The 72,089-nt window shown below is 45.2% G+C and overlaps 2 protein-coding genes and 1 pseudogene across 3 annotated transcripts; all 3 read left to right on the top strand.

Moving 5' to 3' along the window:
- Positions 1–21,835: 21,835 nt before the first annotated feature.
- On the top strand, positions 21,836–22,735 carry LOC132485900 (mediator of RNA polymerase II transcription subunit 27-like). Of its 2 annotated transcripts, XM_060092506.1 has the most exons (2): positions 21,836–22,423; positions 22,517–22,735. In XM_060092506.1, the coding sequence occupies exons 1-2, from the start codon at positions 21,836–21,838 to the stop codon at positions 22,733–22,735; spliced, it is 807 nt and encodes a 268-aa protein (XP_059948489.1). The 2 variants fall into 2 exon arrangements, with proteins under 2 accessions (XP_059948489.1, XP_059948488.1); XM_060092505.1 differs by having other exon boundaries at positions 21,836–22,735.
- A 7,170-nt stretch (positions 22,736–29,905) lies between these two features.
- Positions 29,906–34,422, top strand: LOC132486994 (uncharacterized protein C2orf78-like). The gene is given in 3 exon segments (XM_060094535.1): positions 29,906–29,955; positions 30,540–31,285; positions 32,513–34,422. Coding segments are annotated over 3 exon segments (2,706 nt in total).
- Positions 34,423–41,992: 7,570 nt separating this feature from the next.
- On the top strand, positions 41,993–42,668 carry LOC132485898 (RING finger protein 11-like; annotated as a pseudogene).
- The last annotated feature ends 29,421 nt before the right edge of the window (positions 42,669–72,089 follow it).

Below are 72,089 nucleotides of genomic sequence, written 5' to 3'. Positions count from 1 at the left end.
TTTTACATAAACATCGATTCTTCCTCCCTCTGTTGACTTCATCTGAATTTTCTTTGGGGAATCACACCCACCACAACCCACCATCACCACCTCAGTCCATGTGATTTGGGCAACACTGATATGCTCTGTACTCTTCCCACCCCATGTAGGGTGGACAGATGATCCCCCCTGGCCACAGTGAATACATATGACCAAAGATGTCCAACGAGAATTTCTTTTCTACTTAAAGCAGTCAGAGCCAAGTGTCTTTCACTCACGCCTAAGAGCCTCCAAGTCAATACTGGTCCGTCATCAGACTAAATTTTCATCACTTGTTTCCTTGGCTGTTCACCCATTAGACTCAGGTCACTTGAGGGCAGAGATTGTCTGAAAGCCATCACTGTATCTCAGTGCCCAATTCCAACCATGCCTGATGAATACTTGTTGGATGAATGAAACTCCAACTTGATTCAATGGTCCTTTGTTGAAGTTGGAGGCATATTGGGCCCAAGAAGCCTGAATTCTCCAGCCCACCCTACCCTTCCATCCTTCTCCTCCACCATCTTTCAAAGCCTAATTCAAAGCCTGACTCCTCTGAAACTGGCCCCCAGCCTCCTCCCCACTCCGAAGATACTCTCAGCTCCATCAGGACCTCCAAGGAATATATCTGCCTTGTGCAGTAAATTAACACTCTGACCTCTCCTATTCCACTGAGAAGTCCTGAGGACGGGGTTCAAAATGGAGTCATTTATGTATCAAGCCAGCACCTGGCACCCTCCAGGGCTCAGAAAATATTTTTCTCAATCCAAGGGCTCATTTCATTCAATAAACATTTGCCGACCCCTAATATATGCCAGGCACTGAGAATACAGACGTGACTACAGCATGATGGTTAAAAATGATGATGATAGGGCTTCCCTGGTGGCGCAGTGGTTGGGAGTCCACCTGCCGATGCAGGGGACACGGGTTCGTGCCCCGGTCCCGGAGGATCCCACATGCCGCGGAGCGGCTGGGCCCGCGGGCCATGGCCGCGGAGCCTGTGTGTCCGGAGCCTGTGCTCCGCAACGGGAGAGGCCACAGCAGTGAGAGGCCCGCGTACAGCAAAAAAAAAAAAAAAAAAAAAAAAAAAAAAAAAATGATGATGATAATAAGAGCTAACACTTACTGGGCTATTACTTTGTGCCAGGCAATGATCTAAGCACTTACATGTATTAATGCATTTAACCCTCAGAGCAAGCTAGTATGGTAGCTCTTATTATCATACCCATTTTACAAATGGGAAACTAAGACTCAGATGTCAAAGAACTTGCCCAATCAAGGTCAGAGACATGGTAGGTGGCAGAGCCAGGATCTGAACTCAGGCAATCTGGTCCCAAATCCATGCTCTTAACTGGTCCACTATGCAGTGGGGTCATGAGTACTTAAAAGGCTGTTTTGTCATAAGCCTGGCCTTCTCCTTCCTAAGGTCTATATACCCCACTTCTGGAAAGAGCTGGGTTAAAAGTAGAATTGACAATGCCCGATACTGCTGACAGAAAGAGCTTGGATTTTGGAGTTAGACACACCGGTTTCAATTTCCACCAGCACCAATCTTTGGCCCCATGTACCCTATTGTAACCTCTCCAAGTCTCAGTTTCTTCAGAATGAATAACACTTCATGGGCAGTTATTAGGGTTGAAAGAGGTAATATGTGAAAATCAGTTAGCACAGGGCCTGGCTCACAGTCAGTAAGTGCAAGCTGCTGTCACTGGTACCTTTTGTGATCCTCATGGAATAAAGCAATTCATCAATGGACAGGGCTTGGCACAAGGTACACCTTCAAATATTATAAACGTACTTCCAGTATTTTTCCTTCCCTCACTACATTCTATGACCTTGAAAGAGCATCCACACTTCTCTGAAATGATTCAACCAGTGCTGTTTACCAGCCTTCAGAATGGATTGAAGATTTGGAATTCCCTTTATTTCTCCACCCACAGGATCAAAGGGTGCAGGCAAGGGCTGGGGAGGGGGGGAGGAAAGCAAGATGGAACAGGCCCCAAGTTTTGAACTTGCAGAAGAGCAACAGCGGTTCAAACTAGGCTCTGCTGAGCTGCAGGGCGCAGCCCTCCATGTTCTGCTCTGCCTGTGCCCTTGAGAAATAAACACAGCTGCCAGAATGTGGGATGCTTCAGCCATGGCTAATCCCAGGCCACAAGATGAGCAGCCACTGAGAGGTGCCCTGCGATGCAAAGTGTTTTCCAAAAACGTCAGCAAGTACGCAGAGCAAAGAGGCAGGAGACAGTGCAGTGCAAATACACAATTAGGCTTCAGGATAGGAATAAAGGCTGCATGCACAGATCCGCGCCACCCTCCTGCCTTCCTTGCGCAGCCTTGGCTCTACTGCCCTCTAGTGGCCAGACAGGGACCAGCAGGCAGGTTTTAACCTAGAGCCAAGTCCTAGAACACAGGGCTTGGAGCCTCTGAAAGAACTCCTCCTTTCTACCCCTCAGCCACTGGCCTGGTCCAGCCCCTCCTTCAGCTCTCCCTTGTGCTTCTGCAACAGCCTCCTCACTGGTATTAATAAAAATAATATAACAACCTACTGAACGCTGACTGCAGGCACTGTGCTAAGTACTTGCATACATTGTCTCACTGAATTCTTACAACCACCTTTGGAATTGGGTAGTATCCCATTTACAGATGAGGAAACTGAGGCTCACATGGGTTAGAGAACTTGGGCAAGGCCATATGGCTAACTACATGTGGAAGATCTAAAGTTTAAACTCAGCAACACACTGGGCCAGGCCCTACACATATATTATATATAATGACTTCAATAGCAGCAGCAGCATCCCCTAGGAATGTTAGAAACTCAAATTCTCAGAACCCTGACCCCTTATAGGGAACTAAAAACTCTTGAGATGGGAGCTAGGAATGTGTGTTTTAACAGGCTATATGTACCCTCAGCGCCAAGCCCAGGCGTGGCACAGGGTGGGTGTTGAGTGTCTCAGTGAATGAATCTTCTTGTCCTTCATGTGTTATTCCCTTCAGTTCATTAAGCCAAACCTTGTGTTCTCCTGTTTCTGTCCATCAGCCTCATGACAACTAAGTGATGAAGCTCCAGACGGATCCCAATGTTGATAACAATCTTCAAAGAATCCCAAACCGGGTTCGTGCCCCGGTCTGGGAAGATCCCACATGCCACGGAGCGGCTGCGCCTGTGAGCCATGTCCGCTGAGCCCGCAAATCCGGAGCCTGTGCTCCGCAACAGGAGAGGCCACTACAGTGAGAGGCCCGCATACCGCAAAAAAAAAAAAAAAAAAAAAGAATCCCAAACCTTTACATCTGTGTGGTTGTGAAGGTACATCTAGACTGGACTGAACCTAAACACTTGGGATTCTGGACCCATATGCAGGGTATAACACAGTGGAAGAATATGGGCTTCAAATTAATATACTGACCGAGTGACCTTGGGCAAGTTCCCTAACCTCCCTGAACCTCAGTTTTCATCTGTAAAAATGGGTCCAAGGTACAGTTGTCTGATTTTTCCTACTCCCTTGTACAAGGCCCAGCACTCAGAGGAAGCTCAGACATTTGGTCAATCCAACAAAGATTCTTTTCTACAAAGTGAACAAGAGGGCCTCCTCTCTACTACATGTTGAACACAGCACCTCAGCTGCCATTTTGGAGACACAGTCTATCATAAACATCCAGTAAATCATCATAGGCCTGGTCATCTTCAACCCGAACACCATGGTGATATCTCGTTTCAGGAGGGAAACTTTTCTCCAAGTTGACTTTAATCCCACTCTGGGTACAGTTGACGACCAGGTACATATTGGCCTGTGGCCTATCCCGTCTCCTTTGGTCCTCAAAGACATCCTGAGATATTTTGACAGATTCTTTGCTGTATCTGTGCCATTGCCTGACCTGTACTGGGGTAACTTTACCAAGAAGGAAAAGGGAAACAAGATGAGTTTAGCAATTTGCTCCTGACAAATCCATGGCGGCCCCAGTGATGTCCGACTGCATTCCAGTCAGGGCAATTTCTACCCAGTGACTTTGTGCTATGACAGTGCTCGTCAGATGAGCATGCTTTCACGCTCTGCCTGCTTCTCCCTAAATGATGAAAGACAAAAATGCTGGATTCCTTGAAGTTCAACAGCTTGTGGTTCCATGTCAGCAACAATTTCAAACATGTGAACTGCTAGTAAATTTGCAAACACTGGCTGAATACTTCTCAGTTTAGTGTCCCTAAACATTAACAAAGGGCCTTAGCTCAAAAATGGGTTTGTTTTTTTTTGGTTGTGGGTCTTAGTTGTGGCAGGCGGGCTCCCCAGTTGTGGTTCACGAGCTCCTTAGTTGTGGAATGCAAACTCTTACTTGTGGCATGCATGTGGGATCTAGTTCCCATGCCAGGGATCAAACTCAGGCCCCGTGCATTGGGAGCATGGAGTCTTAACCACTGCACCACCAAGAAAGTCCCCCAAAATGGGTATTTTAAAATGTGTTAAATATTCATTTTCTCCAAATTCCAGCCCATCCAACCTCCACTTTTTTGCACAAAATGTGACAAGCTTAGGAGACAAGGAAAGCTTTGTTAGGTACGAGGGTTTATATAGCACACAGATGTGGTATTAACACCTACATAACAACAGTAGCTACTTACTGAACATCCACAATGTGCCAGGCATTTGACACATGCTAACTCATTTACCCTTCATAAGCTGTACTGCCATTATGGACATTACAAAGATAAGCAAACCAAAGCTGCGGAGGCGAAGCAATTTGACCAAAGTCTCCCAGTTAGTGGTGGCAGAACCAGGATTTCCACCCAGGTCTATCAGACTCTGCCCTACACACCGAGACCACACTACCAACCGGTCCAAACTGAGATTATCCAGACACCCTCCCTTCCTTTTCTCCCCAAGCCCATGTCACATTCCACCTGAACTTCTCCACATCCCAGGACCCTGCCGCCACCTTGGCTTTGCTCCAACCCCCAGCACGCCTTCTCCCACGCCCTCTGCCCGATATTCACACCCTCCATATTCAAGACTTGTGCTGCGTCCACCTCCTCTCCATCCAGTCCCTTCCCAGAAACCTCAGCTAACAAGAGCTTTACCCGCCTCCTGCTCTTCCTCCCCCCGTTCGTACTCACAGTCCTGCCTTCCTGCTCCACTTGTTCACAGGCGCACATATCCATCATGGGCCCCAACAGATGCCACAGATAGCAGAGCTAACATTTCTCCTCTGGACCTCCCACCACACCCAGGGTGTGATGGATAAGTCTCCTCCCTGCACAGCACCTGCTCCTGGAATGATGAACTGGTTAGCTCAGCTGTGGCATTTAAAGCTGAGAAAGCTGGTGGACTCCATGGCCTGTCTCTGCAGGCAGCCCATGTTTTCATTAGAAGCTACTCCTCCTCACGGGGCAGGGGTGTATGAAGCATCTCCATGTGCCGGGTGCTGTGCTAGACACTTCACAAAGCCTTCATCTCTTTGAATTCTCCTAAAGACCCAAGGAGTAGAGGATTAATCATCCCCACTTTATCAATAAGGAAAGTGAGTTCAGTTCAATCACTGCTGGAGCCGGGATTCAAATCCCGCTCTGCTCAAGTGTGAAGCCGCCTTATTTCCAGTGCAGCACAGTGTCGGAGGGAGGAAAGAAGGTGCAACGTCACCTACATATGGGGCTCCTGAAGGTGCACTGCACTTCATGTGTATACCGTCTACTCCTTCTAAAGATAGGGCTTTCCTCTTAATTCCATCTGTGGGCTTTTCTCCTTCCAACGAAGGTAGACCTCATGGGCAGCACAGAAACATGGGGAAGAAACACCAGTCTGATCTCAAAACCTCATGCGTGTTCTAGATCTTTGTCATGGGTGTATTTGTAGACTCTGTGGAGGGGTCACACAGCACACAACACGGCAAAACATGTGGAACCTACGTCACCCAGCCTTCTCTCGCGTACACCAAGTCTTCAGTAGCTGCTCCAGGACCTCCCCCTCCCCCGTCTTTAAAAACTCCAGGTGTTTCTTTTCTTCCATCTCCTGGTTGCCTGGCTGGCTGGCTGGCTGCCTCTCTCATCCACTACTTCCTCTTTCATCTCTTCTCATGAAGACAGATGTGGCCATTTGAGGACTCTTTATCTCTCTTACTGTCTCCCAGATCAGTTCCATAAAGGATCTGGGTGGTAAAAAAGAGACCCTCCTTCAGGCATGGGTATGAGGCAGAAAGGTTGTCAATAGCTCCATAGGTTTTGTTCCTGACATATAATATCCATACGTACCCCTCCCCGGCCCCTCCTCCACACTTGTGAAATGCGATCACGCTGTCCCTAATGTCTTCTAACTCAGCGGCCCCCCACCTGTTCGGCAGAAGGGACCGGTTTCGTGGAAGACAGTGGTTCCACGGGGGAGGGGGCGGGGGGGGGCTCAGGCAGTCATGCAAGCGATGGGGAGCGGCAGATGAAGCTTCGCTGGCCTGCCCACCACTCACCCCGGCTCCCAGCAGGCTGTGGAGCCCTGTTCTAACTGGCACTGTGTCACCTCACGATGCATCGCAGAGATCTCCGGTGGTACTTCCAAGCCGACGTCATTGTTTTTAACAGCTGCCTGTATTCTACCCTGTCAGTGTGTCATAATGTAACCCCTTCTGTACTAGGAGGTGTGTGTTTCTCCTTTTTCACTCTTGCAAATAATCTGCATTGAAAATCCTCCTACACTTTTCCTTGTACGCTTAAAAGTTTAATTTGCTGGGTCAAACAGGATGATGTGCATTTTGAGAGCACATTATGGGAAGGTTGATTGTGAGCACGGCATGGGCTCTGTCCCTGGTATTTTTCTTCCTGTCCAACCTCCACTAGATTCACCTTCACATACAGTTTTCATTTACAGCTTGAGGGCTGTAAGTAACAACTGTAAGAGTTGTTTTTCTAAAATACCCTCGGTAGGATATCGTGTATGGCACCAGTGTGACTGCTTTGGGAATGGTAGCTACCAAGAGGAATGAGATGTTTTCCCCACTCCATATGAACCATCCTGCAGTTTGGCCTGCGGAGGCCTCGGGGTGCTTGAAGGCGCAGGAGAGGGAGATGTGTGGACCCAGCGCCGCCCAGTGGCCGCTGAGAGGACGACGGCCTTGTTTGCAGGCTCAGGCACCAAATCCCTGGGAACTCCTAGGAATGCTTGAGGGGCATTATACTGGAGGCTGAAGTCCTGCATGAACAGCAGGGAGATGGGAGCTAGTGACATTTGGGCTACTGTTAAAGTGACTCCATGTGTAGCCATAGGCTGGCGCCTGGGGCAACTCAGGTGACTGTTGCTTTGGAGTGAATTTGTGTTTTATGGCTCACATGGTATCTACAGATATTAGAACGGGACAGCGGCAATATGCCAGGAGCAAGTCGTTTCTGGGCAGTGCTTATCTGACTTCAGGGACCTCTGCCATAACTCTGTAGTCCATAAGTTGGGAACCACTGAGATGGGATATTGGAAAGCTGAGTGCAAATGAAATCATTAACTCAATGTCAAGGGGAGCGTGCTCTTTAAAGGAATCCTAGGGTGAGTTCTCACCATACGGAAGGAACACCCGGTTGCTCCTATTCAGGTTGCTAAAATGACTCCCTAATGTAACAAATCAACTTCTCTGAGCAGCTTGTTACCCCTTCATAACGAGTCCCCACCCTATAATGAGCCCTGTTTCCTGTGGCTCTGATCAGGGCAGGTGCTGTCACTGCTATCGGCAAACAGAAGGCTGCTTTTTGCTTCTAAGTCATTGCTTCTGCTTTTTGTACCTCCGTGAAATGCCACCTCCGCCCCTTTAGTAATGTAAAACCTACCATCTTTCCAGCCTTTCTTAACACCCACTGCTCCAAGTCCTCTCAGCAACTTGGGCTTTTAGTGACTTTGGATTTTGTGGACTCCTGAAGCTTTTACACTTGGGGCCAGACATTTGCTGTGGTCTCTGTTTCGGGTCTGTCACTTGTCTTCTCAGCTAGACTGTGACTTCTGACATCAGTGATGCTTCATGTTTTCATAGCTCCTTGAAGGGAGATGCTGGACACAAAATAGTGTAATATTTCAGTGACTTGCTGCGTGATAGAAAAAAAGAAAGCCTTTTTGTAAACGGAGATCTTCGTATATTAGATCTGCTTTATGTAGAAATTTAAAAAATCTTTCATTCATTCATTCAGTCACTCATACGCACGCATGCACACACGCATGTACACACTCTCATACAGGGCTGGTCACAGGCATAGGCGCATAACTTTCCTCTTAGAACAGAGATGTGTTCCTGCAAAAGGCATGCCCACCAATGTGGACAGTCAAGCTGATGGCTCATAAAAAAGGAGCCAATCTGCTTGGATCGAGACTGGGCATCCAGACCACATGGATCACGTGTCCACTTTCCCAGGCCTGGCGTGCTGCTTGGAAAACACTTGTTGGGTGAGTCGTGGTCATATATCTATTGGATTCAGCTCTGCTTCTTCTTGCTCTGCTTTGTGTTGACTTTATGTGAACAGTGGATTGCTGGCCTCTGGGTTAAGAGGAGTTATTTAATGCACACAGGCCAATGGACAACCGCTAACTCTTGCGAGTTCAGGGGATCTAATATCTTGGGAGGATTTCTACCAATTACTTAACTGCCTGAATACCAACCTTCCTATTATCTTTATGATAAGATGAGCTTGGGTCTCACGTTTATCCCGAGAAGACAGCCTTATCCAAATCATCTATATTTTAGCAGGCAGTACCAAACTTCAGGCCTCAGAAACACATTTTAAATAATTCTTGCCATGCCACATATTTTAAGTATTATTAAAAAGCCACTTTCTTACTTTAAAAAATATGTGTGCAGTAAGTAGATTTTGTGAAGCCTATAACAAGTCTATGAAAAATTGATTATTTTCCCACGGGTATAGGTTCTGATTTCTATTCTGCTTGCCAAATGAAAAATCTAGTATGCGTGGGTCCTTTATCTTATTTATGCCCTCTGAATAGAATCACCATGTTCCCAAACAAAGAGGAATGGGTTACTCGGATTGAATAGCCTAATCCCTTCCTGTGGTGGGCAAAGGAGTTTGTGCAGCTCTAAACTAGGAAGCATAGATTTCCCTTTCAAATGCCTCGTTTTCTTACTCTTTGCCTTTCAGTCAGCTCCATGTAAACTGGGTCAGAATATAACATGGGTGTTGAGGTGAGTTTCGGCTGCTGGTGGAATGTGCGTTTGATAGAAATAGGTCTCTTTAGGACCCAAGGATGATGCAGAGAGAGGTTTACAGTCAAAGATAATAATCGTTCTGTCCTTTAGTTAGCATTCCGGATTTTTTTCTTTTTTGTAACTGAAGAGTATGTGCCAATGGCCCCCACATACTTTCATCTCAGTTCTCTGGCCCTCATTGCTACAAGCTGGTTATGGCGTTGGCTGCTTTCCCAGCATTCATTCTCTCCCTGATCATGAACCATGGCTCAGCACCCTGGTTGAGGGATAGGGAGGCATGGGGTATCATCATGCTCCCCTGTGCCTAAGTCTCTCCTGAATTACTCCCTCTCCACCCTTCCATCTGAGAGTCCTGGATACTTGTTAAGCCCCCAGAACAGACAAGGTGGGGGAGTTGGGCACCTTGTGCAGGTGACAGTGGCATAGATATAGCGCCTCACCCATAACCAAGGTGGGAGTAGAAACAGCCTTCTGGGCTGGGGCGGCGGGTGCGCACACAGCTCTCACTTCACAAACAAGGATGAAATAGGCAACACACAGGGCCTCAAGAGACCGTCGTGATGAGTAACTCTGAGTACAGGGGACACGGCGGTGCTCTGTAAGCTTGGACACTTACACTGGGGCTACATTGTGGACGATCTCAAGGACCGTGGTGGTGAGTGTGAACCCATTCGGCCTTGAGGGGCCAGGAGGGTTTTTCAGCTGGAGACTTTTGAGAGTGTGATTTGACCCGAGGCTTTTGAAATTGTCTTAAAGAGAATTGAGAAGTTGTCCTGTTTAGTGGTTTTAAACGTTTGCTTTGATGATCTCCCCGAGGGGCTGTTCTGGTGGGAGGTCAGTGTTAAATAGATCTCCAGACTTTATCCTCTGGCAAACTGCAACTCTAGTCTCTTTAAATAACAATTCCCCCTTTCCACCTCCCTCCAGCCCTCGGTAACCACCATCCTACATTGTTTCTATGAATTTGACTAGCCAAGTAAGATTTCTTTTCAAAAAGCAATCAAGCAGCTGAGAAGGTTTGATAGCCTCCTGATGTATCCACCATTCCTCACTGTCTGCGCCCGACCCCCAGACAGTGAGGAAACTGAAATCCCAGAGGTCCTGGGAGGCCAAGGTGGCCACACAACACAGATGTTAATCACACGGATACTTAAGCCAGAGTGCCAGGTTCAGATCTGGGTTCTGATGCTCTGTATGTGACACTGGGTTAGTGATTTAACTCAGTGCCTCAGTTTGCTCATCGGTTAAAAGGACATGATGGTAACAGAATCTGCTTTATAGCCTTGTTGTGAAGATTAAGTGAGGTAATCTATATAAAGCCCTTGGAATAGGGCTTGACACTTATATACGTGTCTGCTATGATTGTTAAGTGACTTCCTAGCATGACACAGTTCCTTTTAAGGAGAGCTGTAACTTTGGGCCTACAACTAGCTTCCGTGGTGCATGTCTTTTGAGTTTCCACTTAAGACTGAATAGATAGAGAGCTGTGACTGGCAAAATTTCCTCCTACACATCCCTCTCTCTCATCTAGGGCCTGCCATTGACCTTGAAGGATGCTCCATCAATATCTTAATCCTCTGGGAGAAAGTCATGCAGTTCATATCATACAGCACAAGAAGGACAGTTATCCAATGGCATTAATTCAACAAATATTTATTGAATGCTTTGATGTAAGGACACCTGGGTAGATGCTGGGGACACTGAGCAAACCAGCCCCAAATCCCTGCTCTTGAGGAGCTTGTGTTCTCTTGGGACAAACCTTTGTAATGCAGCCCTTTTAATAAATGAAATGTTTTTCCTGAACTCATCTAGTTAAGGAAGATGAAAAGTTTGCTTTAAAATATTCAGGTTTGGAAATGAACGCTCTAGACCTGTTGCTGATGGTGCTTTTGAAAACTGGTTCATAAAAATAGATACTAAAAATGGTGTAGAAATACTGGTGATTTCAGATTTGAGGCGATTTTTCAGATACAAAGTTTGCAAGTCAGTTTATCTCCAGTGCTTATTCTGGGGTTGCATGTTCAGTACAGTCCCTCATACTTAGAACTCGGTAAGGACAGCATAAGATTCACTTTACCTGTGCTTCAGTCAGATGTCAGGAGGAATGTGGGATTCCTCCTGCCTACGCCTCTCCTGGGCTTCATCTTTTCCTCCTCAATGTGGGCAGATGACATTCAGACTCAGAGGAAGCAGAAGCAGGGGTAATGCAGTTGGGACTGATCTTCTAGAGGAAAGAATTAGGAATTGCCATCACAGGCTGCTGGGGCTTTCCAGCTACAGGAAAAGATCTGCAGTACAGATATCATTCTGCTTGCTACCTCCTTAGCTATTTGGGGCATAGCCGGTGCTGTAAAGTGCAGCTCTTCTTTCTTGAGATCCTACAAGTACTTCATCGGTAGGTACTTCCCAACACAGCATTTCCAGGGTGCTACTGCTAGTCAGTCAAGGTTGTTGGGTGACAGGCGTCCCATGTACTGTTAGAAACTGCTGGGACTGGTGTGGTGGCCTTAAAGCTAACAGACACAATCACCAGCAGCCGTGGCCCATTGTTCATTGCCCACTATCTCCACTTCTTTCCCATTAAGAGACTGCTCTTTTGTTCAGGTAGGGTGGAGAATCCTTGATTTTAGGGAACAGGGGCCCCACTTTTAACCCCAAGGGATGAAGCATGGAGGTCTGGGCCAGTTGTACTAAACCCATTCCCAAACCTAAACCCAAACCCACCCTCCTTTACAACTCTAAGTGTCAGTGTGACACTGGCCAACGAATCTGGTGGTTTATAGGAAATATTTTTTTTTAACTTTCCCATATAGGACTTCCCCGGTGGCGCAGTGGTTAAGAATCCGCCTGCCAATGCAGGGGACACAGGTTCGAGCCCTGGTCCAGGAGGATCTCACATGCCGCGGAGCAACTAAGCCCGTGCACCACAACTACTGAGCCTGTGTGCCACAACTACTGAGCCCGTGTGCCACAACTACCGAGCCCGTGTGCCTAGAGCCCGTGCTCCAAAGCAAGAGAAGCCACCGCAATAATAAGTCTGCACACCGCAGTGAAGAGTAACCCCTGCTCGCCGCAAGTAGAGAAAGCCTGCACACAGCAATGAAGATCCAACGCAGCCATAAAAAAAAAAAAAATCCCATATAAAGACAGAACGTAATGAAGTAGACTTATGCCCCTCCTTCTTTCCAAGGTGGAATGCTCTTGTGATGATACAATATCTGGAGCAGTAGCAGCCAATTTACAACCCTAAGTTTAAAAAATATATGAAAATCAGAGAAACCAGATGAAGCCTGACTGGCAGGCTGTCACCAAAACTGGACTGCCTGCTCCCAGATTTCCTGTTACATGAGACGATTAGATGTCTTTATCACATGTGTTAATCTGGTTCTGTTACTGGAGACTGGAAGGATTCTAACTGATGCAGCATTTTAATACTCATCTTTGAGATTAGATGTCCACATCACAGACGGGTTTCCATTATTGTGACTATTATGTAACCAAGAGAACACATGGCCTAAATGTACTGAGTCGTCTGACTTTTGACACAGGATCACTGGGCTTTAGTGCTGGGGGAACAACTTTAGAGAACTTCGAATCCTGGGTTTCCTACCTTAGGTTCCGTGAAACTTGTAGGCCCGTAAGTCACTTCCACCTAGAAGGGTTCCATGCCCAATTAAGTTTGGGAATACCTCCTATGACATCCCCCTCTCAGAGGAACAGGTTATGTGTCTATAGTTCCATTCCATCTGTCAGAGCTTTTGTTCATGACCCCTTTTCTTGCTTGTTTGGACCTCTGCAGTAGCCTTATTTCTAGTATCCCCACATCCCCTTATTCCCCACCGTCTTTGATTCATCTTACATGTTGCCTCCATTCACTCATGGCTGAGCACATGCTGGACGCTGGCACTGTTCTAGTTGCTGGGGATGCAACAGTATCCTGCCCTCATGGAGCTTATATTCTAGTCAAGGGAGTGATGTAGTAGCAAACAAAAAAATACAGAGAGAAATATGCAGTATAGTAGAGAATAAAAGCTTTGGATAAAAACCAATCAAGGAAGGGAGAAGATGTACAATTTTGAATAGAGTTTCAGGGCAGGCATTTCTGCGAATGTAACATTTAGGTGGAGGCCCAAGGAAAAGCTCTTCAGGGAGAGGGAACAGCATGTATAAAGGTTCTGAAGTGGGAGAAGATTTGTGAAAGAATGAGGAGAGAATCATGGAGTGGAGGGAGGAGAGGAAGTAGTGGGACCTGTGGTCAGCTGAGGAGTGGAGACCAGTCATGTGATGCCTGCTGGACCCCTGCAGGGACGTGGCTGTGCTGATGGAGGTGGGACGTGTCAGGGAAGTTCTGAGCAGGGGAGTGATGTTAACGGACATATATTTTAGAATGGTGTGTCTGCTTGCTGCGGTGAGAGTCGATTACGGAGGTGGTGCCAGAAGGGAAGTAGAGAAGACCCAGTCGCAGGTCACTGCAGTAATCCAGGCAAGAGATGATGGCTTGGACCCTGGGTGGTTGCAGGGGGAGAAGTGAGAATTGACTGGATTCCAGATGTCTTTTTAAAAAATATTTATTTATTTATTTTTTGGCTGCATTGGGTCTTAGTTGTGGCAGGCAGGATGTTTTGTTGCGGTGTGTGGGCTCTTGGTTGCAGTGCGCGGGCTTCTCTTTAGTTGTGGCCCGCAGTCTCATTAGTTGTGGTGCGCGGGCTTAGCTGCCCCACAGCATGTGGGATCTTAGTTCCCTGACCAGGGATCAAACCGATGTCCTCTGCATTGCAAGACAGATTCTTAACCACTGGACCACCAGGGAAGTCCCTCCAGATGTATTTTGAAAGTAGTGACAGGATATCATGACAAATTGGACATAGTTATGTGAAAATGTAGGATCAAGGGTGATTGTAAGCTTTTTTTAAACTATGCAACTAGAAGGATGGACTTGCCTTTTATATGATGGGGAAGACTCTGGGAAGAGCAGGTTGGGGGGTGCAGACAGGAGCTCAGTCTTGGACAAGCTTGAGATGCTTGTTAGACATGTAAGTGGAGATGTTTAGTAGTCACTTACATATAACCCCTTGTAATGCACATCTGGAGTTTTTGGTCGACCTACAGGCTGAAGAGGCAGTCAGCAAATCCATCGTACTAAGTGCAGTGAGACTGGCTGAGAACACCTAGGAGTTAAGGGTAGGTGGAGAAGAGAAGAGGTACAAGGACTGAGTCCTGGAATGCTCCAGAGTTTACAGATCGGGGGTCAGTAAGAGCCTGAAAAGGAGCAGCTAGAGGGAAGAGGAAGAATAAGACACGGAGGAAGCTGAAGACATTTCCAGGAGGATGGAGTGATCAGCTGGGTCACATGTCACTGAGGACTGAGAAGTGACCCGGGATTTAGCAAGGAGAGGTCACTTATGGGATTCACAGGGAAGTCTTGGTGGAATGGTGAGGGCAAAAGTCAGAGTGGGGCAGAGGAGAGGGGCAGTGAGTCTAGACAAGTCCTGGAAGGAGTTTTGCTGTAAAAGGGAAGACAGATGGGAAGGTAGCTGAAAGGGAAAGTGGGTCCAAGAGAATATTTTGTCACAGCAAAAATTATACTAAGCAAAATTAAATGGGCAAGGAAGATTTTATTCAAGCTATTGCAATAGGGAAGAGAGGCCAGATCTCAGTCTGAGCCCAACTCAGCTAAAGCAGAGGGTGGTAGGATTCTAAGGGCTGTAGTGACAGGGAGCTGTAGGCCATCCATGTTTGCTAATTGGTTTTACCCCAAGGAAAAGTAAACTTCTCATATCTCAGTGATAGGAGGGAGTTTTACAACTTGGAGCAAGGTGCCCACTGAGGTTAGGCTCCTACCCTTTCCACTTTCATAGAAACTGGGTGATGAAGGTGCTGTCCCCTTGGATTGTATTTCAAGAGGAGTTTCCCATGATGTGGAAAAAAAACAGTCCTGGGCTGAAAACCAAGAGGCTCTTAAAAAAATGTATGTACTTTTTAAAGGGGGCAGAGAGAATTTACACATTTTCTAAAGAAAATGCTTTAAGAAAAGGGAAGTCAGGGAGAACCCTATCTCAAGTTTAGTCAGCTTGAGGGGATTAAGGCCATCTTGGCCAGTTTCTAAACCAGATACATCATCTTCCTGTGAAATTTCTGACATCTTCAGGATAATCAAGACTCTTTCCTAGTCTGCTACAGCCTCATCTGTATCCACCCTGCCTCTTCCTGAGGCCTACTGATACCCCCAGCACTGTTGGCTGTGTCTGGACCACTCTAGAAAGTGATGTGCAGCCTTACCTCTTCTGACCTGTTCCTCTTCTCTGGGTACCTTTCAGGGCCCTCACTGTGCAGGGCACAGCTCTTTTCTCATCTTCTCTGTGGGACTCTCCCTGACACTAGGGCATTTTATTTCTAATACTTGGCATGCTATGCAGCTAGTGTTTATTTTGAGTACAGGTCTTACAGCAGTTTCCACTGCCTAAGAAGTATGTGTGATACAAAGGAAGTAATTGCCTATGTTTCTGCTTAATGGCAAGAATTTGATTCTGAGTCTGTAAGTCCTCCTAGGACTATATTTAATAATTTGGCTACTATGAGATATGCTGGTTGAGATCTCATGACTTTGAGGCTTCACCACCATATGGATTCTGAGTAAAGAAGTTCACAAATGATTCCTATTTTAGATTGTATGATGATACACAGCCGTGCCAGAACCAGTTTCTATTCCCCAGCTGTGTGAGTTGAGTGTGTGTAACTCCACGAATACAGACTGACAAGCTGGTTTAATATCACCTCGAGAGAGGGCTTCGGCTACAGAGTTGTTGGACTGATGACGTAATATAGCTTTGCAGGCTGTAATAGGTTTGGCAGGAGGTTTCATGGGGTATGGGGCTTTAGGGTTCAACTTTGGAGCCTCTGAGAAGGGCTGATGCTTTCACCTGTAACTGTGCTGGGTGCTCCCTATGATTAGAGCTTCAGACCTTTGAATGGGGTTAGAGAGGGAAAACAAGGCTTTAGAGTTAGCAGGAGACAATGAACATGAAGAAAAAAAACAACAGTAAGTGGTCATGGAGCTGGCAAGAGTGCAGGAAATGAGACAGAATTAGTTCTTACTGACAACTTGAAATTGCCTGGAACATGATAAAAATCCAGCAGCCTGTGAAAAGCAGACTCACAGTGACCACTGGGTGGTGTGATATTTGCAATTTGTCTGGACACAAATTTAGAGAAGCCAGCAGAGATTTAGCCTAATAAACAGCTTTTGACTGGTGCAAAGGTTTTGAAAAGAGGGCTCAAAATTTGGGGCCTCCCTGGTGGCGCAGTGGTTGAGAGTCCGCCTGCCGATGCAGGGGATACGGGTTCATGCCCCGGTCTGGGAGGATCCCACATGCCGCGGGGCGGCTGGGCCCGTGAGCCATGGCCGCTGGGCCTGCGCATCCGGAGCCTGTGCTCCGCAACGGGAGAGGCCACAACAGTGAGAGGCCCGCATACCGCAAAAAGAAAAAAAAAAAAAAAAATTAGCTTCAACCTAGGGTTCTCTTTCTCCAGCAATCTTGAAATCAGTAGAACTGAAATTTGTCGATTACCCATTTTTCCCTTCAAACATCTGTTGCTGTTTTGCTCTCCTTACAATGAATTATAAAAAGTCGTAGTGTCTTTTCCTATTGAATGTTCCTTTGTGGATTGCTTCTATGCTTTTTATCCTCTCCAGTGGCATTTAACAGTGTTGGCGTGGCCCTCAAATTTTTGATTAACTACAGGAAACTCTTATCCTACTAAAGTTACTCTTCTAACAGTTGCAGTGGTTGCTGAGCATATAGGAACTTCTCAAGGAGTTTCAGTCTCTAGGAAGAGGCAGATGATCAGCCCTCAACTGCAATAGGTTCAGAGAGGTGTTGGATTGTATTTGGTGGCTACGTCTTGGCAGAGCAGGGATCGTGTAGGGCTCCTAACTTTATCCCCCAAATGTCGGTAGATGGAGCTTTGCTCAATGGTTAAAAAAAAAAAAAAGACTCCCAAGGAGATGGATGTGTTGAGAAAGGGAATTTCAGACACAGGGGAAAGCAAGTACAGAGTCGCAAGAGTATGAACAGATCTCCAGGTTTACATGATGGCCGGGTGGTGGAGGGCTGCGTGTAGAAGTGCCAGTGGAGGTGGCTCAGGTCAGGAAGGGCGCCCTCTGAAGGCCACGTGGAGCAGCGCAAGTTCGTGCATACAGCAGGTGCTCACAAGTGTTTACAACGTGGCTGAAGGAACGAAAGGAAGGACTTCAAAGCAGGGAGGGCCCTGATTAGATTCGTTTTAAATTTCTCCTGCCTGCCACTGTGAGGAATGGTCTGGAAGTGTTGAGTCCGGAACAGAATCCTCACGGGGTGGGGGGATAGTGTCCCCCGAGGGACACTGGGCAACGTATGGAAGTGTTGTAGGTTTTATAACTTGGGGCTTGTTACTGGCATCTAGGTACACATCTTAGAATGAAGAGGACAGCTCCTACCCCGACCCCCCCAAATTATCCAATTCCAAGTGCAGATAGTGCTGAGGTTGAGAAAGCCAGGTCTAGAATGAGAACATCCTTAGCACACAGGTTGTAAATTTACTGAAACTACTATTGAAATATATAGAGAAAATGTTTCTTAAATTTGCTTAGAGCTGGTCTGATATTCCTTAAGAGTCCCACTTACCAGGTTGAAGGAAAAAAATGAACGCTATTAAGTCTAATGTGGTTTAGAACTTGGTAGGATCCAGTAATTGTAAAGTCCCTTTAGAGTGTGATCAGTCTTTGGGAGATAATTGCACAGTCCCTTCTATTGTCATACCCCCTCCTTCATTTTTCCTGATCTTCTCCAATTTAGTATCAGAGTTTATGAGGGGGGCTCATGAGATCTCATGGTGCCTGGAAAATTCTTTGAGAATGTCAGGGACCACTGTTGGGTAGAACTGCCATCCTATGATTTTCAACCTAGACTGGCCCAGCAATATATTTTTTTGTTTACATATTTGGGTTCCATGTAAAATTTTGAGAAAAGGGCTGTTCTGCTAAAAAAAAAACCCAGAAAACAAAATGCTGATCCAATACACCTTTGAGGCCATCTTCACTGGAATGTGAATTAAAGGCTTAGATTGGTGTCCTGTGACACATCAAGGCATTTTTTGGGGTATCATGACATTTGTTTCTAGGTTTTGTTCCTGAGAATTGGGCTGCCCAAACCTTTTAGTCATGTACAATTTTTTCATCATTGTGCAGATGTGGATAAAATCTTTTCATCATGGTCAATATGTTCTTTACAAATGTAGCAATTTCTCATTGAAAACTGCCCTCCTGAGGGAACATAATAGATTTCATGGTTCCCCAATGAAGAGGGAAGGTGCTAACTAGCTGCTGTGTTGCTCCAAGTACATCATTATAGTAACTGCTTCCCTTTAAGGAATTAAGAGCTGGTATTACAGCCTTAAATTTCCCTTTTCATGTCAATAAAAAGACATTTTCACACTTGCTCTGTGAATAAAGTTTCTTCAGTAACTCCTTCTGCATGGCTGAGTCTCTTCTGTTTCACCTGCAAGATTAGAGGACAGTTAGAGAGAAAAGTCTTTTGGAACAGGGCTGCAAAGGGCTTATGATGAGGCATTAATAAGTGTCAATTACCATGAATATAATAGCAGTCCATATTTGTTGCTTGCTTACTATGATCTCAGCATTGCTCTGAACACATCTCATTTGTTAACTCGAATCCTCACCGCAGCCTACAAGTAGGTGCTGAGACGGGGAACCGAGACGTGAGGAGGTCAAGGTCACACTTGACCGGACTATGATTCAAACCCCTGTGGCCTGGTTCCAAGGTCCAAGTGCTGGGTTTTCTGTGTGTACTGATTTTTCTCTCTGCTTTAATGCTTTCTGAGTCAGGATCATCCATCTGCCTACACTAGAAAAGCAACATCATGTCATCAGTGTCCTTAAGCAAAGATTAGGAACACTTACATCTCCTTGCCTTGCACTTTAAATATCTATTAGGGGGGTTTGGTGAAAATTATTCTTCTAGATATCAAGCTGTTAGCGCCAGAACTCTTTCCATTTTATGACTGTCCCATTGTCATGGGTCATCTACCCTGGATTTGTGTGGCTCAGGGACGGGGGTCTAGCAGGGCATTGATGATTCATTCATCCATGCACTTAGCAAATACTTAAAGTCCATGATGGACACAGCACGTGCCAGAATTCTGGGGGTTACAGAGAGATATGCCTGCTTCTTCCAGAAGGGTTTGATGTCAATATATTTGGTAAAGAAAGAAGACACACATTTATTAAACACCAACTGTGTACCAAGTACTGTGCTAGGCATCTTACATTTGTTCTTATTGGATTTCTCTAACAACCTTGAGAGGTAGGTACTATCTCCATCTGATGGATGGAAAACAATCTCAGAGACTGAGGCAATTGTTTAAGGTCACACAACCAAAATAAGGGCAAAGCTAGGAATCAAACTGGATTTGATTTTAATCTGGAACAGATTAAAAAAGAAAAAGCTTTAATGGGATCTATTATGTACAGCTCTCCCCACATCCAAAGAAAAGAAGAACGAGTTATTTCTGGAGAACAGTGTTCTTTCAAACCACTTTCCATGGAATTCATTCCAGAAGTTGTTTCTTCCAGGAGTGGTGGAGGGGAACCAGATTGTTTGGTAGTCCAGTGTGAGGAGTGCCATTTTCTCCTCAGTGGCCCACAGTGCTCATTAGCATGGTGAGGCCCCAGAAATACTGCAGAAGGAAGTGTTTTGACTTTGTTTAATCCATGCAGTGTTGCCAAACTTCAAGGTGATCAGCAGAAGACCAGCTTGGGAAATTGTGATTTGAAGGAAGGAAGCCTTAGGGGGAGAAGCAAGAATATGGATAGACTACCCCTGGATAGTTAAAGCCTCCTTGGGTCACATAGAGGCTGAGGGAGAGCGGATCCAAACCGTGCAGCACAAACTCTTCTCTGCCAGGAGTAGTTTTATCTGTAAGGTCACATTTGCTGCCTGTTTTATGTGTGTGTGTGTATATATATATATTTTTTTCAATTTATTTATTGGTTGAGGTACAATTCTGAAAGCATAAAACTCACCTTTTAAAGTATACAAATTTGGTGGTTTCAGGATATTCATAAGGTTGATATAAGGATATTCATAAGTACAGCCATCACTCTGATTCCAGAACATTTTCATCACCACCAAAAGCAACACTGTACCCATTATAGTCACTCTCCATCCCCCTCCACCCCACTGCCTGGCAACTGCCAATCTACTTCTTGACTCTGGGTTTGCCTATTCTGGACACATCATATAAATGGAATCCCGTGTGGTCTTCTGATGCCTGGCTTCTTTTGATTAGCCAAATGTTTCAAGATTTATCTGTGTTAAAAGCATGTATCACTACTTCATTCCCTTTTATGGCTGAATAATGTTGCACTGTTGGGTATACCATCTTGCATTTGCTGTTTGAGAAGGAAAGATGGTAGCCGGAGAGGACCCTGTCTTCTCTGCGACTGGGGAAGGGTGTGAGGTGGACAGCTATCGTTTCTGCCCCTCTGTTCCTTGCTCAGAGGCTGTATAAAAGCTGATCCTCAGGCCAGGGCAGAGGAACCAGGCCTGGTCCTTCAGAAGCTTGGATCCAGTTCAGGTATGTGACCAAAGCCATATCTGGATTGGTGGGAACAGTGGCTGTCCCTTGGCTGGGGTCGCTGCGGGACAGTGTGCTCACCTTTGTCAGAACTTGCAGAGAATCTGCCTGAGTGTGGCTGTGACATAAAGGAAAGCAGGGGTCTTGTAACCCTACCTGAAACAAGTGGGTCGTGTGAAACCCTTAGGCGGTGTTTGACTGGTGATGTTAACCAGTAGAATGTTTAAGGTGGGTAGGGCTGACTGCTCTCTAACCTGCTTCCAGATGATAAGGAAAACCGGCCTCACACAAATTCTATCACGTATACAGACAGCTAATGAGTACATTGAAGTGTGAGCAGGAGCCGCGTGGTTTGATTTACTCTATTAGCTTTGTGAATTTAAACATCCTGATTGTTTTAGGTCTGCAGTAAAGAGTCTGACTTCCTTTTTTGATGTTTGCTGAGAACTTGTAAGCCTCTTTCCTTCCTCTTCCCCTCCTGTCCCACGTGTGGGTAAGCAGGTCAGAAAGCCTGGGTGCTCCTTCCTTTGGTGAGGGGACAGGATTCAAACCATGCACCCCTTTCCTTGTGCAAACTTTCTCCCTATCCTCACCTCCTAATCACAGTAAGAACCCGGGCCACTCTCCTTTTTTTTTTTTTTCAGTCTTGACCTCCGAACCCAGTTTTGGGTGGGAGTCCATCCTGTGTCTGCAGAGTGGCCACATCAAGGTCTTTGCGTGGAAGGTTCACTTGAGGTAGAGGTGATGGTATCCCAGAGGCAAGATTCTTTTCCGTGAAGATCAGCATAAATAACTAGAACTCTTCCAAACCCATGGCTTGGCACATGCCTGGTTAGGGATGAAGCCCTGGGAGGGGATCGCCAGGGGTAAAAGCCATAGGTCTTGAATAAATGATAAGCAAACATTATTCTTGCAAGGGGAGGGACGTCTCAAAGATTTGCCAGTCCACATACCTTGAATATCTTTAACTTGACCGTTAAGAACTTAATCCAGAGACCGCTGTGGCGGCGGCAACATGGCGGACGTGTTAAGTGTTGGCGTGAACCTGAAAGCCTTTGCCCAGGCCATCAGTGCCATCCAGGCACTGAGCTCCAGCATGAGCAGGGTGTTCGACTGCCTGAAGGATGGCATGCGGAGCAAGGAGACACTGGAGGGCCAGGAGAAGGCCTTCATTGCGCACTTCCAGGACAACTTGCATTCGGTCAACAGGGACCTCAAGGAACTGAAACATCTGAGCAACTTGGTCGGCAAGCCTTCTGAGAACCATCCTCTGCATAACAGGGGGCTGTTGAGTCTGGATCCCATGCAGGACAAAACCCCTCTCTACAGTCGGCTCCTTCAGGCCTATAAATGGTCAAACAAGTTGCAGTACCATGCAGGTCTGGCATCTGGCCTTTTGAATCAACAGTCATTGAAACGTTCTGCTAACCAGATGGGAGTATCTGCTAAACGAAGACCAAAGGCTCAACCCACGACTCTTGTCTTACCGCCTCAATATGTTGACGACGTGATAAGCCGCATTGACAGGATGTTCCCTGAAATGTCCATCCACTTATCCAGACCCAATGGGACGTCTCCCATGCTTCGCATGACCTTGGGAAAGGTGTTGAAAGTGATTGTCATCATGCGGAGACTGTTCATTGATCGAACTATAGTAAAGGGGTATAATGAGAACATCTACATGGAAGATGGCAAGCTTGATATATGGTCCAAATCCAACTATCAAGTATTCCAGAAAGTGACGGACCATGCCACCACTGTCCTGCTCCACTGCCAGCTGCCCCAGATGCCTGACGTCGTGGACCGTTTCTTCATGACCTGGTTAAGAAGGTACATAAAGCGGTTCCAGGCCCCGTGCCAGTGCTGTGGGAAGTTTCTGCAGGACGGCCTTCCCCTGACGTGGAGGGACTTCTGAACCCTTGAAGCCTTCCATGACACCTGCTGGCAGTAGCCCTGCCCCAGCCCCGGGCCAGCCCGCAGACTCCCCTCCAGCACCTTCCCAGACAAGCCCTTAGTCATAGTGATGTCTCAGACGTGTCTTTGCGGCCCGGATAGCAGTACCGCCGCCCGCTCACTTCCGCAAAACAGCATGTTGTGCACTAAGGCCAAGCTTCTTGAAGAGCAGACTCCGTCGCTATTAATGGGACTGTTGTACACCTGAGCTGGCACGTGGAAGGCAAAGGGACCATCTTAGGACTTGCTATAAGGAAGTTAAGCAGCATGTTCTCCTGTGTATGTTCACAGTACCAGTCCATTGACCCGCCTGGATCCATGTTCTAAGTCATTTTATAGTTGGAATGAGCCTTTGTGTCGTGCTGAGCTTTTTGGTTTGTTCCATAACTTATTTTTATAAGCAATAAACATTTTGTACCCAGAAAAAAAGAAAAGGACTTAATCCTAAGATTCATCATGTTAATTAATTAGCCACTATCTTCTTACTCTCACTGCTAATTGGCAAAGCCTTGGTGTTGACAGAGATTTGGATAATAGAACTGTGTGTAGTTGTCTCTTGTAGGTTCCCTTGTTTTGTATAATGTTCCCCTTTTTTTGTATAAAGGCTACAGATTGTGCCTAGAGTTGAAGCTTAACCAACATAGACATGATTTCATATGTCTGTGCTGAAGCATTTGAAAATTACAGATCTTGGGCTTCCCTGGTGGCACAGTGGTTGAGATTCCGCCTGCCGGTGCAGGGGACACGAGTTCATGCCTCGGTCCGGGAAGATCCCACATGCCGTGGAGCGGCTGGGCCTGTGAGCCATGGCCGCTGAGACTGTGCATCTGGAGCCTGTGCTCCACAACGGGAAGCGTTCTTCAAGCGTCCAGAGACAAAAAGCTAATCACTTGCATGAGAGTAAAAATTAAGCTTATCCCCAAGTTCTTCACTACATTGCATACCAGAGGAACACAATCTGTGTTTTCAGAAAAAGAAAGTGGAACACACGAATATTATTAATAATGAAGGTATCATTCAAATATAAAAGCAATAATGGGAAGACATTCTCAAACATGAAAGGAATCAAGAATGTGGCACCTATGAGTCCTTCTTGGGTGGGAAAAGAACAAAATAAAACTTCTTGACAATGGAGGCAGCCAAGAATTCGATCAAAATAAAGAATTTAGTGATAGAGAAGCCACGGTAGTCATGAAACAAATGGGAGATTTATGTTAAAACAAAAACAAACAAAAAAAAAACATCTCTGCTGAGACAGTAACAGTTAATTCTGGAAGGTGAAAGTATGGATGATGATTATTTTTTTTCTTTGTACTTTTCTGTATTTTAAATTTTCCTCCATTTTTTTTTTTGTGTGTGTGTGGTACACAGGCCTCTCACTGCTGTGGCCTCTCCCACTGCGGAGCACAGGCTCTGGATGGGCAGGCCCAACATCCATGGCTCACGGGCCCAGCTGCTCCACGGCATGTGGGTTCCTCCCAGACTGGGGCACAAACCTGCGTCCCCTGCATCGACAGGTGGACTCTCAACCACTGTGCCACCAGGGAAACCCACAGCACTATTTTCGATAGCTAAAAGGTAGAGGCAACCCAAGTGTCCACTGACAGAGGAATGGATAAGCAAAATGGGTTTATCCATACAATGGGATATTATTATTCAGCTTTAAAAAGGAAGGAAATCCTGACATATGCTACAATACGGATGAACCTTGAGGACCTTATGCTAAGTGAAAGAAGCCAGTCACAAAGGGAAAAGTACTGTACGATTCCACTTACATGACGTAGATACCTAGTCAGATATCTAGTCAGATTCAGAGACAAAGTAGAATGGTGCTGTTTAGGATATCCCAGGATACCCCTCCAGGCAGCCACCATGGCTGAACACTTTGAAGAAACAAGCACATGTCCTGTGTGCCTGGCCTTCACTGAGAAACCCGTGTACTTGAAATGTCCCTCCTGATGGCGGTCATGGAGCAGTGGACCACACATACACCAGCGGGGCTGGCCAGGTGCCATGTGACCACACAGGTAAGCAACACAAGAGGTTCAGTGCACACACAAACCAGGGAGAGGTTCTCCTAATAAGGAAGAAGAATGTAGGGCCAAGCAACACAGGGGGGACTGTTCCAGTCCCAGTGCACCAAGCCCGCAATCCCAGAGAAGTTGTGGGTCTTTCAGTGGTGCTTTCCCAACAGTCGCTACAGGTGCATCTTACGCAGGCTTGGGCATCATCGTTAGTGTGAAAAGCACGCAGAGAGTCCACATGCTTCTGGTCAGCTCATAGATGCTGAGCACAGAAGGCAGCACCTAGGACAACTGGGTCACCTTCTGCCAGTTCTGGGTCATCACTCCTTAGAAACCGGCCCAATGCACATAAGTTTAGTGCATTTGGCAGCATTATCACCAGGAGCCCTAGAAATCCTGAAATCCTTGAGCTATGCACCCTGGGGACAGTGACAAATAAGAACTCAAAGTGCCTGGTGCCCATCCCCCTTGCCACAGCTCTCTGGCGCAGCCATGTTGGAGAGCATTGCTACTCACCCCCATCTCCCCTCCAGAGTGGACTAGCCCACCTCTGGACTGCTACCCGAGCAAGGATAGCCACCTCTCTCAATGAATACACACATGTGACAAAGAAAAGGAAGACTGGAGGTAAAAATAACATATGGCTACTAAGGGTTATTTTTATTTTTATTTTTTAAAAATATTTATTTATTTATTTGGTTGCACCGGTTCTTAGTTGTGGCAGGCAGGCTCCTTAGTTGCAGCTCACGGGCTCCTTAGTTGTGGCATGTGAACTCTTAGTTGCGACATGCATGTGGGATCCAGTTACCTGACCAGGGATCAAACCCGTGTCCCCCTGCATTGGGAGCGCAGAGTCTTAACCACTGTGTCACCAGGGAAGTCCCATGGGTTATTTTTAAGTGGCAATATGTCAGTGTTCTCATATCTTCTGAATTTGAGTGTCTTCATGGCAGAGGATTCTCAAGAACAGTAGAATGCACTGCCTACAATTAAATCTCTCCCACCAAGAAAAGTCTTTTAAACGAGTGTGAGATCCCATGCCACAGATGGCCGATGTCATTGCACCATCATTGCATCGTGGAGACTGAAATGGTCTTGGAAGAGATCAGAAAGACAGTGGCATTTGAGATGAGCTTCAGAATGGGCAGGAGGGGCGATGGGGACCACGCCACTGAATCACAGCCTGCAGGTCAGGACCACTCGTAGACTGATTCATTCACATTGCTTTAGGTCACCTTGAACAACAAAGCCAATCCAAGGGCTCTGTTTCTCATTTCTTTCATGTTCCTCTCCTTTGACTTCCTTCAATTCACCAAGAAGAATGGCCCAGCAGCACCTTGGTCCATGTTTGATAACCAACCATATCCACAACCCCCCACTCTGGGTCCACATCTAGCAAAGCCCCCTGAGTAATTTCTGAGAGGCACCACCAATGTCCCGTTGGTCACTGTGGGTTCTCTTAGACCCCCCCAACTCAATGCAGGACCTGTTAAAGGATCTTCCCCGTGACAGAGCAGAGGAAGGTCAAGGTAAGCTCACCTCTCTTTGATAGAAGCCCTGCTTTCTTGGTTTCTTTCCTTTTCAATCAAATTTGAAAGCTGACCAGGTACATTAGGGATGATATATACCATTTCCATGGTGGGCGGGGAAGGGGAGTATTGAGTGAGAGTCTTTTACCAACTGATAACTGATCCAAGAGGGCATTAACAAATGACGGCATCAGTCATAAACTACATGGTGGGGGAACTTTCGCTTGGCAGCAATATTCCTCCTTGGTTGAAGAACTTTGGCATCGCCGACCAAACAGGACTCGAGAGACACACCTTTCAGGAAAGCTTGTGCCTTTTCCAAAGGTGTCCTCTACCCTTGTTTTTGGGACCTTTGACCTGACCACAGCTTCCCATCTGGATTCCTAAAGTCACCAAGAGAACAGAACGAAGACCTGTGTGAACAGGTCCTCATCGTGTTTTCTTTGCAATTGCAGGTGGTGTCAGGACCAAGGGAAAGTGGGACATAGTCTGGAATCACTCACTTGCTGAGGAAAAAAAACATGCTGGCTTTCGTGGGCAGAGCTGATCTCATCCAGGTTCCAGGGGGGATTGGCCAGGAAATGAGTCCACATGGATGGGTCAGAATACAGGCCAGAGACATGGAATTCCCCAGGCCTCTTCCGCCTGGGGCCAGGAAGGACAAGTTTCTAGTTTTCACCTGTTTCTGGAAGTTGCCTGACAACCAGTCCTTGTCCACACACTGTTGGCCAAGTGTTGTCTGGCTCAGAAACACTTTTAAACTGAAGAGCCTTCACACTGAGTGGCCAGGGCAGCTGTAGAACATTCTAGTTGCAAAGAAGATGAGACAGGCATGGGCTCCAGTGGAGTTCAGGAAAGAGATGGGGGCTGATCCAAGAGTCGAGGTGGTCCTTCCTACTCTTCTTTATGACCGAGAGTCATCAATTTGAGAGTTTCTTCAAAATTGTCTTGGAATTCTCAGGCCCAAACTCTGTGTCCTCCCACTTGTGAGGACAGGAACCTTGGACGTAGGTGACCACTGCAAGGGCACTGCCTGTATCTTCCTCATCAATTCTCACCCCAGTGGTCAGCCCTAGGCAACCCGTCTTAGGCCCCATAAATGTCTAATGTACATCCCCCCACCCCAGACTGGGATCCAGTTCAGGGGTGGAGAGGGTCCCTCCTCAGCTTGTCCAGGCCTGCTAGGTCCACACCCAGCCAGGGGCCTGCCCAGGTTCTAATCCAGATCAGGAGTGCCCGGCCTTGCTCCTCATCTCTGCTGACAGGTGGGCCCCCTGCTGGGAATCCTCTAGGACCGGGGTGTTGACCTTACTGTCTGTGTCCCCAGGGCCTCACTTAGTGCCTGGCATGTGTACATGAGGCCAGGAAGAACCTACAAATGCATGGTCAGATCAGGCCATCTAACTACTCCAAAGCAAGGAGCAACAAGGGGAGGGGAGCTTATGTCTTCCTCATCTTCTGATCTCTAGTATTGCACTGTCCCATGGTGGCCACGAGTCAGAGGTGTCTGCTCATATTTAAATAATGAAAGCAAATCAAATGAAACATTCAGTCCCCCATCACACTAGCCCCGTTTCAAGGGCCCAATCGATAGAGAATACTTCCATCCTCACAGAACATTCTTTTGGGCAGCTGCCCACCACTGGATCTGTTCCTTGAAGTCATTTAACCCAAAGCATGTGAATCACGGTTGGATTTGCAGGCTAATAAGACTGGAGGCTAGAGCTAGAAGGATCTAGTGGAAATGGGGAAGTGAAGAGTTGAAGGTGAATCCTCTCTCTCGGTGAAGGTTTGCAACTGTGATCAATGTCTTGGTGAAGGGCTCTGGCTCCAGGGAGCCCAGGGAAGGCTGAGAACCCAGAGGAAGGAGTCAGATGATGCTGAGTGAGCCAGCATGGCCTCCACTGGAGGGGGAGGCACGGGTGAGCCACTTTCTCTAATAACTTTATTGCTCATGTTTGTGTCTCTAAAGAATGGCTTGTGGAGAGCATACATGACTCAAGCAAGGATGAAGACTCTCCAGGTAGGGACAAACGCTCAGGTAGGATCCAATGGGCGAGGGTCCCCAGCAGCAATCAGGTTACACATGCCCCTGTGGAGACTGAGGAAGAGGGATATGAAATAAGAAAGAAGAAGGAAATATGTGTGAGGGCTTGTTTTGCTCTTTGCTTATATTAATGACATAAGAGTGGGAGATAGTAAGCCTATGGAGTTCAAATGTCTTTTGCTATTTAAGATTATCTTTCCCATAAGAATTGGTCTTTTCTGCCTTTGGCAAAGTAAAGCCTTTGTTTGCATTTGGTTGGCATCTCTTGGAAATAAAGCACAAGCATTATTGGGTTGGGGTTTGGAGGTTGAGCTGGGATGAGGCCATCTGGTGGGACACGACTCCTTCACGAACACTTGAACCTGGAGACACAGTTCTTCGTGTGGGATCCCAGTGCTGGGTGAGAAGCAGACGCTCTCCCTCTGCACATTCAGGTCTTGTGGCGGCACCTTCATGTCCTGTCCTCAGGTTTACTCTTGGTTTAAGGGCGCTCCCAGGGGTGGGGAGGTTAGAGATGACGTCCTCCCAGCTTCCTGCACGGGTTCCTGGGTCCTCCTGGAAAGGTGAGGGGGGAGCACACCCTGGAGCACATTTCTCGCCTCCACTGCTCACCCGCAACCCAAATCTTGGGACCAGAAATGAGGCCCATGTTCAGCTGCCCCTCAAGCCCCTCCATGGCTGGCAGGAATTATCGAGGATGCTGTGAAGGGTTGCCGGGCTGGCCCCACACACTTGTCCTCATAGCCCTGCTGACCTGGTCCTCTGGGACTGACCTGCCCCAGGACAGAGCGTCTGGGCCAGGGGGTCGCTTCTCCTCTCAGAACCCACTGCTGCAGCCAGGCAGCACTGCCCCTGCTCCCCCATACCCCAGCCATGCCCACCCTGTGTCCTTCCCCCAGGCCAGCCCAGGTCCCCTCCTCCCCAGTCCTTCCAGGACTCCGGGAAAATCTAGCAGGTACTCTTTACTCATGTGGGCATATATCCTCCTGCTGGAGAACCCTTGTTGCATCACTTGCAGAACAAGAGAATTTGGACAAGTTACTTTACCTCTAAGCTTGTGTTCATCTTCAGAACATGTACGGGGTTGCTATAAGGTTCAAATATCTCCCAAGAACCTAAGGTCACCCCAGGACAGGACAGTCACTCACTACGTGGAACTGGTTGTCAGTCTCTCCCACAGAGCCCAGCATAACCATGGGATCATTGTAGGGGTTCCCAGGGTAGGATAGGGTGGTGGAATACCCATGATTATTCCTTCCACATTCCCATGTTGGAGAACAGTGATGGATGGAGGTTGACAAAGAGAGAGGAAATGGGCTTTTACTCAAGAGAGAAAACAGACAGGGAAGTTAAGTCATGAAGGGAGGGAGAGAGATGGAAAGCAATTTATGCAGTGACATGGGGACAGTGATGGCCTTTTTGGAGAAACGGGATGACACAGGCATTCATCCCTGGCCACAGTTATAGAGTTTGAAGGCTGGGAAATGATGTTGGAGATTAGAGACCCACCCCCTCATTGTCAAAGTGACACGATGGAGGACCTAGGCGAGAATGTAGAGATGGAGACAGAAAAGGTCCAAAGGTCAGGCTTTATCCCACCAGGCACAGCAGGACCCTGAGTCCTCACCTAGACCCTGACCCTCCCCACCCTCCCCTTTCCTTTTCCAAGGTTACCCCACCGCCATTCCGGCAATGCTCCATGCAGAGCATTACTTGGTGGATTTTGAAGACTCCTAAAGAGAGAGCAACAATCTACATGTGATTTATTCCTCTTTCTAACTCTTTAAATTCTCTTTCTCTTATTCATGAGCTCCTCTTTGTAGCTCTTCCCCGTTCCCTCCTTCTTCCTTTTTATGATTCTCATCCAGAAGGACCTGGTCTCGTCCAGGCACTTGAGGTTGCTTCCAGCCTAGAGAAAAATGTCTGAACCATACCACTTGGGTCTTCTGCCCATCTGTGCCCAAGATGGGAGCACAGGCAGTTAATACAGAAGAGTGTAAAACTGCTCAGTCCTTACAACCATCATAACTGTCTGATTTTTGGTTTCTCAGTAAGTATTGATATTAGAGGTGTCCTGATAGCAAGAAACTTAATATAATGCTGTTCCTCAAACATAGTGAGAATTTATCAATCTCCCTGATTTTTTCATCACCCTCTTGTTCTTACAGAAAATTGCCAAAATCCATCTGTACTTGGAACTCTGAATTCTCTGCAGCACTCTCTTCCTGTGGTGAGCAATGCAGCTTCCCTAACAGGAAGTGTCTGCAACTTCTCCAGAGTCTCTGCTCCTGCCGTCAGTTCAGCATCAGCTATGGCCACCTCTTTCCAGACACACATGGGTAGTGCCTACCTTCACCAACATTCTAGCACAACTATTTTATCTGGAGTTACTGATCAGAGCTGCTCCACTTCAGCTGTTTCCTATCCAGGTGTTTTTGAGTGGGACATCACAGGAAGCACTGAAAAGAATTCTTCTTCACTCGGAGACTTTACTCTGGCACTCACTGGCCAGCACACAGCTGCTTCCTCCATGTTTATGGCAGCCCAGTATGATAAAACTGCAGACATCAATAACATGGCCCCTCTATATCCATCACTTTCTGCCAGCCTTGCTCAGGGAACACCATCTCAGATTCCAAATCAGGGACATAGCCTGTCACTTCCCTACCAGGAAGGAAGCCAGGTATATTATTATAACCACGGCACACTGGGGTCTTTACTGTATGGAGAACTTGGCTCCTGCCTGCAATCCTATGGCTCTGTGTCATACACAGGAAGTAGGGCCTCTGTGCAACCAGAAATGGTAATGGTACTAAAGGAGATTCAGCCCACAAATATCTTACCACCAGCTTCCACCTCTGGAATCTACTACCCTGTGTCTGCTCAACCCATCACAGAAACAAGTTTTCAAGGTGAGTACAAACAGCAAGAAAGTTAAACAATGAGGTCAGCATTCAAAAATGGGGTCAAATCTACAGCTGAGAAGTGGTGTATAGACAGGTAGAATTTAGATCCTGAGCCTTTAATAACCACTACCTTCGCTCAGGGCTCTCTGTTTTTAGACTCTACATAAGAACACCTAGGGCTTCCCTGGTGGCGCAGTGGTTAAGAATCCGCCTGCCAATGCAGGGGACACGGGTTCGAGCCCCAGGCTGGGAAGATCCCACATGCCGTGGAGCAACTAAGCCCATGTGCCACAACTACTGGGCCTGCATTCTAGAGCCCATGAGCCACAACTACTGAAGCAAGAGAAGCCACCACAATGAGAAGCCCGCACACCGCAACCAAGAGTAGCCCCCGCTAGCCGCAACTAGACAAAGCCCGTACACAGCAATGAAGACCCAGTGCAGCCAAAAAATACATACATAAAATAAATAAGTTCAAAAAATAAATAAATGAGTATAAATTTTAAAAAAAAGAACACCTAATGCAGGTGGGAAGGTGGGAGGGACACTGTAAAGGTCATCTATGCTACATGTACAAGAACCCTGAGAGCTTACCAATAGGTACCACATTTTTCACTGCTGTAGCTGATACCACACTGTATCATTTCCTTCCCTAATCTACAGCTAGAGTCTCTTTGGAAGGTGTTTCAGAACTCTTGTTATGATAGTTAACTGTCCTCACTTCCTTAATTTATACCAGGATTTAAGACCTTAGGGTCCGAGATCCTGTCCAGAGCAAGCAGGCCAAGACTCTGTCTTTGTTTATCTATTTCATCAAGAAGGGCTCTACTCCTTCTCCTAGTTCATGGTGTGAAGTGTTCTTAGCCTCTCAGGAAAGTGGGGAGAATTGAACGGACTCTATATGAGAATGCTAGGCTTTGTAAAACATTTCATTTTTTAAAAATAAGACTCATTTTTTAATTGACTTATAACAATCCTATGAAATACAAAGAAAACCAAGAATCAGTGACATGAAATGATCACCAGTAAGAATTACAACAGTCACCACTTATCTCATAGCATAGGACACTGTCCATGATCCTTAAGAAGAGTTAGTAGAAATGCCTTGCCCATCTTGCCCCTAAACACCAACACAGCAATCATGTACCTTTCAAGGTACATGATTGCTGTGTTGGTGTTTAGGGAGAGCATCTCACTTACCAAGGACTGACTTCTACCTTGATTCCTTTATAGGGATGGAGACTTCCCTGGTGATGAAAACTTCTCTGGGATGGCAACCTCCAATCCAGACATTTTGTGTGACACCAACTCAAGAACTCCCCAAGTCCTGCAACAGCAGAAATATTCAGATACTTGAGAGTAATCCACCACCCGAACTTGGGGACATTTCAGGGACAGCTCCAGTCCAGAGTGTCAGTAGTCTCCTGGCCCTGCCTCCAGCTCCAAGCCAGGGACAAATAGAGAGTAAGAACTTGGAGGATATTAAAGCCAAGCTTTCAAAGCCTCTGGATGCCTACCAGATCCCAAGAGAAAACCAAGAGCCTCCACTACTCCTTTCAAAAATCCCTGATATTCACCAGCTCCTGGGCTGCACTGACCCCATCAGCCAAGAGGAGCAGCCTGGTTCTGAAAATGCTGATCTTGGAAAGAACAGCCTGAGTCTTGAGGACCTAGGGACACTTGAAAATGGGATGCAATATAGCAGTGGTTTTGCAGACATTACTACACTGGCAGAGGATATTCACCTTCCCCAGCTCTTTAATTCTTTGAAAGATCTTGATCAATTCAAAGGTCCCAACGTGATCAAAGCCAAAGACACCAGAGCCATTAAAGTGAATCAGGTGCAGGAAAAGCCAAGTGTCATAAAGGTTCCCTCTGATCAACCCAGGAAGAACAAACATAAAGCCTCTGAGCCTATCAGTGGTGCTTCCAAGGCCAAAATCCAGCCAAAGAATCCAGAGTGCCTGTTAGGGGGAGAAGGGGTTCTATGCAATGCTGCAGTCAGAGACAGGGCTCCTGTGAACATGGCCAAGCATTCTAAAGGCAAACCTCAGAAAGCTGCATCCAGAAATATCAGCAAAACTAAGAGCCATGGGCAGGAAAAGACCACAAGGTCCAGAGGAAGAAAGAAGGCTGAAGAGAATAAGCAGTCAGGGAACAAAGTCAAGGCAGAAGAGAAGCCAACAGTTCCCAAGACGAAGCGAAAGAAACACCAAACTGAGCTTATCCACGAGAGCATTAAAAAGCCTCGAACCTCCCTAAGCATGCGCATGCTGGAGTCTGTGAAGGTTTTTCATGCACTGGGGAAGAAGAATGATAAGAAAACTGGGCTCTCTTCCTGTCGGGTCTTGGGAAATTCAAGCAACCCTAAAGACCCCCAGCCACCCCCAGCTATCCAGCCATGGCGGCGTACCCCACGTGAGGGTAAGAGTCCTGAGAAAACTCAAGTCGAAGACCAGAAACCAGACAGCAGTGCTGAAAAAGAGTGTCCATCTCCATCCCAGTATGAGCTGCCTCCAGCTGAGAAGGTCAAGTTGGTACCTCTGCCTTTTTCTGCCTGGGACAAGCCTCAAGCTTGACCTGCTCCTCGGAGGCCACAGTCTCTGGCCTCACATTGGCCTGCTGTGGTAGACCGTGCCCAGCCTGCTTCTACTAACTCAGCTCAACCTGCTGCAGCCAGTTCATCCCAGCCAGCTCCTGCCTCTTTGCCAGGTCCTGCCAAACCAGCTCAGCCAACTGTGACCAACCCAACCCAACCGAGTTGGACTGACCATACCCAGCCTAGTGTCCCTCAGTCTGCTGCTCCTAGGCCTGCACCCTACAAAACTTCATCTTGTGCTTCTCTCCAGTGGGAGCCTGTTCCCCCTGTTGTGACTAAGTGCCAGTCCCCACCCAAGCTCCAAACCCCATTTCTACTCCAAGACTTCAGCAAGCAACGAAGACCATGGAGGGAACCCAACGTTTCTGAGCCAGTCATGTCAAAGCCCATCGAACAAGAGCAGAGACCAGAGTGGGAGGCCATGAAGATGCGGGCTCAACAAGAACGTGAGAATGCTGCCAAATACACCTCTTTGGGGAAACTGCAATTTTTCATTGAGAGGGAAAAAGAAATGGAAATTGCTGACTACTACGGATATTTATAGTAAGAGCTGCTAGGATTTTTGGTGCCACTTTGGGTACCAGCTGTTCTTCCATATATAAATAAGATAGGTATAAATTTCTCTATTTATTTTGATATATTTTAAAACATTAAAACCAAATAAATAAATGTAATAGAATTAATAGATGAGTAATTTTGAGATGCTGCTAACTGTGGCGTGCTTTAATTTTTTTTTTGTTTTGTTTTGTTTTTCATGGGGTTGGAATTAAAGTCTGCATGAGAAAGGAAGGACTGAGAGTCGGATGGGAGAATGAAGGAAAAGGGAGGAAAAGGGTAAAAACTGAGGAAAGAGGAAGGAATGTGGCTCAGGGCTAGGAAGGTCAAAAGAGATTCATGGATTTATGAAAGGAAGCAGTGAGTGAGGGTGAAAGGGCAGAAGTAAAAAGCAGGGTCAGGGGCTTCCCTGGTGGTGCAGTGGTTGAGAGTCCGCCTGCCGATGCAGCGGACACGGGTTCGTGCCCCAGTCCAGGAAGATCCCACGTGCCGTGGAGCGGCTGGGTCCGTGAGCCATGGCCACTGAGCCTGCGCGTCCGGAGCCTGTGCTCCGCAACGGGAGAGGCCACAACAGTGAGAGGCCCGCGTACCACAAAAAAAAAAAAAAAAAAAAAAAAAAGCAGGGTCAGAGGTCAGGGTTGAAAGAACAAAATGTGAGTAGAGTTGAAGATGACAGAATGTGAGTCTAGGTTTACTAGGAGAAATAGGAAAAGTCTCTTGGGGAGGTTGGCCTTAAGTCTCACAACCACCACACAGGTATTTAAGAAAACAAGAGGTTCAGGACACATCTCTGAAAGGTTTGAGTTGCCTTATGCAGGTGTGATTATAGTGGGGGTATAGGGAAATCTACCAGAGAGGTGGCCAGGGCTCAGAGTTATCCTAGGGGCAGAGGCAAGGGAAGTGCTGCCTCAGGAGGCCCACGAATAGGGCCTGGTATGTAAATCACCATGTACTCAACACCTAAGCACCAGGGCAGCTAATGCACTATTCAGTTAATCCTGGCAATGACAGGCAAGGCCAGTATTCCTGTGCCACTTCACTTAGAGACGTGCAGCAAAGGGCTGAGGTCACATCGCATGTGGAGGTACAAGGCCTCAATTTGAGGCCCAAATGCCTCTGAAGTCCTCAGTATTTGCAAGTGCCTGCAGGCGTCCAACCTGGTTTCAGAGCACAGCATGCTGAGATCAAACTTCTGGACAGGCCTAAGTATTAACTTGAGGGGCTTCCTCCATTGACCAGGGGGCATGCCACCTTCTGTAAACATCACCATCAACTGAAACGCACGAGAAAAATCCGACGGAAGCATCCACTCTCACGGGTGAGAGCAGTGGTGGCACGCGCACTGGGCAGCCGCTCCAACAGCCACAGGATGCAGGCGCCCAGCGGTTCAGGGGCTCCCTGGGAGGCCTCGTGGGGCAGCTCGAGGGAGTGAGGTTGGGAGATAGCGGCAGGGGTGGGCGTCAAAAGGAATGACATGGGGAGAAGGGAGAGATGGAGGCAGTGGATAGTGGATAGTGGATAGTGAAAATGGGAAAACTGGCAATTTTCATTTTCAAAATTATTTTTTGAGATGTCATTCACATGTCATAAAATTCACCTTCTGAGACTGCAAATTCAGTGTCATTTCGTACATTCTCAAGTGTATGTAAACATCACCATCATGTATCCCATCACGTTTTCATCACCCCACAAAGAAGCCCCCATAACCATCAGCAGGCCCTCTTCATCCCCTCCTCTTTCAGTCCCTGCAACCATTCATTTCCTTTCTGTCGCTATGGTTTGGCCTTTTCTGGACATTTCATGAAATAATACAACTGTGACCACTGTGTGGGGCTTCTCTCACTTAGCATAATGTTTTCAAGTTCGTCCATGTCATAGCATGTGTCAGTACTTCACTCCTTTTTATGACTGTGTAGTATTTCACATATACACCACATTTAAAATATCCATTCATCCATTGATGGGCATTTCGGTTTTTTACACTGATAATCTCCATTTATTGACAGTTGATTCTGTGCCAGGCAGCACCAGGCTAAGTTACTGACCTTATTTCACAGATAAAGAGGCTTGGAGATTGTGAAGAGTTTGCCCAAGATTAAGAGCTAGTAATTGGGGAACTGGGGTTTGAACTCAGGCGACCTTCAGAGGTAATAAATTCACATGACAGAACATTAGAAAAGGTACACAAGGGTATTCAATGAAAAGTCACCCTTTTCCCCACGTTCCCCAACCACACATTTCCCTCCTCAGAGACATCTGCTTTTTCCATGCAGTGGAATCTTACAGAGAATTATTTATACCTCAACATGTATGTATCACAATTTATTGACTAATCTGTCCCACTGATTTGAAATGTCACTTTTATGGTATAATAGATTCTTATATGTACTTATGTTACTCTTTTCAGAGCTGTCCTGACTCTTTTTTGCCTATCTTTTATGTTTGCCATTTCTCTAAAATTCTCTTTATCTTCTTTTTGATTTAAAAAACTTTTCCCTTTTCTTGTTTGTTTCTCTTAAGGCATTATCCATTTTGTTCATTCACTCATATTATTTTATTTAATTTATTTATTTTTGGCGGTGTCGTGTATTAGTTGCAGCACGTGGGCTCTTCATTGCAGTGCATGGGGTCTGTCTTGTGGTTCGTGGGCTCTTTAGTTGTGGTGCATGGGCTCCACAGCACGTAGGCTCAGTAGTTGCGGCGTGCAGGCTTAGCTGACCTGTGGCATGTGGGATCTCAGTTCCTCAACAAGGGATTGAACCTGCATCCCCTGCATTGGAAGGCAGATTCTTAACCACTGGACAACCAGGGAAGTCCCCACTCTTGTATTATTTTAAATTTAGTCGGCATTTCTGGATTTTTTTTTCTTTTATTTTGAATTCTGTCCTGAGTTCTATCATCTTACCTAATTCTGGCTTATGCTGTTCGTTCATCTGTTTTTTTATTATGGTAAAATATACATAAAACAAAATTTAGTATTTCAACCATTTTCAAGTATACAACTCAGTGACATTAAATACATTCACAATGCTGTGCAACCATCAGCACTATCCAAATTCAAAATAATTATGTCAAAAGATGGAGCAGGACCTCAGAAAGATGGAGGCAGCAGAATAGTTTCTGAATCTCTCCAAACCCGTTCATGGAAGAAGATCAACTAAAACCAAACACCCATAGGTGGCATTTATCAACATTTACCATTTCCAGAACTTTTTCACCATCCCAAACAGAGACTCTATAGTGATTAAACAATAACTTCCCATTCCCTTCTCGATCCACATTCTTTCATCTTTTCCATTGTTTTTCCTAACATCATTTAGCCCACTTTGAAATAATAGGTTACAGTTTTGATCTGTTTTGTGGACCTGTCTTTTCCAACTTGATTTTATTGTCTGAAGAGATGGTATTCTGCTCCTTATTCTCTTTTTTCTTACACTACCTCTGTATGGGATTTGATCCCAATCCTTTTCTTTTATTGATTTTTGGATGAAAAATGTTTTAAAGCACTTTGAAAAGGAGCTGCGAGGCCATGTGGAAACATGTTCTTCATGGCTGTTTCATCAATGCTTCACTTATACTGTTTTGAAATAACTGTTTTCCAGGAGGCATAAACCAGTGGGCTTTATCATCGACAGAGTGCAGAGAAAGGACCCCACGAAAGCTGATCACCTTAGCAAAAATGATTTAGTTATGATTTCACCCAAGATTGGTCACAAGCCAGCCTGGGAAACTCAATGAACCAGAGACAAGGTATAATGCCATCTTTCCTTCTCTCTGCCTCAGCTCTCAGGGTTGGTCACCTACATGTTATTGGTAATTATTAGTTGGTTTCTGTTCATAATTACTATCAGAAGACACAACACTTATGGGCCTAATGACACTTCCCAGCTACGCACCATTCTTCTTCATTTTGGCTTCCCGTCCGCCAGCAGGAGCCTGATTTATTTTTGTTCTCCCTTCACCACAGCCCAGTAATGTTTGTGAATGACTCTCAGTCTCACCAGAATCTGTATCTCTCACTCTGCCCCAACATCCCACCCCATCATTCGCTCCCTGAAATGTACTCTAGAAATTTAGGTAAACTGGATATTTTACCACTGTTCACCATCTCTTATGAAACCAGAAAAAGAGCAGCTTTCTTATGGAATGACGGAGAACTTGTAAAGATAAAACACCAGTCTGCAGGAGAAAGGGAAGATGAGAATAATGGAAATAGTTTCTGGAAAACTATTTTTACATTATGTTTTGCTTGTTCCTGGTAAATAAATTGAAATCTTCTAAACATTAAAAAAATCTAAACCACTAAATTCAATACTACAGGAATATAACTTTAAAAAAAATTATTTGGCTGAGCAGCATGTGGGATCTTAGCTCCCCAACGAGGGATTGAACCCATGCCTGCTGCATTGGAAGCACACAGTATTAACCACTGGACCAACAGGGAAGTCCCAGGAATATAACTTTTAGAGGAGAAGTTATTAACCCCTTGGTTATATGAACTGCAGATTTTTAGTAAGAAGTCATGTATTTTAAATGACTTGGAGCTTTAAAGAAAGGAAGGAAGGAAGGAAGGAAGAAAAAGGGACTTCCTTTTTGGTGGTGCAGTGGATATAATATCAAAAACAAATAAATTAATTAAATAAATTTAAAAAAGAAAAAAATGCTGAAATCCACTGGCTAATTATTCAGGCTGTTATATCTCGCTATTTCCAGATGCATCCCTTTAAAAACTTTTGGGAAAAGGTTATCTTACGTCAGAACAAATGAATTACAAACTTTTCTCTTTTTCCAAAATTTGAGAAATTCCCCTACACTTCTACCTTCAAATTTTATAAAAAGGGAAAAGCAGTGACAACCCTTATACTTACATCCAATTGCATCACCTGGCCACATGCCTTCTACATTAATCAAATATCTACAAAACAACATAATTCGAGTCATTTGTAAATAAAAAGAAAAGAAAACCAAGTTTTTTCACAAAAGGTCCAGTTTCATTTTACAAATATAGATATAAAAATCCTAAGAAAATATCAGCACATCTAATCAATAATTATTAAAGAATGATATATACCATGACTACAAAAAGGCATTATTCCAAGGATGCAAGGATAACGCAACTGTAGAAAATCTATTAATATAATTATTTACATTAATACAACAATTTAATTAATAAATGAAAGAGAATAAAATACAGGACCAAACTGGCAGATGTTAAAAAGTTTTCTGATAATATGCAACAGTCAGTTTCGGTGAAAATGCTCTGTACACTATAAACAGGAGACTTAATATGACAGAGTATTCATAAATAACCAAAATAACAAATGACAAATTAGGATAAATATTAACATCATATCTAAAAAACCCTATCTAACCAACCATAGGAGCCAGAAACTTAGGAATCACCATCACTGACAGCTATTTCTCCCTCACCCTCATCCTCAACCCACCACCAGTGCTAACAATGATACTGCCTACATACCTCTAGAATCTGTCCACATCTTTCCACCAAAATGACCACCATAACCTGGTCCAAGCCACATTATGCCCAATTTCTACAAAAGTCTCCTAACTTGTTTCCTCGCTTCCACTCTTTCTCCCTGCAGTGTATTCTCCACTCGGTAGCAAAATGATAGGTTGAAACTGCAATTGGGTACATTCCAAACACTCACCTTCAACAAAAAAAGTTCAATAGTTTTCTATTACTCTTAAAGTCTGAAACCTTAAACATAAGCCTGCACGATCGAGCTCCTACCCACACTTGTAGCTCCATTATAATCACATGCTCCCCCAACAGCCCCACCTTCCTGGCCAGTTCCTCCAACACAGCATATGCTTTCCTCTTATAGGGTCTTTTGCTATTCCTTATGCTCAGAAATCTCTCCTCAACGTCCCTATCTGGTTAATACCTACTCACCCTTCAGATATCACCTGAAACATCCCTAAATAAACCTTCTCTAATCTCCATGATGAGATCAAATCCTCCCTAAAATATGCTCTCATGGTACCATGTTCCTCTCCTTGGCACTTGTCCGAGTTGTAATTCTACATGCAGAGTATGATCCTTGAATATCTATTCCCCCTCTGGACTGTTAGAATTCACAAAGGACAGGTCAAGTCTCTTCACTCACAAAATTTCACAAGTCTTTTTGCTAGCACCCAGCACAGTGCTTAAACATAACACATGCTCAATAAGTATTTCCTTCATGAACAACCATAAACTGGTACAGTGTAGCAACATCCACAGAAAGCATAAGGGCATAAACTCTTTGCTGCAGAATCCCATTCTGAGTGAAGTTAACTGAGACAAAGCATATATATTCGTAGGTGTTCACACAGGAATGTTCATTACTTTGATGTTTTATAATATCAAAAACTTCTGACTTTTATGTGTTCATCAGTAAGCAAAGGAACAATGCAGCCTTAAAAACAAATAAACAAATGGGACCTAATGAAACTTAAAAGCTTTTGCACAGCAAAGGAAACTATAAAAAAGATGAAAAGACAACCCTCAGAATGGGAGAAAATATTTGCAAACGAATCAACAGAAAAAGGATTAATCTCCAAAATATATAAATAGGTCATGCAGCTCACTATTAAAAAAATAAACAACCCAATCAAAAAATGGGTAGAAGGCCTAAATAGACATTTCTCCAAAGAAGACATACAGATGGCCAAGAGGCACATGAAAAGCTGCTCAACATCACTAATTATTAAACAAATGCAAATCAAAACTACAATGAAGTATCACCTCACACCGGTTAGAATGCGCATCACCAGAAAATCTACAAACAACAAATGCTGGAGAGGGTGTGAAGAAAGGGAACCCTCTTGCACTGCTGGTGGGAATGTAAACTGATACAGTCACTATGGAGAACAGTATGGAGGTTCCTTAAAAACTAAAAATAGAATTACCATATGACCCAGCAATCCCACTACTGGGCATATACCCAGAGACAACCATAATTCAAAAAGACATATGCACCCCAATGTTCAATGTAGCATTATTCACAATAGCTAGGTCATGGAAGCAACCTAAGGTCATGGAAGCAACCTTTCATCAACAGATGAAAGGACAAAGAAGATGTGGTATGTATATACAATGGAATATTACTCAGAGATAAAAAAGAATGAAATTGGGTCATTTGTAGAGACATGGATGGACCTAGAGACTGTCATACGGAGTGAAGTAAGTCAGAAAGAGAAAAACAAATATTGTATATTAATGCATATATGTGGAATCTAGAAAAATGGTACAGATGAACTGGTTTGCAAGGCAGAAATAGAGACACAGATGTAGAGAACAAACGTATGGACACCAAGGGGGGAAAGCGGGACAGGGTGGGGGTCGCTGGTGGTGAGATGAATTGGAAGATTGGGATTGACATATATATACTAATATGTATAAAACAGATAACTAATAAGAACATGCTGTATAAAAAATAAATTTGAAAAATTCAAAAATAAATAAAAATAATAAATAAATTAGTTAATTAAAAATTTAAAAAAAGAATGAGGTTGGAAGACTGTCAAAACAGTACACAGATCGCACACTCAAGCCCCAGAAGATGGGGAAGTGGCTTAAGTCTCCCACTTCGGATGACATCTCCCTGCGTCACAAGTCTCAGTCCGACTGGGCTGGCTTTGGCAAAGGGACGGAGCTGGATCAGGAGCCACTGCTGCCATATCTGGATCAAGTTGCAGTTTTGGTCTATCTTCCAACACCTAGCCAGACTCGCCTAGCAGCTCAGCTGAGAGGAACAAAATAGGATAACTCAAAGTATAGGCCTCACACAGCATCAGCCTAAAGGTGTTTATGACCCTGGAAGAAATGGATCAGAAAAAAGGATCCAGGGGACTTCCCTGGTGGTGCACTGGCTAAAGACTCCACACTCCCAATGCAGGGGACCCGGGTTCATTCCCTGGTCATGGAACTAGATCCCACACGCATGACACAACTAAGAGTTTGCATGCCACAACTAAGGAGCCCAGCGGCTGCAACTAAGACCCGGCGCAACCAAAAAAAATCAATCAATAAAATAAAACAAATATTAAATATAAGATCTGGGAGTGTGTGATCTGTATGATGGACTTTGCTTATGAGAACCCGGTTTGATTTCTGCTGTGTATGCAGATCACCTGGGCTGTACAGATGACTGGCTGATGAGATCCTTCACGTGCCCCTCCTGCATGGAGAGAGTTGATGCAGCACTGCTTTTGTCCTACGAGACTAACTGAGCCAGTGTCTCTCACCTGACTTCAACAGAACCATCATTTTTGGTGGTTTTGATCTTTTGTCATTGAGCTCAAAGAGCCGGGGATTAAGAATTAAGATCATGCATGAAAGTTTCCTAAAAATTCCTGAACGGCTGCAGATGTTGGGGAAAATTACGTGATAGTTTATAAATTTAGGGGGGAAAATAGGATGCTATTTTTATGTAAAGCCTTCACCCAGGGTTTAAAAATATAATTGTATTTAGATCTTGTTATTGCTCCAGTACATAGGATTTGTGTAAAGTGTTACAGCACCTATATATCTTTCAAGTGTCGAAGTGTCGAAGATTAAGATAAAGATAGTGGTTGTTTTTCCTACATGAGATAACTTTCTGCTTCCCCCTACCCAAATTCTTTCCTGAAGTTGCTGGCATTAGGGTCAAGGTTTTATTTAAAGTTACATTTTATAACACTGGCACACAAAAAAAGTAGTTTTAAGCTTGTTTGCATTGTTCTTTTTCTTTAGAATAAACATAGAGCATTTATTTTTTACTTTATAGGAACTCCACAAGTTAAGGTCCCATTGTTCTTTTGCTGTGATTGTTGTTACTATTGATGTTGCTGTTTTCTGTCTTTGCTGGTTCTTTCTAATCTACTATTTGTTGTTATTGGCATATGATCATCTCAGGGTCACAAGATGGCTGCTGTAAAACCAAGTATCATATTCTAACAAAACAAGGAGGAAGCAGAAAAAGAGTCCAAATGGTCATTTTCCTAATGCATATTTATCTTTTTTCAGAGAAAAATATCATTCTCATAAGCACAATAACAGCCTTCCCCTAATTACTCATTTGCCAAAAGAGATTGATATGACCATCCATAAGACAATTTATGGCAAAGAGGGATATGATAATGATTGCCTCAGCCTAACAAGGATTTATCCACTAAAGCTGAATGCTTCACTCCTCAAAGAAATCAACACTTTTCTACATACAAATCACAAGTGTCTTGAAGGGTTCTTCATAAGTGCATTATTGAAAAATTTAGTATGTCATAAGCACTTAAGGATTTGACATTCAACTGTAGTAGTTTCCATGTTGGTTAATTTTCTTACAAGTCCCATGGTGAGTTTGAGAAAAACTGAAAGAATTAGAGTATCAGGTTCTATTAAATTCTTACATGTATCTTGCTTAAGTTTTTGTTCATTAATTTATATCCAACTACATAAAGCAAATTTGGAGGAAAAAATAATAAATAAATAAATAAATAAGTAAATAAGATTGAGGTCTCCAAATATTTTCATAGGAAGATGTCCACCATGTATTAAATTATAAACCAGAATGTCTAAATACTATACTATTAAATCACATGTACAGTCAGTTCTGTATATCCAACGGTTCCATATCCTGCAGATATGGAAGGCCAACAATACTAAACCATTTTCCATATGGGACTTGAGCATCCGAGGATTTTGGTATCCAGGAGGAGTCCTAAAACCAATCCCCTGCAGATACCAAGGGACCATTGTATATGCTTATATCTGGATTTTTTATGTCTCAAAAAATATGTGCTAAATTATTACTGGTCGTAACCTCTGAGTAGGGTGCAAAATTGCCTTCCACTTCATACATTTCTCTGACTGCATTTTTTGTATTCAGCTTACATTAACTTACATTACTACTGTAAACAGAACAATTTAAACATGGTCTGCCTCTTGAGGTTGGCAACTCACCTGCAGATGTGGTAGCCAGTCCTGTTTAAACCATGGGTACAGTGGACACCAATAAGTCTGTCTATAAAACAGGGAATATGGAATTAAGTAAGTGAAGTAGATACACTAAAAACAGGTTATACAATTTTCTGAAGAGTAGCCATTATTAGTTACCACAACACAACCACTATCCTGAAAAGGAAAACCTCTGAAGAAAAGTGTGTTTTTGCAGGAACGTACTATAAAGAATTAACTACTATAAAGTCAAAATTCATTGTCTCTGGGAAATTTTGCATAGCCTCCAATCAGATGCAATAGTGTGGAATGGAGTATGTCCATCAGGAACTGATTTGACTAAAGAAAAAGGGAGTGGAAAAAAAACAGGCTATCAGAAGAATAGAATTTGTTTTTGAGTGAAAGAATGGAATGCCTTCACTTTTAATGATCAATATTAAAAAGGACAAACAGTTTCTGAAGGGCTCTTGGGGCCCCAAAGCACTTCCATTCCTTCTCTCATTCACTGTTCCTCACACGTCACGGGTCTATGTGCCTGTGCAGTTCTCGGGTAAGTAGCACTGTGCTTATTTCACAATGAAAAAGTAAGGCTTGAGATGTAAGCCCAAGCTGCACAGCAGGCAAACAGAAAAAAGACTAGAACCGAGTCTCAGATTTTTCCAAATATGCCACAGTATTTCGTGGTCCAGCACTTAAAAAAATTATATGAGAAAATAAATAAAAAACCAACAACATGTAGTTGATCTCTGCAAAAGGTATGTCTGTGACTAGGTGGTGTCTGGCATTCGTCATCTCCTGCCTGGATTACTACCACCCTACAATTCTAACAATCTCTTCTATTTCAACTGATCCTCCACATGGAAGATGTTACCTTCCTAAAATAGAAACTTGGCTGGATTGCTCTGTTGCTTAAATATCTTCACTTAGCACAGAATCAAGCCCAAGTTTTTAGCATAGCATTGAGAAATCTTTATAAACAAATATCAGTCTGTCTCTCCAACTGAATGATAAGTTCAAACTATGACTTACAAGGACCTACATCCTCCACCACCCTCCTTTCCCCTGCCAGCCTCCCTGATCCCATTCTCTATTGCCCTTCCCTCACTCACTTTCCCCTGTCCAGCCACACTGGCCTCCTCACTATTCCTCAAACATGCCAAGTACAGCTGTGCCTCAGGGACTTTGCACCTACTATTACTTCTGCTTCAGAACACACCCTCCCAACCCATCTCCACTCTCCCAGATATCCAATGGCTTTTTTCTTACTTCAAGGCTCTGCTCAATCAACATCGTAATAGAGGGGACTTCCCTGATCACCTACCACATTCCCTCACCTCTTCATCTTGTTTTGTTACTCTCCAAAGCATTTACCACCACTTGACACTCCATATATTTACTTATTTATTCATCTCTCTCCTGCACTATAATGTAAAGTACGTAAGGGCAAGAACTTTGTTCTGTTCCTACCACCTCGAACAGTGCCTTCAACTTAGAAGGTGTTATATAAATATTTGCTGAAAAGGAATGTATGAATTCCTTGCTCATTCACACTACCCTTTAGTCACACAAGAGGCTGCCCTTCCAGAGCACAAGTTTAAGCCCTGTGCCTTTGGTATCTGTTCCCAATACCTGGGCTGTCCTTTCCTTATTCCGGCAAAATCCTCTTCCACAAAGCTGAGTTGGGTAAGGTTTAGGGTTAGGGTTAGGGATAAGGTTAGGGTTAGGGTTAGAAAACGGGTAAGGTTTAGGGTACAGGTGAGGGTACGAAAACGTGTTAGGGTTAGAGTATTTGTTAGGGCACTGGTTAGTGTTCGTGTACGGGTTAGGATTAGGGTACAGGTTAGGGTAAGGGTTAGGGTTAGGGTTAGCGTTAGGTTTAGGGTTAGGGTCAGGTTTAGCGAACGGGTAAGGTTTAGGGTACAGGTGAGGGTACGAAAATGTGTTAGGGTTAGGGTACATGTTAGGGCATGGGTTAGTGTTAGTGTACGGGTTAGGATTAGGGTATGGGTTAGGGTAAGGGTTAGGGTTAGGGTTAGGTTTAGGGTTAGGGTTAGGGTTAGTGAATGGGTAACATTTAGGGTACAGGTGAGGGTACGAAAACGTGTTAGGGTAAGGGTTCATGTTAGGGCACAGTTTAGTGTTCATGTATGGGTTAGGATTAGGGTATGTGTTAGGGTAAGAGTTAGGGTTAGGGTTAGGGTTAGGTTAAGGTTTTTCGTTAGGTTTAGGGAACGGGTACGGTTTAGGGTACAGCTTACGCTATGACAATGGGTTAGGGTAAGGGTACATGTTAGGGTATGTGTTAGTGTTAGTGTATGGGTTAGGATTATTAGTAAAGCAGCTGGAATGGCAAACACGAACAGCAGAAGTGGAGAAACGAGGTGCGCTTTAGAAACTTTTCCCAATCAGACGGTGTACCATACTCTGGTTTACCCATGCATGTTTTAGGTGTAGGAAGATTCCCTTAAACCTGGAGAGTTGGGACCCATGGAACGGATATCACACAGTATTGCTTTAAAGGGTCTGCATTTGCTCTCCCAACCTCACCTATCCTCTCAACCCCAAGTGTCCAGCCTTATGTCTCATCCAGCTCTGGGTGTAGATGTGGTCAATCCAGGTTGCATCACAGCCCCTGAATGAATTTTGTAAGAATTTCTCACTCTTTCGCTGTCTTTGTGTTTTGTTTTTGAAATTTACCTTTATAATCGAGTTTAGCTGGTTTTCACTGCTGTGTTTATGCTGCTCTACATACACTTGATACCCTTACGGAGACATATAAATACATAGGTTTTAAGATTCTTACTAGTCAAATATATTCCTCTTCAGTGAATAGGGGGTGTTGTGTCCAGTTCATTGAGCATGGAGTAGGTCTTGTCTATTACATATTTGGTATATGGAATGGTATCTGTGTTAATTTCAAACTCTGGTTTTACGCATCACCCCACGTCACCTTTCCACTTAAGCAGGCATAAGTGTGTTTTCTAAATGTGTAACTCTGTTCTCTTTTTAAATTCAGTTCATGTGTAGCCATGTTTACATTCCCTCTATAAGTGATATCTTATGATAAGTTTCTTTTTCTGTGTGACTTATTTCACTTAGAATCATCGTACCTAAATCCACTCATTATGCTGCTACTGGCCTTATGACATTGATTTTATGGCTGAGTGACATTCCATCGTATATAAGTACCACCACTTCTTTATCCATTTTTCTTTTCTGGGATATTTAAAGTGTACTGAAGCTGAGGTTCTTGTAAACAGAGCAGCCCTAAACTTTGTGGTGGCCGTGTCTTGTGCATTTTTAGTTTTCCCGATATGTACGCCCATGAGTGGAAGTGTGCTATGCTCTGTAGCTCTGTTTTAGAAAGCAACATACAGTTCTCCAGAGTGGCTGTTGGCAATTTACATCCTGCCCTTCAGTGTAACAAGGCTCCCTGTTGTCCATGGCCTGTCCTGCAGTTGTGGTTTTTACACTATTTTCGGATGGCCCTTTTGACTGGAGGGAAGTGACACTTCTATGTAGTGGGGATTAGCATTTCCTGATTGCTTGGTTGGCCAAAAAGGGCATATGCGTTTTTTCCAGAATATATTCAGGAAAAAATGCATACGCCCTTTTTGGCCAAGTGCAACATTGTCGAAGTTCTCCTGCTTTTCATGTGCTTTAAAGGCAACTCCAATCTACCTCTCGAAATCTGTTTCCTTCAATTCTGCCTTGCTTTCAAATCCTCTTCATTGCCTTACCTTAATATATTTTTGGATGATAGCTGTCCTTTATAACTCTGCAGGTTTGTGAATTGCACTGCCCCTGAACTCCATTTTTCAACTCGCTTTTTTTGTGAGCTGGCTGCAAAACCACAGGATTGCTTCAGGCCCTATTTTGGTTCTGGGGTGGCAGGCTGAGCCTTTGGGACATTCTTCCTGACGGGAAATTAGAGTGACATGTGCCCGTACAAACACCTACATCTAGTCTCTCATTGGTTCCCCCTCTTCCCTTTCACCCTCCACACAATTTGCAATCTGTGTGAAACAGGAGGTTAAAGGCGTTGACTCTCCAAGTGGGGAGATTGATAGTAAGGCGGCTATAATGGGGAACATAAGCACCAGGAGAGGAAAAATGAGGTTTGTTTTAGAAACCTTTCCCGATCACACAGTCCCCATCCTCTGGGTTTCCCATGCATGTTTTAGCTGTAGTAAGATTCCCTTAAACCTGGAGAGTTGGGACCCATGGAATGGGTGGCACGCATTATGGCTTTAAAGGCTCTGCCTTTGCTCACCCAAACTCACCAATCCTCTCAGCCCCAAGTGTCCACCTTTATGTCTCATCCAGCTGTGGGTGTAGATGGGGTCAATCCAGGTTGCATCAGAGACCCTGAATGAATTATGTAAGAATTTCTCTCTCTTTCGCTGTTTTTGTGTTTTGTTTTTGAAATTCATTTTTATAAAGGTGTTGAGCTGATTTTCACTGCCGTGTTTATGCCGCTCTAGACACACTTGATTCCCTTATGGAGACATATCAATACATATGTTTTAAGATTCTTACTAGTCAAATATACTCCTCTGAGGTGAATAGGGGGTGTTGAGTCCAGTTCACTGAGCAAGGAGTAGGTCATGTCTATTATATATTTGGTTTATGGAATGGTATCTGTGCTAATTTAAAACTCTGGTTTTATGCATCACCCTACCTCATCTTTCCCCTTAAGAAGGCATAAGTGTGTTTTCTAAATGTGTGACTCTGTTCTGCTTTGTAATTCAGTTCATGTGTAGCCATGTGTACATTTCCTCTCTGAGTGATTTCTTATGATAAGTTTCTTTTTCTGTGTGACTTATTTCACTTAGAATCATCGTACCTAAATCCACCCATTATGCTGCTACTGGCCATATGACATTGATTTCATGGCTGGGTGACAGTCCATTGTACATAAGTACCCCAATTTCTTTATACATTTTCCCTTTCCTGGGATATTTAAGGTGTTCCGAAGTCGAGGTTCTTGTAAACAGAGCAGCCCTAAACTTTGGGGTGGCTGTGTCTTGTTGATTTTTAGTTTCCCAAGATATACGGCCCTGAGTGGAAGTGCCCTAGGCTCTGTAATTCTGTTTTTTAGATGTTTTAGGAAACACCATACACTTATGCAGAGTGGCTGTTGATAATTCACATCCCGCCCATCAGCCTAACAAAGTTCACTATTCTCCATGGCCTGTCCTGCCTTTCTGGTTTTTACACTTTTATCGGATAGCCCTTTTGAACGTTGGGAAGTGAAACTTCTTTGTAGTGTGGATTTGCATGGCCCGCTTGCTTGGTTGGCCCAAAACAGCATATGCGATTTTTCCTGAATATATTCAGGAAAAAACGCATATGCCCTTTTTGGCTAACTGCATCATTTTCGAAGTTCTGACACTTTTCATGTGCTTTAAAGGCGACTCTAATCTACCTCTTGAAACCTTTTTCTTGCAATTCTGCCTTGTTTCATATCCTCTTCGTTGCCTTACCTCAATATATTTTTGGACGTTAGTTATCACTTATAACTCTGCAGGTTTGTGAATTGCACTGCCCCTGAACTCCATTTTTCAACTCGCTTTTTTTGTGAGCTGGCTGCAAAACTGCAGGATTGCTTCAGGCCTTTTTCTGGTTCCAGGGAGGCAGGCTGAGCCTTTGGTTAATTCTTCTTGCTGATGGGAAATTATAGTGACATGTGCTTGTCGAAACTCCTACAGCTAGTCTCTCATTGGTTGCCCCTCTTCCCGTTCATCCTCCACACAAATTGCAAACTGTGTGAAACAGGAGGTTAAAGGTGCTGTTTCTCCACGTGGGGAGATGGTTAGTAACGTGGCTGGAATGGCGAACCCGAGCACCAGGAGATCAAAAATGAGGTACATTTTAGACACCTTTCCTGATCACACGGTGTACAGTCCTCTGGGTTTCCCATGCATGTTGTCGCTGTAGGAAGATTTCCTTGAACCTGCAGATTTGGGACCCATGGAATGGGTACCAGGCAGTATTACTTTAAAAGGTATGCATTTCCTCACCAATATCTCTTAGCGTGAATTGTTTCCAGCCTTATATCTCATCCTGCTGTGGGTCTAGATGTGTTCAATCCATGTTGCATCATAGCCCTTGAATAAAAGTTGTAAGAATTCTTCTCTGTCTCACTGTCTTTTATTTTTTTAAATTTATTATTATATTGGTTACAGCTGATTTTCAAATCTCTGTTTTTTGCTGCTGTACATCCACTTGATTCACGCACTGAGAGACATCAATAAATTCTTTTTCAGATTCTTACCAGTCGTATATGTTATTTTCCAGTGAGTTGAGTGTGCTGAGTGCAGTTCTTTGAGGTACCGTGTAGGCCTTGTCAATTATCAATTTGGTACTTGGAACGGTATCTTTGCTAATTTCAACCTCCTGGATAATGCCTCATCCCTCCCGACCTTTCCTCTTTAGCAGCCTTATGTGTGCTTTCTACATATTTGACTACGTTTCTGTTTTGTAATTTGTTTCATGTGTAGACATTTTTGAGTCCACCTTTAAGTGACATCTCATGATATGTGTCTTTTTCTTTCTGACTTATGTCACTTAGAATGATCGTATGTAACTCCTCTGGAGTTGTTGCAACTGGCCTTATTTCATTGATTTCCAGCTGAGTAATATTCCACTCTACATAAGTACCACATCTCTTTTATCCATTTTATCCTTCCAGGGACGTTTAGGTTATATCCAAGTCGAGGCTCTTTTTAACAGAAAGGTGGTAAACGTTGGGGTGCCTGTGTCCTGTCGATTTTTGTTTTTCCCAAGATATACGCCCATGAGTGCAAGTGCCCTATGCTCTGTAGCTCATTTTTTAGATGTTTTAGTAAACACAATACACTTCTCCAGAGTGGCCATTGGCAATTTATATTTCTACTATCTGCCTCACAGGGCTCCCTTTTCTCCTCGCCCTGTCCTGCATTTCTGGTGTTTACACTTTATGAGGATGGCTCTTCTCACTGATGTGAAGTGGCACATTTTGTAGTATTGATTTCCAGTGCCCACCTGTTTGGTTGGCTAAAAAGGGTGTATGCCCTTTTCTTGAATCTATTCAGAAAAAACGCTTACACCCTCTTTGGCCAGCTGCATCGTTGGTGATGTTCAACTCCTTTTCTTGTGCTTTAATGGCGAGTCCTTTCTACCTCTTCAAATCCATTTCCTGCCATTCTCCCTTGCTTACAAGTCCTTTTCGGTGACTTACCTCAAGACATTTGTCGACGATAGATATTTTCAACTCTGCAGTTTCGTGAATTTTAGTGCCCCTGAGTTCCATTTTTCAACTAGTGTTTTTGGAAACTGGCCACAAAACAGTGGGATTTCCTCAAGCCCTATTCTGTCTCCATGGGCAATCCTAGCCTTTGGTGAATTCGTCTTCCTGATTGGAAATTAGTGACATGTGCCTGTCTGAACACCTAGGACTTGTGTCTCATTGTTTCTCATCCTTCCGCTTCATCCTCTGGACAAATTCCAAACTGTGTGCAACAGGATGTTGTTGGTGCTGACATCCCCAAGTGGGCAGATTGTTAGGAAAGATGCTGGAGGGGTGTACCTGAGCACCAGGAGACGAGGAGATGAGGTGTCTTTTCCAAACTCTTCCCGATCAAACGGTGTACCATCCTCTGCGTGTGACAGGCATGTTTTAGCAGTAGGAAGGGTCCCGTGCATGTAAGGAGAACACCAGGGATTTTTCCAAATCAGTGCCTCCCAGAACCCCAAACTGGGGAATTTTTAAGCTACAGCTACATGTATGTTCATTAAGGACCTTGGGAAGTAGGCGCTCACCATCGGCTTCCCTTAGGTTACATTTTATCTGTCGTTGATAGATGATGTCGATAAAAAAATATCTATTCTTTTTCAGATTATTTCCCCTTATAGGTTATTGCAAAATATTCAGTGTAGTTCCCTGTGCTATACAGTAGTTCCTTGTTGATGATCTATTTTATACATAGCAGTGTTTATGTGTTAATACCAAACTGTTAATTTATCCCTCCTCCCACCTTTCCCCTTTGGTAATAATAAATTATAAGATTTTATACTTCTCAGAAATGGGGGAGCTGAAAGAGAGGTATCATTTTCAATGGAAAAGCATTCAAAACAAGATTGAAGCTTCAGCCAGGATTATTAGATGTACATCCTTGGACAGAAGTCACTTCATTTTTCTAATGTTGACCTGACAAATAAGACAAACGTCTTCACTGAACTTGCTTATATTAAAGTGATGGAAATAACAAATGAAAGTCTTAGAAACATCTTATTTTACTGGAGCCTTATACACTGCTTTATGTTAATTACAGTTTGGCTCACACGTCTGTTCACTGAAGTTACAATGTTCTCAATTTCTGTTACTGATCCTCCAGAGTGGACCCCAACCGGGGTCCCCCTGCCCAGTGTCATTGGAGCCAACAGATCGAGACTGAGTTTGGTTCAGAAGCAAAGGAGTCTTTATATTTTGATCAGAGAATGGAGAGGTGAGAGCGTGTGCTCCCCCACGGGCTGTGGGCTGGGCTGCTGTGTAGGGATCCTGGCAGCGTCAGCAGGAGGGAGGGGACGGAGCTCTCGAGGGCCAGGTTGGCTGGAGCTCAGGCTCTATGTCACGGAGTCTGCATTGGGCCCCGCGAGCTGAGGTGTTGACCCAGCCATTCTGCACTAGGAAATCGGGTCTGAAGTGCCGGGTGTGGGACATCTGCATGCGGAATCCTAGGAGCAAGTGAAATTAGACAAAGCACAAAGGAAAAAAGGTTAGACATTATTTTATTGCCCAGATTCTATTTTTATCTCCCAGGAATGTTTAATGGGCTTTGCCGGTGACAAACACCTCCTCTGCCTTTTGTCCCATTCCTCATTCTTGGGGTGCTGAGGGTGCAGACCCCTCTTCTGTAACTGCTTCGTGCTGAGTTGGGAGTCCTCATACCCGGGAGGGAGGGGCGGAACTTCTCCCCAGCAGCCTCCAGGTGAGGTTGATTGTCCCCAGGCCTCCTGACTCACTGCTCGTCCGCCTGAGCACCAGCATTGGAAGTGTTATAGATTCTAATGACCTTTAAGGGTCCACGAAAGAGATGCGCAGAGACACTGGGGGGGGGGGGCCGGTTTTACCCCGCCCCACATTTGTTTGGCCACCTTAGGCTGACAGTTTCTGCCAGCCTAGATGCTCTGACCAGTAGTCTGCGCTTTCTTCAATTAGGTCCCTGAATTAATGTACAAACAGCACCAGGTGTCACAGCCCTGCCCGCTCAACTCCCAGACAGTCCAGGGTCGTTGTTGATCCAGGACTATGATGGCCACTGAGTCAACGGCCTTTTGAAGTAGCCAGGAGTCCAGCCGGTCTTACTGGCCGCTGTCACCGGGTTTCTGTAGGCTTTTCTATGGTGAAAGCGTGATATACGGTTCCCCCGCCAAGCTTATTAGCTCCCTTCTGGGAGCAGTAAGTCCTGCAAGCAGTAGTCTCCTCTTTCGGGGCACACTCTTGTTGTTTTCTGAGAGAAACTCCAGGTCAAGTGATGGTCACACGAGTCGTCATGGGGGCCCGTTGCCCCCGTTTGTCTCTCTGGAGGTTGGAGTTGGAGGGCCTCCTCACTCGAGGTCAGTGTGTCCACGGAGCAACCCCTGCAACTTCAGGGCATGATGGGTGGTTAGGATCACCACGTGGGGTCCTTTTCCCTTAGGAGGGAGCTGGCCTTGCGGGCTGCTGATTTCCAGGTTTTTAGATACCCCAGTATCCTGGCCTGATGGGGCGGTGTGCAAAGCCCTTGGTGACCATAGTTTATCCTACCTGAAGGACATTCTTGCGTTGCTCCATTTCAAGTGGTCCCAGTTTTTGCACTGATGTTCCAAGGGCGATTCAACTTTGACCGGGAATGTAAATGTCAAAGGGTTTAGCTAAATTAGGGAGTTCCTGGGCAAGAGTCTGAAGTGACTGCTCTTTCCATTCTTGGAAGTCTGCTTCTGGATTCAATTCAAAAGGATCATCATCTTTTCATGTCAGTGTTTCATATAGACGCCCAGCTATTAGACTGTAGTTAGGGATCCAGATGCAGCAAACCTTGGCCTCCCCAGGAACCCCTAAGCTGTCTTCTAGTTTTAGAAGAGGTAAGGCTGCAAATGGCTTCTTCCCTTTCCTGGGATGGGCTTCTCCGAACATCTGTGAGAATGAAGTCCAGGCAGGTCACCTTAGCCTGGGAGATTTGAGCCTTTTTCTTGGACACCTTCTATCCTTTCTTGGCTAGGGAGTTCAGAGTCGTGCTTAGTAGGGTTGGTGATTAGAATGTCATCTGCATATTGAAGGAGGGTTCCCCTTTACAGAGGTAGAACTTTCAGGTCTTTAGATAACATTTCCCCAATGATGGTGTGGGGATTTTTGAACCGTTGGGGCAGGACGGCCCAGCAGTATTGCTTTTGTTGCATGTTGTGTCCTGCCACTCACAAGCCAAAAATTCTTGTGACTCTGGGACGAATGGAATACAAAAGAAGGCATCACTAAAGTCTAATACAGAATGCCATGTCCTGGTGGATGGTAGAATGACCAGCAGGTTGTAGGAAATAGGAGCTACTGGATGTATATCCTCGCTGGCTTCACTGACTGTCCTGACATCCTTTACCAGGTCTCCAGCAGCCCACGGGGCTCTCATGGTCAGGACAAAAGCAGGATATTGAGCTCACCTGGGCGTGTCACCCCCCATCCCTGTAGCCCCCGGGGCTCTCGTGGTAAAGTCCCTCCCAGGTTATGGAGCTCACCTGTGCAGCTACCCAGGAGCCCATGGGGCTCTCATAGTCAGGATTTCCAAGGATACAGAGCTCCCCTGGACACGTACACTGGCAGGGCTAGGCACACAGGAACCGTGCACAAAGCCCACATTGCAGAGAACCCCCAGCTCACCTATCGCTCACAGCTGACACAGAGCACCTCAGAGCAGGACTTGAACTAACAAAGAGCAGCTCTGACAGGTCTGTGACCCTGGGTATCACTCTGTGTCCTCTCTCCGCCTGGTCTTCCAGACACTTCCACTGCAGCCAGGGCACCAAGCCTCTGTCTCCACCCACCATCCCTCCTCTCCCTGACTCCTGGGTTCCTCTCATTAAGAGAGGGTCTTCTTGAAGTTGTTTCCCACTCATGGGCCAGATAAAATTATTAGAAAGCAAGCTGGAGTGTAAGCCCCTTGTCTATCCTGATTCTCAGGAGCCCACACCTGTTCCTTGGACCTGGCCCGTTCAGCAAGGTCAATTTTCTGCAACTGGGAGCACCTAAGGGGTGATGACTGGCTGTCTTGGGCAGCCTGACACTGCCTGGCAGCCCTCCCCAGGTGTGCCTGGGTTGAGGTCAACATAAACACCGCTCCAGGCAGCAAGAGCCCCTGCAGCTGTGCCTGACGCCATATTCTCTGCCCAGTCAGCAGTCTCGGGGCTGTGCTGGTGGGAGGGTGTGAGGGGCCACGGCTTTGTGGGTGGCCCGGTGTGAGTGGGGCTCTGCCGGACATTCTGCAGGAGTTGCCAGGCTGCCACCTGCTAAAGAAGAGGATGTGTCACCCATACCTTCTGCTGGAATTTCTCCCCGGGCAGAGGTGAGGAAGGAAAAAAGCAGTGGGGGCCGGGACAGGAGGGGTATCTCAGGCAGGGAAATGGAAAGCGCGCCCGGGACCAGGACTATCCTGGCTGGCCTGCAGACACCAAGTCGGCCTGCGTGCTTTCGCTGGTGTGGCTCCACGGCCCTTCCTCTAGGCTTTCATGTCCTTGTACGTATTCCGGCGTTTTACCTGGGAAGGGTGGGAACAGTTCAGCAGCAGCTGGCCTGGGGCTCAGCTCACGTTTACTCACAGACGCCTCGGCACGGTCCCCCAGCTTTGCAATGAGGACGCTCCTTGCGGGGGGCCTGCTGGCTGAATGGGAGATGATTCCCCACCTCTGACCAAATTCAGGAAAGTGTACCACTGGAGCTAGTGCCCTGATAGGGATTTCCTCTGTATAACTGGTGGGTTCAGGTTTTTTTTTTTTTTTTTGGTTCAAGTTAGATTTTATTTCTCTTTTATGTATTTATAGATATAAGCATGGAAATAATTCATTCACATAAATACATCTGTGAAGGGAACAACTTTTTTCTGTTTTATTTTTTAAATTTTTGAAATTTAATTTTATTTATGTTTTTATACAGCAGGTTATTATGAGTTATCTATTTTATGCATATACATGTATACAGGTCAATCCCAATCTCCCAACTCATCCCATCACCACCACCCCATGGCTTACCACACTTGGTGTCCATACTTTTGTTCGCTACCTCGCTGTCTCTATATCTGCCCTGCAAACCGGTTCATCTGTACCATTTTTCTAGGTTCCACATATATGCATTAATATACAATATTTGCTTTTCTCTTTCTGACTTACTTCACTCTGTATGACAGTCTCTAGATCCATCGACGTCTCTACAAATGACCCAGTTTCATTCCTTTTTATGGCTGAGTAATATTCCATTTTATATATGTACCCCATCTTTATCCATTCGTCTGTCTGTGGGCACTTAGGTTGCTTCCATTACCTGGCTATTGTAAATAGTGCTGCAATGAACATTGTGGTGAATGTGTCTTTTTGATTTATGGTTTTCTCTGGGTATATGCCCAGAAGTGGGATTGCTGGATCATATGGTAATTCTATTTTTAGTTTTTTAAGGAGCCTCCATACTGTTCTCCATAGTGACTATCAACTTTCATTCCCACCAATAGTGGAAGAGGGTTCCTTTTGTCCACACCCTCCCCAGAATTTGTTGTTTGTAGATTTTCTGATGATGCCGATTCTAACAGGTGTGAGGTGATACCTCATTGTAGTTTTGATTTGCATTTCTCTAATAATTAGTGATGTTGAGCAGCTTTTCATGTGCGTCTTGGCCATCTCTGTGTCTTCTTTGAAGAAACGTCTATTTAGATCTTCTGCCCATTTTTGTATTGGGTTGTTTGTTTTTTTTTAATATTAAGCTGCATGAGCTCTTTATATATATTGGAGATTAAACCTCTGTCTATTGATTCGTTTGCAAATATTTTCGCCCATTCTGAGGGTTGTCTTTTTCCATTCCCGTTTTTTTAACAAAGAAAGAAAGAAAGAAAAAGAAGCAGAACACTAATGTGCGTAAAATATGCCTTTTGAAACTGTCGTTTTGAAATATGGACGTCTTTTGAATTTTTTGGTCGATATATGACCGCAGGATTTGTTTTCAGGGCAGGTGTCATTTACAGGCCTGCAATGATTTTGAATATCAACTGACCATTAACGCTGGGATTAAAGCTGCTGTTGTGTGAAACGGCCACAAGGTGGCAGCAGTTCTCCGTTACCAAATCTGGTTACTAGGACAACAGAGCCTCAATGGAAGTCGTGTTCTAAGTTGTCATTTAGAATGGAATGTGCCAGGAGAAAGCCCCTTAAGTTTGTCTCACTACTTGTTCGCTTTTTAAATTTAATTTTTTTATTTTTTATCACAGCAAGTTTGATTACAATGTTTGGCTTGTTGTAGGTGTGCAAGATGTGGTTCTTTTACACATATACATATGTCTGTTCTTCCTTGGATCATTTTCCCATGTACGTTATGACAGAATGTTCAGTAGTCTTCTCTTGGTATTCCGTAGGTCTTTGGTGATTATATATTTCACCTGTATTTGTATATGTCTGTTAACCCCAATATCCTAATGTATCCAATCCTCACACCTTTCCATTGGTGAACCATAAGTTGTTTAATGAATCTGTGATTGCCCTTCTCTGTGGAAATATCTTCACTGGTATCAATTTTTAGGTAACACCTATAAGTGATATCATACGATATTTGTCTTTCTCTTTCTGACTTACTATAAGTCACGTGATTACCTCTAGACTCATCTATGGTGCTGCAAATGGCACTGTGTCCTTTTTTTCCTTGGCTAATATTCTGTCTGTACATGTAGCACTTCTTCTTTGTCCACTCATCTGTTGATGGACTTTTTGGTTGCTTCCATGTCATGGCTATTGTAATGCAGCGGCAATGCACATTTGCCTGCCTGTGTCTTTCCAATTCTGTCTTCTTAGGTTATAGGCCCAGGAGTGGGACTGCTGGATTATATGGTAGCAAAATGTTTACCTTGTAGAGGCACCTCCATTCTGTTCTCATTAGTGGCTCTTACCAGGTTTCATCCCACTTAAAGTTGAGGGTATGCACTTCTCCACAACACCTTCAGCATTTTTCCTTTGTAGTTTTTTTGCTGATGTTTGTTCTGACTAGTGTCAGCTGATACCACTTTGTGGTTGGATTTGCATGCGTCTCATAATCCCTTGAAATTGAGCTTTCTGACATCCTTTTTTTCTTCAAACTGTGAGTACATCTTACCTCTTCAAATTGTTTTCATGAAGTATATGTGACATTTAGAAATATTTTGGCATTACCTCCCTTAAGACATTTTGAGGGCAGGTTTCATTTACAGCTCTCCAGTACTGGTGCATATGAAGTGACCCTTAGCGCAGGTTTTAAAGGAGCTGTTGCAGGTAACGGCCAGAGGGCGACAGCATTTCTGCTTTTCCCAATCTGGTAACTAGGGAAACAGACCATCCTGACAGTGGTGTTCCTCGGTTATATATTAGAGTGGAATGTGCCCCCGAAAGCTGATGTCTCCTTACTTACGTTTGTTTTATAAATTGAATTTATATATTTTTTTATTGGAGTTATATTCCATTTTGTACATGGACCATTTCTTCTTTGTGCATTCTTCTGTTGATGGAGATTTTCGTAGCTTCCAAGTGTTGGCTATGGTAAATATTGCTGGAGTGCAGGATTGCCAGCCTGTGTCTTTTTTTTTTTTTCCTGCGGTATGTGGACCTCTCACTGCCGTGGACCCTCCCATTTCAGAGCACAGGCTCTGGACGCTCAGGCCCAGTAGCCATTGCTCACTGGACCAGCTGCTCCACGGCATGTGGGATCTTCCCCACCCGGGGCATGAACCCGTGTCCCCTGCATTGGCAGGCGGAATCTCATACACTGAGCCACCAGTGAAGCCCAGCCTGTGTCTTTTTTTTTTTTTTTTTTTTTTTGCAGTATGCGGGCCTCTCACTGTTTTGACCTCTGCCATTGCGGAGCACAGGCTCCGGACGCGCAGGCTCAGCGGCCATGGTTCATAGGCCTAGCCGCTCCGCGGCATGTGGGATCTTCCAGGACTGGGGCACGAACCCATGTCCCCTGCATTGGCAGGCGGACTCTCAACCACTGCGCCACCAGGGAAGCCCCAGCCTGTGTCTTTTTGATTCTCATCCCCTCAAGCGATAGGCCCAGCAGTGGGTATGCCTGATTGAATGATAGCTCAGTATTTACCTTTACAAGGCACCTCATTTTTGTTTTCATTACTGGCTCTTACCATGTCCCACGTTGAACCAATTTTGGCATTTCTCCAAAACCCCTTCAGCATTTATTGTTTGCAGAATTTTTTGATGGCCATTCTGACTGGTGTGAGCTGATAGGTTTTTGTAATTTGGATTTGCATATCTTTAATTATTCCTAATGTTCAGCATTTTTCCATGCCTTTTTAAATTTCTGGTACAGAAAAACAGAAAAAAAACGGAGAGTACAATTAACCTCTTGAAATTGTCTTCTTGGATGGTTGCCCTCTTTTGAAACTTTTGGTCAATTTTCGACCCCAGGATTGTTTTTGAGGGCAGGTGTCATTTACAGGCTGCAATGAGTGTGAATATTTAGTGACCATTAGCACTGGGTTGAAAGCTGCTGTTGTGGGAAACGGCCACAAGGCGGCAGCATTTCTCCATTCCCAAATCTGGTTACTAGGGCAGCAGAGCCTTTCTGGGATGAATGGAATACAGAAGAAGGCATCACTGAAGTCTAATACAGAATACCATGTCCTGGTGGATGGTAGAATGACCAGCAGGGTGTAGGAATTAGGAACTACTGGATGTATATCCTCGGTGGCTTCACTGACTGTCCTGAAATCCTTTACCAGGTTCCCAGCAGCCCTCGGGTCTCTCGTGGTCAGGGCAATCCAAGGATATGGAGCTCACCTGGGCAGGCCTCCCCCTTCCCGGCAGACCATGCGGTTCTCGTGGTCAGGCCCCTCCCAGGATATGGGGCTCACCTGGGTAGGTCTCCAACAGCCCACGGGGCTCTCATGGTCAGGCCACTCCCAGGTTATGGAGCTCACCTGTGCAACTACCCAGCAGCCCATGAGGCTCTCGTGGTCAGGCCCCTCTCAGGATACGGAGCTCCTCTGGGCAGATACCCCGGCAGGGCTGGGCACACAGGAACCGTACACATAGCCCTCGTTGCAGAGCACCCCAGATCACCCCAGATCACCTGTCACTCAGAGCTGACACAGAGCACCTCAGAGTAGGTCTTGAAGTAACAAACAGCAGCTCCGACAGGTCTGTGACCCTGGGCATCACTCTGTGTGGCTTCCCTCTGCCTGGTTTTCCTGAGACATCCAGGGCACCAGGTCTCTGTCTCCACCCATCACCCCTCCTCTCCCTGAGTCCTGGATTCCTCTCATTAGGAGAGGGTCTTCTTGAAGTTGTCTCCCACTCACGAGCCAGATAAAATGATTAGAAAACAAGCCGGAGCTGCAGCCCCTTGCGTATCCTGACTCTCAGGAGCCCACACCTGTTCCTTGGACCCGGCCGGTTCAGTGAGGTCCATTTTCTGCAGTGTGAGTCCCTGAGGGGTGAGGATTGGCTGACCTGGGCAGCCTGTCCCTGCTGGCCAGCCCTCCCCAGGTGTGCCTGGGTTGAGGTCAATATAAACAACGCACCAGTCAGCAAGAGCCCCTGCAGCTGTGCCTGACGCCATATTCTCTGCCCCGTCAGCAGTCTCGGGGCTGTGCTGGTGGGAGGCAGTGAGGGGCCACGGCTTAATGGGTGGCCCGTGTGAGTGGGGCTCTGCTGGACTTTCTGCAGGAGTTGTCAGGCTGCCACCTGCTAAAGAAGAGGATGTGTCACCCATACCTTCTGCTGGAATTTCTCCCCGGGCAGAGGTGAGGAAGGAAAAAAGCAGTGGGGGCCGGGACAGGAGGGGTATCTCAGGCAGGGAAATGGAAAGCGCGCCCGGGACCAGGACTATCCTGGCTGGCCTGCAGACACCAAGTCGGCCTGCGTGCTTTCGCTGGTGTGGCTCCACGGCCCTTCCTCTAGGCTTTCATGTCCTTGTACGTATTCCGGCGTTTTACCTGGGAAGGGTGGGAACAGTTCAGCAGCAGCTGGCCTGGGGCTCAGCTCACGTTTACTCACAGACGCCTCCGCACCGTCCCCCAGCTTTGCAATGAAGACGCTCCTTGCAGGGGGGTTGCTGGCTGCATGTGAGATGATTCCCCACCTCTCGCCAACTTCAGAATTGTTTACCGCTGGAGCAAGTGCCCTGATAGAGTTTTCCTCTGTGTAACTGGTGGGTTCTGGTTTTTTTTTTTTTTCTTTTTTGGTTCAAGTTAGATTTTATTCCTCTTTTATGTATTTATAGATATAAGCATGGAAATAATTCATTCATATAAATACATCTGTGTGAAGGGAAGAACTTTTTTCTCTTTTATTTTTAAATTATATTTTTTAAAATTTTGAAATTATATTTTTTTATACAGCACGTTATTATTAGTTATCTATTTTATACATATACATGTATACAGGTCAATCCCAATGTCCCAACTCATCCCACCACCACCACCCCATGGCTTCCTCCCTTGGTGTCCATAGGTTTGTTCTCTACCTCTGTGTCTCTATTTCTGCCCTGCAAACCGGTTCATCTGTACCATTTTTCTAGGTTCCACATATATGCATTAATATACAATATTTGTTTTTCTCTTTCTGACTTACTTCACTCTGTATGACAGTCTCTAGATCCATCGACGTCTCTACAAATGACCCAGTTTCATTCCTTTTTATGGCTGAGTAATATTCCATTTTCTATATGTACCACATCTTTATCCATTGGTCTGTCTGTGGGCATTTAGGTTGCTTCCATTATCTGACAATTGTAAATAGTGCTGCAATGAACAATGCGTTGAATGTATCTTTTTGATTTATGGTTTTCTCTGGGTATATGCCCAGTAGTGGGATTGCTGGGTTATATGGTAATTCTATTTTTAGTTTTTTCCACAAGTTTGCTTCAAGATCTATACTGGTTCTGGTGGTGCAGGCTGAGACTTTGGTTAATTCTACTTCCTGACGGGAAATTAGAGTGACATGTGCCCGTCCAAATGCCTACAGCTTGGCTCTCATTGGTTCCCCCTCTTCCCTTTCATCCTCCGCACAAGTTGCAAACTGTGTGAAACAGGAGGTTAAAGGCACTGACTCCACAAGTTGGGAGATTGAGAGTAAAGCACCTGCAATGTCGAACCCGAGCACCAGGAGAGGAAAAATGAGGAGCGTTTTAGAAATCTTTCCCGATCACACGGTGTCCCATACTGTGGGTTTCCCATGCATGATTTAACTGTACTAACATTCCCTTAAACGTGGAGAGTAGGGAACCATGGCATGGGTGGCACGCATTATTGCGTAAAAGGTGTACATTTGCTCACCAAACCTCACCAATCCTCTCAGCTCCAAGTGTCCAGCCTTTTGTCTCATCCAGGTGTGGGTGTAGATGGGGTCAATCCATGTTGCATCAGAACCCCTGAACGAATTGTGTAAGAATTTCACTGTTTTTGTGATTTGTTTTTGAAATTTATTTTTATAATGGGGTTGAGCTGATTTTCACTGCCGTGTTTATGCTGCTCTAGGCACACTTGATTCCCTTACAGAGACATATCAGTACATAGGTTTTAAGATTCTTACTAGTCAGATATATTCCTCTGCATGGAATAGGGGGTCTTGAGTCCAGTTCACTGAGCAAGGAATAGGTCTTGTCTATTACATATTTGGTTTATGGAACGGTACCTGTGCTAATATCAAACTCTGGTTTTATGCAACACCCCACCTCACCTATCCCCTTGAGCAGACATAAGAGTGTTTTCTAAATGTGAGACTCTGTTCTGTTTTCTACTTTAGTTCATGTGTAGCCTTTTTACATTTCCTTCATAAGTGATATCTCATGATAAGTTTATTTTTCTGTGTGACTTATTTCACTTAGAATCATCGTACCTAAAACCACCCATTATGCTGCTACTGGCCTTATGACATTGATTTCATGGCTGAGGGATATTCCATCGTACAAAAGTACCACAACTTCTTTATCCATTTTCGTCTTTCCTGCGATATTTGAGGTGTTCTGAAGTCGAGGTGCTTGTAAACAGAGCAGCCCTTAACTTTGGGGTGGCTGTTTCTTGTTGATTTTCAAGTTTCCCAAGGTATACGTCCATGAGTGAAAGTGCCCTAGGCTCTGTAGCTGAGTTGTTTAGTTGTTTTTGGGAAACATCATGCACTTCTCCGGAGTGGCTGCATGCTATTTTCTTCCCTCCCGTCTGCATAAGAAGGCTCCCTGTTCTCCAAGGCCTGTCCTGCTTTTCTGGTTTTTACAATTTTTTCGGATGTCCCTTTTGACTGGTGGGAAGTGAGACTTCTTTTTAGTGTGTATTTGCATTGCCTGCTTGCTTGGTTGGCCACAAAGTGTGTATGCGTTTTTTCCTCAATATGTTCTGGAAAACACGCATATGCCCTCTTTAGCCGAGTGCATCATTGTGGAAGTTCTGCCGATTTTCATGTGCTTTAAAGGCGATTTCAATCTACCTCTTGAAGCCTGTTTCCTGGAATTCTCCTCGCTTTCACGTACTCCTGGTTGCCTACCCTCAACAGTTTTTTGGATGATAGTAGTCCTTTATAACTCTGCAAGTTTCTGAATTGTTGTGCCCCTGAGCTCCATTTGTCAACACACATTTTTGTGAGCTGGCCCCATAACCGCAGGATTGCTTTAGGCTGTATTCTGGTTCTGGAGCGACAGGTTGAGACTTTGGTTAATTCTTCTTCCTGACGGGAAGTTAGAGTGACATGTCCGGTCCAAATGCCTACATCTGGGCTCTCATTGGTTCCCTAAGTTCCCTTTCATCCTCCGCACAATTTGCAAAGGTGCGAAACAGGAGGTTAAAGGCACTGACTCCCCAAGTTGGGAGATTGAAAGTAAAGCTCCTGGAATATCGAACCCAAGCACGAGGAGAGGAAAAATGAGGAGCGTTTTAGAAATCGTTCCCGATCACACGGTGTCCCATCCTATGGTTTTCCCATGCATGTTTTATATGTACTAAGATTCCCGTAAACCTGGAGAGTTGTGACCCATGGCATGGGTGGCATGCATTATTGCTTTAAAGGGTCTACATTTGCTCACCCAACCTCACCAATCCTCTCAGCCCCAAGTGTCCATCCTTTTATCTCATCCAGGTGTGGCTGTAGATGGGGTCAATCCAGGTAGCATCAGAGCCCCTGAACGAATTGTGTAAGAATTTCTCATTTTTTGTGATTTGTTTTTGAAATTTATTTTTATAATAGGGTTGAGCTGATTTTCACTGCCGTGTTTATGCCGCTCTAGGCACACTTGATTCCCTTACGGAGACATATCAGTACATAGGTTTTAAGATTCTTACTAATCAGATATATTCTTCTGCTCCGAATAGGGGGTGTTGAGTCCAGTTCACTGAGCAAGGAGTAGGCCTTGTCTATTATATATTTGGTTTATGGAATGGTACCTGTGCTAATATCAAACTCTGGTTTTATGCATCACCCCACCTCACCATTCCCGTTGAACAGGCATAGGATTGTTTTCTAAATGTGAGACTCCGTTCTGTTTTCTAATTTAGTTCATGTGTAGCCTTTTTACATTCTCTTCATAAGTGATATCTTATGATAAGTTTATTTTTCTGTGTGACTTATTTCACTTAGAATCATCGTACCTAAATCCACCCATTATGCTGCTACCGTCCTCATGACTTTGATTTCATGGCTGAGGGATAATCCATCGTACGAAAATACCACAACTTCTTTATCCATTTTCGTCTTTCCTGCGATATTTGAGGTGTTCTGAAGTCGAGGTGCTTGTAAACAGAGCAGCCCTTAAATTTGAAGTGGCAGTGTCTTGTTGATTTTCAGTTTCCCCAAGGTATACGTCCATGAGTGAAAGTGCCCTACACTCTGTAGCTGAGGTGTTTACTTGTTTGGGGGAAACACCATGCACTTCTCCGGAGTGGCTGCATGCTATTTTCTTCCCTCCCGTCTGCATAAGAAGGCTCCCTGTTCTCCAAGGCCTGTCCTGCTTTTCTGGTTTTTACAATTTTTTCGGATGTCCCTTTAGACTGGTGGGAAGTGAGACTTCTTTTTAGTGTGTATTTGCATTGCCTGCTTGCTTGGTTGGCCACAAAGTGTGTATGCGTTTTTTCCTCAATATTTTCTGGAAAACTCGCATACGCACATTTTGGACAAGTGCATCATTTTGGAAGTTCTGCCGATGTGCATGTGCTTTAAAGGCGGTTCCAATCAACCTCTTTATGTCTGTTTCCTGGAATTCTACCTCGCTTTCAAGTCCTTGCCCTAGCCAAACTGCGAAATAAACGTGATCCCTAACCTAAAGGTAACCAAAGTTTTTCCCATCTGCAAAGTTGGTTGTGCAGCCATCTCCTTGAACCCTGACTCGATAGAGTGCTTTAACTCCTCTATGGCTTTCGGAAGGCTTAACAGAGTCGTGTATGAATCCCCCAAGTGGCCCAGAGAAAAACCACCGTGGCTCCAATTCAGTTTGGGGACTCCTGCTCGACATCTCTCTAATTGATGTGGAAACTAGACTTCAGGTCCAGCCGGAAATAAAGTAGAGATTTACCCAGATCATTGTTAGGCATTTGGAACATCCAATGTCACCTAGGCCTACTGAGGCCATTTAGAGGAGTATGCCATTCACCACGTGCAGAACACACTGCATCCAAAAGTATCATCGCAGAAGGCCAAATTGTGTTCCAAGGGTCTCCTTTAGCTTGTCAGAGAACATAGGTATATGTGCTGTGTAGTTCAGTTTGTAATTGAGAAGCCTGGAAAGAGGCAGTATTTTCCCCATTTGAAATGTGGATAGTGGTGGCCTCAAGGCTGACTGAAAGACATTGATGTTACCTGTATTCTACTCACTTCTAGGAATGCCTCATTGAAGAAAGTGTATTTTCTCCTACGAAAATAGGTGGTATGCAGTGCCTTGCTAGGAGCTCATCCCACGCTTTCCCTAGCTAAAGTGCGAAGTAAACGTGACCCCTAGCCGCAAGGTAGGCCCAAGTGTTTCCCATCAGCAAAGTTTTGTGTGCAGCCATCTCCATGAACCCTGAGTCGATAGAGTGCTTTAACTCCTCTACGGCTTTCCGTAGGCCCAAGAGAGTCGCGTATGAATTCCCTTTTGAAGGAGAGCGTGTGTGCTGTGAGTCCCCTTTTTGTTTTCCAAACAAAATAACACAGAACAGACTGTTGGGGTCAACTCTTTCTATGCGGAGGGAAGGGCCGTGAACTGATTCTCGCTTGCATAGCTTGATTTCTACAGCTGTAGAGCAGCCCCAGGACAACGATTTTACCAGTATCACATTCAACGTGGCTCTACCTCTGTGGAGGCCCTCTGAACTGCACTGAAAGAATCCCTGAGTCTAAAGTGCATCCTGGCAACTCTTACCTGTCATCTCTCTATTTTGAGGAAAGGTACACTTTAGTTCCAGCCTGAAAGAAAATACAGAAAAACTGGTAAAATTGTGACGCATTGGGACGATCCAAAGTCACCTAGGCCTGACTAAGTCATTAAGTGGATAATGCTATTCTTGGCATGCAAAACACCCCGCATCCAAAGAAGTGTGATCTTAGAAAGGCCCAGTGTGGCTGAAAGTCTCCAGTAGTCAGTCAGAGAGTGCTGGTAAATGCGCTGTGGGGTCAAGTTGGCAATTGGAGAATGTGGGAGAAGCCCGAATTTCCCCCTTTGGAAAGCACTTTGTTGCAGCTTCCAAGCTGCCTGAAAACCACAGCACCAGGATACTATTCACTCCACAAGTGCCTCTGAGGAGCAGTGAGGTTTTACAGAAGAAACCTGGTGCATGTGATTCCTTCCGGGGAGCTCACCCCAGAGCATACTCTAGCTAAAGTGCCAACTAAATGTGACCTCTAGTCTCGAGGTAAGGTGCACATTTTCCCATTACCAGATATAGGGTTGCTCCAGTTACCAGGAAGCCTTAGTCAATGGAAGGCTTTAACTTTAGTATGCCCCATAGCGCTAAATACTCTCACATGGGCACTTCTTTCCAAGGAAGTACACAGTGTACCAAAAGCCTTCTGAGCACAATCAAGGGATACACAGCTCTGGGAACACCCCTCACTATGCAATTGGAAGGGCCGGGAACTAATTTGTTCTCTATGGCTAGCATTCCACAGCTTTGAAACAGCCTCAGGAACATGGTTCTTGGCAGGCTTTATTTCCATGCGGGTCTCCCAAATTGAGGAAACCTAAGCTGCCCTGAAAGAAACCACCGGGGCTCCAATTCAATTTGGGGACTCCTGCTCAACGTCTCTCTAATTGATGCGGAAACTAGACTTTAGGTCCAGCCCGAAATAAAGTAGAGATTTACCCTGAGCATTGCTAGGCATTTAGAGCATCCAAAGTCACCTAGGCCTACTGAGGGCATTTAGAGGATTATGCCATTCACCACATGCAGAACACAGTGCATCCAGAAGTTCACCGCAGAAGGCTGAATTGTGTTCCAAGGGTCTATTTGGATTGTCAGAGAAGATAGGTATATGTGCTGTGTGGTCCAGTTCGTAATTGAGAAGCCTGGAAAAAGGCAGTATTTTCCCCATTTGAAAGGTAGATAGTGGTGGCCTCAAGGCTGACTGAAAGACATTGATGTTACCCGTCTTCTACTCACTTCTAGGAATGCCTCATTGAAGAAAGTGAGTTCTCTCCTACGAATCCAGGTGGTCTCCAGTGTCTTGCTAGGAGCTCATCCCACGCTTGCCCTAGCTAAAGTGTGAAGTAAAATTGAACCGTAGCCTCAAGGTAAGCACGAGTGTTTCCTATCAGCAAAGTTTGGTGTGCAGCCATCTCCATGAACCCTGAGTCGATAGAGTGCTTTAACTCCTCTAAGGTTTTCCGTAGGCCTTAGAGAGTCGCGTATGAATTCCCTTCTGAGGGAGAGAGGGTGTGCTGTGAGTCTCCTATTTATTTTCCAAGCAACATAACACAGAATAGACTGTTGGGGTCAAATCTTTCTATGCAGAGGGAAGGACAATGAACTGATTCTCGCTTGCATAGCTTGATTTCTACAGCTTTAAATCAGCCGCAGGACAAAGTTTTCATCATTATTACATTCAAGGTGGCTCTCCCTCTCTGGAGGCCCTCTGAACTGCACTGAAAGAATCCCTGAACCTAAAGTGCATCCTGGGAACTCTTACCTCTCATCTCTCTATTGTGCCACAAGGTACTCTGTAGGTCCAGCCTGACAGAAAATACAGAAAAAAACGATACAATTGTGAGGCATTTGGACGATCCAAAGTCACCTAGGCCCGAATAAGTCATTAAGTGGGTAATGCTATTCATGGAATGCAAAACACACCGCGTCCAAAGAAGTGTGGTCATAGAAAGGCCCAGTGTGGCTGAAAGTCTCCAGTAGTCAGTCAGAGACTGCTGGTAAATATGCTGTGGGGTCAAGCTGGAAATTGGAGAATGTGGGAGAAGCCCGAATTTCCCCCTTTGGAAAGCCACTTTGTTGCAGCTTCCAAGTTGCCTGAAAACCATACCACCAGGATACTATTCACTCCACAGATGCCTCTGAGGAGCAGTGTGTTTTTCCAAAAGAAACCAGGTGCTTGTGCTTCTTTCCTGGGAGCACACCCCAGAGCAAACTGTAGCTAAAGTGCCAACTAAATGTGACCTCTAGTCTCGAGGTAAGGTGCACATTTTCCCATTACCAGAGATAGGGGTGCACCAGATTCCAGAAAGTCTTAGTCAATGGACGACATTAGCTTTAGTATGCCTCACAGCGTTCAAGACTCTCACGTGGGCACTTCTTTCCAAGGAAGTACAGTGTTTACCCAAAGCCATCAGAGAACTATCAAGGGATACACAGCTCTGGGAACATCCCTCACTATGCAGTTGGAAGGGCCGGGAACTAGATTGTTCTCTATGGCTAGCATTCCACAGCTTTGAAACAGCCTCAGGAACACGGTTCTTGGCAGGCTTTCTTTCCATGTGGGTCTGCCACATTGAGGAAACCGAAGCGGCCCTGAAAGAAATGACTGGGGTTCCAATTCAGTTTGGGGATTCCCGCTCAATGTCTCTCTAATTGATACGGAAAGTAGACTTTAGTTTCTGCCGGAAATAAAGTAGAGATTTCCCTGAGCATTGCTAGGCATTTGGAACATCCAAAGTCACCTAGGCCTACTGAGGGCATTTAGAGGAGTATGACATTCACCACATGCAGAACACACTGCATCCAAAAGTTTCATCGCAAGAAGGCCGAATTGTTTTCCACGGGTCTCCTTTGGATTGTCAGAGAAGATAGGTATATGAGCTGTGTGGTCCAGTTTGCAATTGAGAAGCCTTGGAAAAGGCAGTATTTTCCCATTTGAAAGGTAGATAGTGGCTGCCTCCAGGCTGACTGAAAGACATTGCTGTTACCCGTCTTCTAGTTACTTCTAGGAATGCCTCATTGAAGAAAGTGAGTTTTCTCCTACGAATCCAGCCGGTCTCCAGTGCCTTGCTAGGAGCTCATCCCACGCTTGCCCTAGCTAAAGTGCGAAGTAAACGTGAGCCCTAGCCTCAAGGTAAGCACGAGTGTTTCCTATCAGCAAGGTTTTGTGTGCAGCCATCTCCATGAACCCTGACTCGATAGAATGCTTTAACTCCTGTACGGCTTTCCGTCCGCCTAAGAGAATCGCGTAGGAATTCCCTTCTGAGGGAGAGCTTTTGTGCTGTCTGTCCCCTTTTTGTTTTCCCAGCAACATAACACAGAACAGACCATTGGGGTCAACTCTTTCTATGCAGAGGGAAGGACATTGAACTGATTCTCACTTGCATAGCTTGACTTCTACGGCTTTAAAGCAGCCCCAGGGCAAAGTTTTTGCCAGTATTACAGTCAACGTGGCTCTCCCTCTGTGGAGGCCCTCTGAACAGCACTGAAAGAATCCCTGAGTCTAAAGTGCATCCTGGCAACTCTTACCTGTCATCTCTATATTGTGACTCCAGGTACACTGTAGGTCCAGCCTGACAGAAAATACAGAAAAACCGGTAAAATTTTGAGGCATTTGGACGATCCAAAGTCACCTACAATTGACAAAGTTATTAAGTGGGTAATGCTATTCTTGGCATGCAAAACACCCCGCATCCAAAGAAGTGTGATCTTAGAAAGGCCCAGTGTGGCTGAAAGTCTCCAGTAGTCAGTCAGAGAGTGCTGGTAAATGCGCTGTCGGGTCAAGTTGGCAATTGGAGAATGTGGGAGAAGCCCGAATTTCCCACTTTGGAAAGCCAATTTGTTGCAGCTTCCAAGCTGCCTGAAAACCACACGCCCTGGATAGTGTTCACTCCACAAATGCCTCTGAGGAGCAGTGAGTTTTTCCAAAAGAAACCAGGTGCTTGTGATTCCTTCCTGGGAACTCACTCCAGAGCATACTGTAGCTAAAGTGCCAACTAAATGTGACCTCGAGGTAAGGTGTTCATTTTCCCATTACCAGAGATACGGGTGCACCAGTTTCCAGGAATTCTTAGTCAATTGACTCTTTTAGCTTTACTGTGACTCACAGTGCTCACGACTCTCACCTGGGCACTTCTTTCCAAGAAAGTACACTTTGTACCCAAAGCCTACTGAGCACTATCAAGGGATACACAGCTCTGGGAACATCCCTCTCTATGAAGTTGGAAGGGCCGGGAACTAATTTGTTCTCTATGGCTAGTATTTCACAGCTTTGAAATAGCCTCAGGAACACGGTTCTTGGCAGGCTTTCTTTCCATGCGGGTCTGCCATGTTGAGGAAACCTAAGCTGCCAGGAAAGAAACCACCAGAGCTCCAATTCAGTTTGGGGACTCCTTCTTGACGTCTCTCTAAGTGATGCAGAGAATAGACTTTAGGTTCAGCCTGAAATAAAGTGGATATTTACCCTGAGCATTGCTAGGCATTTGGAACATCCAAAGTCACCTAGGCCTACTAAGGGCATTTAGAGGACTATGCCATTCACCACATGCAGAACACACTGCATCCAAAAGTTTCATCGCAGAAGGCCGAATTGTGTTACAAGGGCCTCCTTTGGATTGTCAGGGAAGTTATGTACATGTGCTAGGTGATCCAGTTTGTAATTGAGAAGCCTAGAAATAGGCAGTATTTTCCCCATTTGAAAGGTAGATAGTGGGGGCCTCAAGGCTGACAGAAAGACATTGCCGTTACCCGTCTTCTAGTCACCTCTAGGAATACCTCAGTGAAGAAAGTGAGTTTTCTCCTATGAATGAAGGTGGTCTCCAGTGCCTTGCTAGGAGCTCATAAATTCTTGCCCGAGCTGAAGTGTGAAGTAAATGTGACCGCTAGCATCAAGGTAAGCACGAGTGTTTCCAATCAGCAACGTTTTGTGTGCAGCCATCTTCATGAACCCTGACGTGATAGAGTGCTTTAACTCCTCTGCGGTTTTCCGTAGGCATAAGAGAGTCGCGTATGAATTCCCCTCTGAGGGAGAGCGAGTGTGCTGTGAGTCTCATTTTGTCTTCCAAGCAACCTAACACAGAATAGACTGTTGGGGTCAACTCTTTCTATGCAGAGGGAAGGGCAATGAACTGCTTCTCGCTTGCAGAG

This window comes from Mesoplodon densirostris, chromosome 3, assembly GCF_025265405.1.
Source record: "Mesoplodon densirostris isolate mMesDen1 chromosome 3, mMesDen1 primary haplotype, whole genome shotgun sequence".
In the NCBI taxonomy this organism is placed as follows: Eukaryota; Metazoa; Chordata; class Mammalia; order Artiodactyla; family Ziphiidae; genus Mesoplodon; species Mesoplodon densirostris.
This window is presented reverse-complemented; position numbering and strand designations above follow the sequence as displayed.

Bases quoted from the DNA above. Each gene is read 5' to 3' on its own strand.
- LOC132485900 (XM_060092505.1), top strand. From the start codon at position 21,836: ATGGCGGACGTGTTAAGTGTTGGCGTGAACCTGAAAGCCTTTGCCCAG.